Source organism: Nicotiana sylvestris, chromosome 3 (genome assembly GCF_000393655.2).
Source record: "Nicotiana sylvestris chromosome 3, ASM39365v2, whole genome shotgun sequence".
NCBI classification, from domain to species: domain Eukaryota; kingdom Viridiplantae; phylum Streptophyta; class Magnoliopsida; order Solanales; family Solanaceae; genus Nicotiana; species Nicotiana sylvestris.
This window is the reverse complement of record NC_091059.1, coordinates 213,856,295-213,928,383: the sequence shown is the minus strand read 5'-3', so window position 1 is coordinate 213,928,383 and position 72,089 is coordinate 213,856,295. Positions and strand designations below refer to the sequence as shown.

Here is a 72,089-nt window from a genome sequence, read left to right as displayed (position 1 = left end):
TCAAAAGTAGCAGCCTCAAATATTACTGACCCAGAAGCGCTATTTATCCTTTCTTTAAAACTTGCTAAAGATTCTCTAGTCAATTTGTCTTGCTACAATAAAATTGGTCCAAATTGACCAAAGAACCTAAAGTGCTACACGCTCTTAAAGTATGTGGGAGTGTATTTGACGATGCAATAGAAACGAGAACAGTCACGTTTCGAGTCAGAATCACGACCCTCTCGACGAGAAAATATTAAAGTTGTTCTTGAACAAAGACGACAGAGTTAGGGGCTGAGCAACTTGAAGATTCTGTTACCTTTTTTTAATTGTATTTCAATGTATCTCGCTGTATTTCCATGTATTTCATTGCCTTTTTTTCATTGTATTTCAATGTATCCCGCTGTATTTTATGTATTTCAATGTATCCCGCTGTATTTTATGTATTTCATTGTATTCACTGTCTCGCTATATGCGATGAATGTATTCAATTTTTTTTAATTAATATAATTTATGTATTCAGATGTATTATATAATTTCTCTGAAGATTGCTATGTTTCCGTGGAGAATCTTTTCTATAACTGAAAATAAAAAATTTGTGTGTTATAATTGAGTTTGTTGAGTTATATTAGGAGTCTATTATGTTAATTGATTCACTTTTCGTTTAAAAACAGTGTAATCCCCTATTTTACGTCGTGAATACAGTTGAATACAATAATCTGTCCAGCTGTAATCCCATGTTTCACGCCATGAATACAGTCGAATATAATAACTGATTAGCTAAACTTTCTTGATTCACGCCTATTTTTGCTACTGTATTTATGAATACAGTAGCTTAAATACATCTAATACATCTTATAATAAACAGAAAACATATCTACAATTCGTAATATAACAAATGGTATCTATAGATAGCCAATTACCACTAAAAGATAGTGCTTTATGAAAATTTCTCAAAATTATAACCAAACACAACTTCAACTTCAATTCAAATTTTAGTGAAATTCCAAATTTGATTTTTTTTTTTGGAATTCTATGTCCAAACGCTTACTAGATACTCCCTCCGGATCACAATAAGTTACAAGTTTCTTTTTAGCACGTCCATTAAGAAAATGCTAAATTCTATACAAAAATACCTAGTATAACTAAAATGCCCGTATTAAATACTGGCCACATAGTTATAGTGAGGAGTAAGAAAACTTTTTAGGAATATGCACATAAGGGTAAAAAAGTAAAACAAATTGAATTTTTTCTTGATTACTTAACTGGACAGTTATTTTGAACCAAAATAAAAAAGTAAACTGGCCACTTACAGCTTGTTTGGATGGTCGTTACCTATTGTATCATATCGTATTGTTACTTTAAATACGATATTTGTTTTGATTGTTACTTAAATTTTATTGTATCGTATCGTTAAATCCGTCGTTACGTAACGACGAAATGTGCCACTTTATGTAACGACCGATTTGGTGTGGTTGCGTCGTTATCTTGTCTTTTTCTCTTATCTCACCCTTAACTATTATTAAATTATTTTATTTTATCATTTACCCTACCTTTTTTTATATTAATTTAACCCGTATCATAATTTATCTTTATAATATTACAAATTTATTCTTTATATTGTTAATGTATGATATCATGAAACAACAGCAAATGATACAATCTATCCCAACATTGCATTCATCAAACAATATAGTACAATACAATACAATACAATACGATAAGATACGATACATTATGAAATGACGTGTAATAACCATCCAAACAAGCTGTTATTGTGAACGGGAGAGAGCAGTCCATCTGATGAAAGTAAGGTGGAGTTAAAGTCCACTAAATCCGGAATTACTAGAGTAACCCAATATAGGCAAATAGAGAGGGCGTTAAGTGTCAATCTCAGCGCAGTGACATGGTCCGGGAATCCCACTTCAACCAGAAAAGATTACTAAAATACTCACTCTCTCTCAGTTATAAAGGATGGCGGAGAATTTGGGAGAAGACGTAAAGTAGAGTGTTGAAAAACCTGAAAGCTCTTCCTTGTCTTGTTTTGACACTCTTTTGCTCTCTCCACATTTTATAAAAGCTCCATTGCTTCTTCTTCCTCTTCCGCTTCACTCGCTTTCGCAGGTATTTTCCTCAACTCTCTTTCTCTTCCTCTTCATTCATGTATCAAATGGCGTTGTTGCGCATTCTTCGTCGTTAGTTTTTTTATTTTTTTATTTGTTTTTTTTGGATCTGGGTTTCCCCTGTTTTACAGCCAACTTGTTGATAGAAATTATTTTTAATATAGTCCATTTTTGTTTTGGAACAGAGTGCTCTGTTTTACTGGTCCTAAAGATGGCGGCGAACTCGTCCCCACAGCCGCAGTTTATGACAAACACTGCAAACAAGAACCTTTCCAATCAGCCACTGATTGATGATATCGAATATGATCAGATTGTTGTACCCGATGTCAGTTTTTTACGAGTTTTCTCCCCCTACACCTTTAACTTTTCTCCGAATGTGTTGTGTCTTTTTCTGTTTTGTCTTATGTTAAATATTTCTTTTTCACACTCTTCTCAAAACTTCTATCCTAAAAGAGAGTGACAATCTAGAACCCGAAAAAAAATGAGACACATCAATTCTTTTACAATTTTTTTGGAATAATCGCATTTAAAACTACACAAAACTATTATAAACAGTAATTAATTAAGAATTTATTATTTTAAAAAGAGTATGTTTAACTGCTCAAATTAATACATATGCCATATTCCTATAAACTGTTGTCAGCTGGAGCTATGAACAAGCAATGTTACTTGAGAGTAGAGATAATTGAGTTTTCTTTATTTTGATTTTATATCTTATTTTGCAGATAATTTTTGTACTGTGCTTATGTTTTTCATTGTTGGATATTCCGTATTTTAGTTTGCCCGGTTGTGAGAAAATTTGTAGGACTGGTAGATGGAAAGTTAACAGCATCGTGATTTCTTTCAATTTTCAAAGGGCCTTTAATATACATGCCTATTTTTATCCTTCCCATTTTAAAGTACAAATTACAGATCTATTTCTGTGGTTTTGAAGATGGTTTTTACTTTGTGTAGTTGCTCTGTAAATTTTAGGTTGGAAAGTGAGGATTCTTGTCTTTCTTGCATAGGACTTTTATTGTATAGGACTTTCACTTTCTTTTTACTAGTTCCAAGTTTACCACTTTCATTTTGCTGTTTTAACCATTAACAATATTGAGGTCTATCGAAGATAGACTCTCTGCCGCGTACATCCTACCATTCCCAAACCCCACTTGTGGGAATTCACTTGGTTTCTTGTTGTTGTTGTTGTAATAACCATTGACAATATTCATTTGCTGGCTCCTAACCTTTTACCATTATCTGAACTCTATATGATACTTTTTTTTTGTAACTTCTCTTTGCCATCCTATTTTTATTGATCCTATTTTATTACATCTAAATATGTTTCCACCAGAAATGTTTTAGGAAATCGTCTATGCTTCTTTTCTTTTCTTTTTTTCTTTTTTGTTGTAGCTACTTACACTGCCCAGTTACCAGTGCACCCAATGATGTAAAATCTCTCAATTCAATGACTAGAGTAAAATCTTAATTTAAGATGACGAAATTTGTTAGAAGTTACTTATTAGTAATAACATGTTCTCTGCTTGATATCTTGCCATGCAGCATATCTTTCCAATTCTGGTTCAGTGCAAGCATGTGACAAGATATTTCGCTGGAGTTCTTTTGTGATCTTACTAATTTCCATGAATTCTCTGTCATAGTTCTACTTTGAGTGATTTTGTTTCTTATATAGTGAAGAATAAAAGCTGGTAATACTAAATCCTGTAACCCGTTGTCTCCTCTCACATCATGTCTAGCTCTTCAATGTATCTGGTGTGGCTCTTGTCCGTTACATACAGCTGGAATTAGTTGCTTCATTTTGTTGGAGTACGTCGGTATATAATCCGTGGTGTCAATCAATTGATGAATGTCCTTGTATTTACAGAAGAAAAGCTGGAAGAACATATTTTCATATGTTGGTCCTGGTTTCCTTGTTTGTATTGCCTATATCGATCCTGGAAATTGTAAGTCTTGGTGATGAATTTGGATTTACTAATCACTTATTTTATTTCTGTATGTAACCTTTTTCTTTTCTCTTTACAATGTGCTCTGCAGTTCAAACTGATTTACAAGCTGGAGCTCAATACAAATATGGGGTGTGTATCTGTGTTGCTCTATCTTTCATAATCAAGTGTGCAGATGTCTATAGTAATCCTTAGGGTACAACTATAATTCATTTAGAAATTCTTCTGCAGAATGAATTTTTTCTGAGATTTCTAATACCTTTAATTGAACCGTAATGTATTAAACACCAAGTTTCTTCCAGATTCAAACTAGTCTTCAATCTCGAATAAACATGTAAGGCCTTGTTTTATCTAATAGCTTGGTAAATAAGGCGGTGGGATTTTTTTTTTTCTTCCAACCTTTAAGTGATAGGGGAAAGTCACTCATCTTTGTCAGCGGCATTCTCCTTTCTATCTATCTTGAATTGAATTATGGAGGTGCAATTACTTTCTTACTCTTGTGTATGTGAATCCTAAGAAGTCCCTTACGAGCTGTTCCTCATCTTTTCATTTGTTCTGTTAATCTACAATCTATGTAACAAAGCTCTTACTTGTTTTGCAGTTGCTTTGGATAATCTTACTGGCGTCCTTTGCTGCTCTTGTGATCCAATCCTTGGCAGCGAATCTAGGGGTGGTTACAGGTTCATGATTTTGGATTAGTTGATATTCTTGTCAGTCTAAGCAGTAGTATAGTGGTGATAACAATGTACTCGCTTTGTTACAGGGAAGCATTTAGCAGAGCATTGTAGAAAGGAGTACCCAAAGGTGCCAAATTTCATCCTATGGATCATAGCAGAAATCGCTATTGTGGCATGTGACATTCCTGAGGGTAAGCGGTTCCCCAAATTTGACATAATGTGAACTTCAAATCTTTCTTGATACAAATTCATTAGTTGACCTCTTTCTTTCTTTCTTTCTTTCTTAATTCTGACATGTGCTTGTTTAAGTAGAAAGAGTAATTAGAATATGCAGACTTTCAAGGAAAGGAACGAATCATTTCTCATACTGAAGTTATTTAAACTCATTCATGTCACAAAGGGCCAGTAACTTTAGTTTAATTATCTATCAGTTGCGTGAATGACCAGTCCAACATAAAGAAATAAATTATGGAAAAAATAATATTAATTCATGATGGTCATTTGTTCGTCATTCCTTGTTTGACATTATCTCTTTTGCTAGTTTTACCTCTTATTTCAATTTTGCATTGTCGTCACTACAAGTGTCCACATGGTTGTATGAGAAAAAGACTGGTTCCATAGTTTGCATAGGTTCAAGGAAAGCAAAAACTCCTCTCTTGCCGAAGTAATTTTTTAAACTTGCTCACCTAGGGCGAGTAACTTTAGTTTAAGTGTCTAGCAATTTATGTGAAAGGCCAATCCAACCTAAAGAATTAAATTGTGATTAAGAAATGGGAAGCCTTAGTGACCATTTGTTGGTTATTCCCTCTTTGTAGTTATCTTTTACTTCATCTTTTTATATATTCCACTGCCTCTATTCTATTTCAAACTGGAAAAGTATATCTTTATGCACTGCCCATGCGATAAATGTTTGACAGAAAAAAGTTGGACAAAATGCTATTTTCTTCAGCTATACAATTTGTGGTAATAACATGCCCAACATGGTTCTTTAGGACGTCGATTATTGACTAGTTGTACTGCAAAAGTAGCTGTAGATTATCAAAAAATTGAAAGGGCCGAAATAGCTTAGCATCTTCAGCATGTTGAAATTGGAAAATATCTGGTTATGAACTATTTATAGCTTAAGCACAATGTGGTCTCATGTGAAACGCCACTGTGGTACGGAGATATCAGAAGAAAAGTAGCTCTTCCACAAGTGGGCGAATGTCAAAATGATATGCCTGAGATCACTATTAATCTACTATACACCTTATGGGGTGGTCACCTTCTTAAAGTGGAAGGCAGAGTCAAATATTGTTCTAGTTATATTTCATAAAATATTGATATAAGTTATTTCTAGCTCCAATCTGAGTAATCCATCTAAACTGGAGTAAAATTTTTGTTAACATTTTCGCTTTCATTATGTTTTCACTCATTAGGTCCATCATCCACCCTCTCTGTTGTTTGAACTTAAGTTTCAGCTCTTGCAGTGGACATCTAGTGCATTTCATTTTATTGTAGTGTTCTTTCAATTGTGCAGTTATTGGGACAGCATTTGCTTTAAACATGCTGTTCAGAATACCAATATGGTGTGGTGTGCTGATCACAGGGCTGAGTACTTTGGGTCTACTTCTATTACAACAGTATGGGGTATGGATATATCATTCACATGTGAAATCCCATGCTCAACCATTACTAGAACATAGAGAGTCTATTTAAATAAAATTTCTGTTTCTCCTATCATTCTCGCACTGATTTAACTGACATGAACTGCATTGATATTACAGGTTCGGAAACTTGAATTCTTGATTGCATTCCTTGTACTTACCATAGCTGTATGCTTTTTTGTGGAGCTTGGATATGCAAAGCCGGAGTCTTCAGAAGTTCTCCATGGGCTTTTTGTTCCTCAACTCAAAGGGAGTGGTGCAACTAAGCTTGCTATTTCCCTACTTGGTGCTATGGTTATGCCGTAAGTTCAGACGGATGTTCTCTATACTATTTATGGGATATTGATTCTACTGTTGTTATGTTGATAATTTCACTTTCTGCAGGCACAATCTTTTCCTCCATTCAGCCCTGGTGCTTTCCAGGAAAATTCCTCGATCTGTCAATGGCATCAGAGTATGTTTCGTTTTGAAAGACCTCATATTTCTTCTAATCCTTATAATGCATTAGCTTAATAATGCAGTGTCTGCACACATCTAACTAAGAAAATAAAACATAGAGAGATTTTGAATATCCTTTGTTTGTCGATGTTAGCTGTGAATCATGTAGCATCGTTCTAGCATTGATGCTTAGGGGTCATATCATGATACTATAAACTTGAATAGTCATTTTGTCTGCAATATGTTGTCAGTCCCTAGTTTTATATCAATAATTTGTTAAGCCACTTGTCACTTTCTTTTTCAGTTCACTAACTGTGTGGTTAGGCAAGTTAATGCTTGAGTTGGGTGGTGAACAACCTATAAATTGTATGGGTTACTCCATATGACATTGTTTGACTTAAAGAGCCCTCCTTTCTTTTTCAAAAAGGACACCCTTAACGTTTTAACCTTGTAATCTTCTTTTTATTTAGCACTTCTATATATGATTATGTTATAGGTTAGCTTGTTTGACATAATTAGTGAAATAAATAATTTACAGGACGCATGCAGATATTATCTAATCGAAAGTGGTCTGGCTTTGATGGTGGCATTTCTTATCAACATATCAGTTATTTCAGTCAGTGGTGCTGTCTGCAATTCCTCAACTATGACCGCAGATGACCGGGAGAAGTGTGAGGACTTAGACCTGAACAAAGCCTCTTTTTTACTCCAAGTATGTGATATCATACTGTCAGATAATTTCTATTCACTTAAATTCTACGTTTTTCATGCTTTTTATAATTTTGTAAGTCTTCATGACAATGTTCTTTTTACCTTTACTACCAACAGAATGTTTTAGGGAACTGGAGTTCCAAGCTATTTGCAATTGCTTTACTAGCATCGGGACAGAGTTCGACAATAACTGGGACATACGCCGGGCAATACGTTATGCAGGTGATCTCATGCTATATCATTTCTCTCATCATTTCTGATATTCTTGTTAAACATGTGAAAGCATAACATGATCATCTATGTTCTACTTGTGTTAAGATCTAAAACAAAAATATTTTGCAATGTATCTGTGTCTTAAATGTTTAACATAAGGGGATTGCTCTTATTCGAAGTACATGTTACCTACTTGGGATTTTTCAAGTGGTAATAGTTTAATACATACCATATTCCTTTCTTGGGATTACCTCGTTTTACAGAGAGGCCAATTTCCTAATTTATTAAAGAACTTGAGACACTGCTCAGTGAATGTTGTATCTTTTACTGTATCCTAAAACTAGGAGAGAAATGAGGCTCTATAATCTATAACTGTTAGTTAAATCAAATAAGTGCTCTGTTTCGAGAACCCGTGTAGGTTTATCGAAAGTTGGTGCTTGATTGGTGGACTTTCATGATTAATATAGGTTCAATGTAAAATCAAAGCTCTTTGTATATCTGGCGTAGGAGAGCCACAGCGAATGTCATAAACTTCACAATATCAATGATCAATATCTTAATTTAAGTGGTGTAAAAAGTTAAAATATTCAAAATTGGGCAACTAATATTTGTTTCTTTAGTTTACACTTCTATTTTATTGTTTGTGTAGGGTTTTCTTGATTTACGGCTGAAGCCATGGATAAGGAACTTCTTAACTCGTAGCTTAGCTATAGTCCCAAGTTTAATTGTTTCACTTATTGGAGGCTCTGCTGGGGCTGGAGACTTGATCATTATTGCTTCGGTAAAGTATCCTTACTCGAGCTTTTCATACAGTCCTTAGAAAACTGGCCATCATGTGGAATTTCTTTTGTGTTATGAAATTGAATAATGTAAAATTTACAACTGGCTCGTCTGGTTTTCGACTTGCCTGATCTTGGCCTATGTTCCCTTTACCCTCAAAAAATTAAGAGGCGGTCTGAATCCGTTTGATATTGTGGATCTAAGTTTAAGACCACCACCATTTATGCCAGTTGTTTTTAAATGTTACACTAAAATATTAATTGATCTTTTTATAGGGACTGTCACAAGTTTGATAATTAACATTGAAATTGATCTCCTTAAAAGGACTATGGGTAGGACTGACCACAGACTGGCTCGGAGTGGAACAAACATGTGCATTTTTGAGCTGGCACAACTCGATTGTCATTTTCTAGATGTTTCTATTCTTACCATACAATCTTGGAACACGATTATATAACCTTAATAGAGAAGATGAAAAACTGAGCAGGTAATGTTCTTGAGAACAAGAGTCGAGACATACTTAGTTGAAGGTTTAACAAGCCCAAATTCTTGGTACGTGTCCTTGAGTGTGTTTTTATTTCACCAGTTATTAAAACGGGGTAAGGGGGTTTGGGGCTTTCCCGCGGAGTTAATTCTGACCCACAGAGTAATTAAGAGAAGGTTTTTGCTGGAGTTGATTCTGACCTTCCTGGAACTATGCTATATCTTTTTAAGATCTCATAATGTTTCAGAGCCCTCTCTCCTTTTTCCTGGTTGCTCAAGTGGCTTATCTCTCTGCTCCGCCCAACTCATTTTCCTAGTTGCACAATGAATCTTTTACTTTTGATTGGTTCATTAAGAGGAACCTTACAGACACATACTTGCTGTATAGCTACCATCGGTTCACTAGGTACTAAATTTGGTATAGAATACTAACAATAAAGTTTATTGCTAATGATGCAAACATGTTATAAAATTGAGGTTGCAGTTTTTACACAGCTGACAATGTTTCATGCTATGTTCTAAATTGTTTATGTTAATCCAACTATATTATTTGTATTCTGCAGATGATCTTATCTTTTGAGCTCCCCTTTGCTCTGATTCCATTGCTCAAATTCACAAGCAGTAAAACCAAGATGGGTTCACATGTAAATCCAGTTGCGGTGAGAAATCATCCTGATGCACTTCTTTGATTCCTGTTTACATCCCTAGCACCAATGACAAACTGCAGATTTCATGTATAAAAGTAGTAATGAAAATAATATAACTTAAAACGCATAACAGCTAATTCCAAGAGTGTTGCAAGAATGCCTGATTTTACGATGTCAAGGTTGGGTCAACTGAAGCAGATCCGTAGTCTCTATTAGTGCAAAACTCTTTCTCTCTTGATCAGGATAGTCAACTTCTAATACAGAATCTGCAAATATGAATGGCAGAACTGCAAAACGTTGATTTTATTTTCATGAGGTTTATTTGTTGCATTGTGCATGTTTATGCATTTTATCATAAGTTTGCATAGCATCAAACTGAAACACATTGGGCATCAGGAAGAAACTTGGGAGTTCAACAGTAGGACAACAGGCTCTTTTTTCCTTGCGAACTATGTTAGGCCATAGTGGCCAATCACCTTTGTATTAGTATTTTTAAAAATCTATCAGGTGTATATGCAGTCTGTTCTATGCCTATGCTTTGACCAAATAGTTTTCCCTGCATTGTTGATTTGTTTTCTTTGTGTAGCTAATTTCTTATCTCGTGCAGTAAGCGCTTCCAATTGTAAAAGTACTAGCAAAGCTGTCCAACCTTTGCTCCACATTGACTAAACAATTTTTGTGCTTAAAACTTTTTTCAGGTTTCAGCAGCAACCTGGGTTATTGGCACATTAATCATGGGAATAAATATATATTATCTAGCAGAGAAGTTGGTTACCTCTCTCAAGGATAGCCATTTAGGAAAGGCGGTTAAGGTTCTTTGTGGAATATTAGGCACCTTGTGTTTGTTAGTTTATCTGTGCAGTATCTTGTACTTGGCTATCCGAAAAAATAAGGAAAGCACGCACCTTCTGGCGCTTACAGGGCAAGAAGGTTTACAAGTTTCTGAATCAAACAATCTACCTAGAGAGGACATTCTGCGCATGCAGTTGCCTCAGCAGAGGACCACTAATTGACATGTTCATCGCAGGATTAGAGGTAGATACTGTTGTGTTGTGTACAATTCAGCTAGAACTCATTTCATCTTACCTGTTGTCCTTGGGCATTATTGCCAATGATCCATAGTTGTAATGTTAGAATTGGTTTTACCCATATAGACTTTTATATATAGAGAGCTCTTGATGCCTCGTGACAGGCCAAATATGAGAATAAAATTAGCTCTATTATCTTTATTTCCTTAGTCTTGAATTTCTCTGATTTTCTTAATGTTGAATTTTGTCATAGTTGAATTCCTTAATTTCATTGCTAAACTTGTTTAAGGTGATGTCTTGTGATGATAAATTTTATGTTATATGTCACATAACCAACATAACTTACGCGATACTCTTATTATTTGACTATTATTGGACTTATCGATCTGACTTGCTTGATGATTTTTAATTCCGACTTTTTTTGTAATTAAGATAATTAAAGGACTAAACGAGAAGCAAGAACAGAGTATTAGATGGTAATTAAGATTGGCTTCCTGTCTTCCATCTCTTACTCTCTATTTAACCAAGAATTCAACTGTACATGCTGACAAACAGACAAAGTGATCTCTGTCTAGGTAATTTCTTTCCTCTTTAATAAATTGAAGTACAGCTTCCTCATCGGTATAGATAATTAATAAATTGAAGTACAACTTCGTGTTTTAATATAGTATAGATAATGATAGTATTTTCAAAAGTCTTGAAAAATAATTTGGGGAATGAGTAGTTAATGGCAAGCGTAAAATAGGAAAAAATGATTGTCTTTCTCTTGATTTAGTATAGTAGACAAATAAAAGTAAAAATAGTATATTTTTAATATAATAGACAAATATAAGTAAACGGAAGGAGTATCTCATTAGGGCTAAAATAGTAAATTAAATATAGAAAGTGTTGACATACAAGTTGTCTAGCACATGTATACTGTCATGGGCTGCTTTCCAGACATGCCCCATGACCCCTTGGCCGCGCCCCATAGCGGCCTAGCAAGCCTCACAATGCCTAGCGCCATGGTCGGCCCCGTGGTCTTGGCTGCGCCAAGTGACAAGCGCGCATGCGCTTCTGTCGCCCCACCGATGCCTCTCGCCAGCGCCCAAGGGCTGGCCAATGACAACAGCGCCGCGCGCCCTGACAATGCCGCGCGCGCAGATCCTGATGCCTCGCCAGCGCCCAGCTGCAGGCCCATTCCAGCAGCGCCTCGCGCACAGACCCTGATGCCAAGCACCAGTGCCCAGCCTCAGGCCAGCACATCAAGTGTCGCGCGCGCCCACAGCAACGCGCGCGCAGACCCGCAAGACAAAGATGCTGCCATCGGACTTAGTTTTTCCTTGTAATAATCTAAGTCCTTTTCATTGTAATCATAGGCTAGTTTTCATCATTTTCATTTCAGTGTGCTTCTACAGCTTTATTAGGGCTAGTCTTGTAATGTTGGTTTATTTTTTTTAAGCATTATTAAGGGGGACCAAACAATCAAACATTTTCAAGCAAGCATTTTCTGGTGTCTCTCCCCCTCGACACCGCATCATTGTAATCAGCATTTTCATTCATCAATAAAATCATCATCATCATTCAAAACCCAATTCTCTCTCAGCTTCCGCAATTTGCTCACGACATTGGTTTTCCCGCACGGCACTGACAATCTAGTCTAGCGTGCGGCGAGGACCTCATTGGCGGACAGCAACCGCACTGACATCGGTTACTTAGCCTTACGTTGCCCTTCCAAAGAACATCATACAAGTTGTCTAGCACATGTATACACGTGTGCTACATCATAGCTAGCACATGTATATGAGTTGTATAGTAGGTGTAATACAAGTTGTGTAGCACATGTATACACATGTACTACATCATAGCTAGCACATGTATATGAGTTGTATAGTAGGTGTAATTAGGTGTATGACAACTAATAGATTAGGTGAATTAGTATTATAAATAGGCCTTGTAATCTTCTCTTCTAGATATGAAATATAGAACTTCTTTGGTTTCTAACATGGTATCAGAGCATTGAAGTTTTTTCATCAGTTTGTTGTTGAGAATTTTTTTTCCCGGTTCGAATTATTTTTGTTCAGAACAGTCTTTCGCTGCTTTGATTCTATTTCACTATTTTCGGCCATTTTTTGTCCCGGCCGCTTCTTTACAGAATTTTCTACTCACTATTCCGACCAAAGTAGTACTGTCAGAATTTTTTTTTCCCTGACAACTTTCATTTTTCAAGATCACTGTTCCGGGACTGTTCACTGTTCAAATATTACTATTCACTGTTCACTGTATAGTTCAAATATCACTATTCACTATTCACTGCACTGTTCAAATTTCACTGCACTGTTCTTGACTATTTGATTCTGCTATTATTCGGGTGCACGATGACTGAAACGAAACCTACCGTTGATGTCATTCCGATTATGTCCAAAATTACGGAGAATAAGTTCATGAGTTCCAATTACATGGATTGGAGTAAGACGATCCGTCTCTATTTGTGGAGCATCGACAAAGAGAACCACTTGGTTGATGATCCACCCAAGGATGAGACTAAATCAGTCTGGTTAAAGGAGGATGCAAAATTATTTCTCCAAATCAAGAATTCGATGCACAGTGAGGTAAATGATCTAGTTTCTCATTGTGATTATGTGAAGGATCTAATGGATTATTTAGATTTTTTGTACTCTGGCAAAGGAAACTTGTCTCGCATGTATGATGTGTGCCAGACATTTTACCATCCATCCATGCAAGATCGCTCTCTCACCACTTACTTCTCAGAGTTTAAGAAGGTGTATGATGAGCTTAATGTTATATTGCCGTTTAGTCCAGATGTGAAGGTACAACAGGCTCAGCGTGAATAACTGGCGGTCATGAGTTTCCTTTCTGGTCTTTCTCCCGAATTTGAAGGGGCCAAATCGCAGATTTTATCTGGGATTGCTATATCTTCCTTGAAAGAGGCCTTTACAAGAGTGTTGCGTACTGAAAAATCTCATCCAGGTTCGACAGCCACGATCGATAGTGGTGCTCTTCTTAGCCGCGTCCAAAAGAATAGGAGTCATAGTAATCGCAATCGGAGTAGCGATAGTCGAGACCTAAAGCAAGGGGAAGTTGAATGTTTTTATTGTCATGAGCTCGATCATACCATACGTTATTGTGTGAAGCTTCAGAATAAGAACAAAAGATCTCAGTATGCCAACATCGCCACTTCCGAGACTATTTCACCATCTCAGTCATCATCTCCTCCTATCAATACTATCCCCGAGTCAGGTAAAACCACTAAGTGTCTCCTCTCTTCGTCATCCAAATGGGTCATTGATTCTGGTGCCACAGATCATATGACAGGTAACTCTAAACTCTTTTCCACTTTTCAGTCACATACCCAATGTTCCACAGTTACTTTAGCCGATGGGTCTACCTCATATGTTTTAGGGTCTGGCACTGTTAACCCAACATCTTCTCTTTCCCTTAGTTCCGTCTTAAATTTGCCTGATTTTTCTTTCAATCTAATATCTGTCAATAAACTTACTTGTACTCTAAATTGTTGTGTCTCATTTTTTCCCAATTATTGTCTTTTTCAGAATCTTACGACGAAGCAGATTATTGGTAAAGGTCTTGAGTCTGGGGGTCTCTATGTTCTTGAATCACAGGTGCCGAAATCCATTTCTTGTTCAACTGCGTTGTCTCCCTTTGATGTACACTGTCGATTGGGTCATCCATCCTTGTCTAGTTTGAAGAAGTTATATCCTCAGTTTCAGAGTATTTCCTCTTTAGATTGTGAGTCATGTCAGTTTGCTAAACACCATCGCCTTCCTAAAGTTTCTAGAGTCAATAAACGGGTCGACTTACCTTTTGAGTTAGTTCACACCGATGTTTGGGGTCCATGTCCTATTATCTCTAAAACTGGTTTTAGATATTTTGTTACCTTTGTGGATGATCATTCTCGTGTTACTTGGTTATATTTAATGAAAAATCGTTCGGAGTTGTTTTCAATTTTTTGTGCTTTTTGTGCTGAAATAAAAACTCATTTTAATGTTTCCGTTCGTAATTTAAGGAGTGACAATGCAAAAGAATATTTTTCGGATTTGTTTAAAGATTATATGGCTACAAATGGTATTCTACATCAATCTTCTTGTGTTGACACCCCTTCTCAAAATGGGGTTGCGGAACGAAAAAATAGACATCTTCTTGAAGTAGGCCGAGCACTCCTCTTTCAAATGAAAGTGCCAAAATATTTTTGGGCTGATGCCGTCTCTACAGCTTGTTTTTTAATAAGTCGTATGCCATCTTCTGTACTTCATGGTAATATTCCTAACAACATTTTTTTTTCTCTAAGCCATTGTTTCCTATTGAACCCAAAATATTTGGTTGTACTTGTTTTGTTCGTGATGTTCGTCCACAGGTAACTAAATTAGATCCAAAGGCCCTTAAGTGTGTGTTCTTAGGGTACTCACGTCTTCAGAAAGGTTATCGGTGTTATTCTCCAGATCTCAAAAGGTACTTAGTGTCTGCCGATGTCACATTCCATGAAAATTATCCGTTCTTTTCTTCATATGTTTATAACAGTCCTGAGGAAGAAGATGATACTTTGGTCTACACTGTCACACATCTAGTTAGTTCTCCAACACCTCTTCCTCAGTCACCCGTTTCCCTCGATCGACCATCCGAGCAGCCACCTGTTCTTTGTGTGTATACCTGGCGACAACAAACCTCAGAACCCGATCCTTTACCTACTTCTCCTTTGTCGGTAGATCCCACCTCCTGTGTTTCAGATCCTAGTTTGGATCTTCCTATTGCCATTCGCAAAGGTACACGGCAATGTACTTATCCTATTTCTTCTTTTGTGTCTTATGACCACTTGTCTACTTCTTCTAGCTCGTTTATTGCATCATTAGATTCTGCTAGGATACCTAAAACTGTTCGTGAAGCATTGTCCCACCCAGGTTGGCATGATGCAATGATAGAAGATATGATGGCTTTAGATGAGAATGGTACTTGGGAGTTGGCCGATCTGCCCACTAACAAAAAGGCTATTGGGTGCAAGTGGGTATTTGCTGTTAAGTTTAACTCCGATGGGACAGTAGCTCGCCTTAAGGCACGCCTTGTTGCAAAAGGGTATGCACAGACCTATGGAGTCGACTATTTGGATACTTTTTCCCCGGTCGCCAAGTTAGCTTCTGTTCGATTATTCATTTCCATGGCAGCTACTTATGATTGGCCTCTGCATCAGCTTGATATAAAGAATGCTTTTCTACATGGAGATCTTCAGGAAGAAGTATATATGGAGCAACCACCTGGGTTTGTTGCTCAGGGGGAGTGTGGAAAGGTATGTCGTCTTCGAAAATCTCTTTATGGGCTGAAACAGAGTCCCCGTGCTTGGTTTGGCAGATTTAGTGAGGCTGTTCTAGAATATGGGATGAAGAAAAGCAATTGCGATCATACGGTGTTTTATAAAAAGTCTGATGATGGTATTCTTTTATTGGTAGTATATGTTGATGACATCGTTATTACTGGAAGTGATATTACAGGAATTTCAACTCTAAAGTCTTTCCTTCACACTCAATTTCAGACGAAAGATTTAGGGCAACTAAAGTATTTTTTGGGAGTTGAAGTTACACGGAGCAAGAAAGGCATCTTCTTGTCCCAAAGGAAATATACTCTTGACTTGTTAGCTGAAACTGGAAAGTTGGGATCTAAACCATGCAGCATGCCAATGGTTCCTAACACACAACTCGTGAAAAAAGACGGTGAGTTATTCGAAGATCCAGAGAAATATAGGAGATTGGTTGGGAAACTGAACTATCTTACAGTAACTCGTCCCGATATCGCATACTCTGTTAGCATTGTGAGTCAGTTTATGTCTTCCCCAATAGTCAGGCATTGGGCGGCTCTGGAGCAGATTCTTTGATATCTAAAGGGATCTCCAGGATGGGGTCTAGTATATAAGAATAATGAACACACTAACATTGAGTGTTTCACAGATGCAAATTGGGCAGGGTCAAAAGCCGATAGGAGATCCACGATAGGATATTGCGTTTTTGTTGGTGGAAACTTGATTTCGTGGAAGAGTAAGAAACAAAATGTCGTATCTCGATCTAGTGCGGAAGCAGAATATAGAGCTATGGCACAATCTGTATGTGAGGTTGTATGGGTACATCAACTATTAAGTGAAGTTGGCTTCCAAACTACATTGTCAGCAAAGCTGTGGTGTGATAATCAAGCTGCTCTTCATATCTCCTCTAATCCTGTATTTCACGAAAGGACTAAGCACATTGAAATAGATTGTCACTTTGTTCGTGAAAAGATTCAACAAAAGCTCATCTCTACAGGTCATGTTAGAACTGGAGATCAATTGGGAGACATTTTCACAAAAGCTTTGAATGGAGCTCGAGTTGAATATATCTGTAACAAGTTGGGCATGATCAATATATATGCTCCAACTTGAGGGGGAGTGTTGACATACAAGTTGTCTAGCACATGTATACACATGTACTACATCATAGCTAGCACATGTATATGAGTTGTATAGTAGGTGTAATACAAGTTGTGTAGCACATGTATACACATGTACTACATCATAGCTAGCACATGTATATGAGTTGTATAGTAGGTGTAATTAGGTGTATGACAACTAATAGATTAGGTGAATTAGTATTATAAGGCCTTGTAATCTTCTCTTCTAGATATGCAATATAGAACTTCTTTGGTTTCTAACAGAAAGATATCACTATTATCGAAGAAAAGTGAAAGACAAAAATTGTGATAAACGGAGAACTACTTATGAAATTAACTCTTTACCACAAAGGGATTTTATTGGATACAAAATTAAAGGGAGAAAAGACAGGAGTACCTATAAAAGTGAAACTATTTACCCTGCCCTACCCATTAAAGAATTCTACCCACTAAATAATTACAATCTCCTACCCATTTAATAAATAAACGGGAATATCAAAATAACTACCCCACGCTTAATGCCCTACCTATAAAAACGCAAAAGCTGCTCAAAATTTCAGAAAATCAGCGCACAAAATTAAGATTTCCACCGATATTCCCTAATTTGAAGATCACTAAGTGTGAAAAAATAGATCGAAGATGTTGATTCGCATCTTCTTTTCGGATTTTGATTTCGCTGTTGTTTTCAGATTTTGATTTCGCTGTTGTTTTGATTTTGATTTCGGAGCTAAACTTCTGAATTTTAGCTGAAAATTCTAACCTAGGTTTGGAGATCTGGAGATCTAGAGGTTTAATTTCGAAAAATCTGTTGCAGCTATATACTGTTGAAATTTCGAACACTTTTGATTTCGAACACTGTTGATTTCGAACACTGTTGAAATTTGCATTGTTGAGATTCAAGACATAAAAGTGATTATAACTTCAGAATCATGGAAAATATTCCAATTCTGCTGCAGCATAGTGGAGAATGGAATGATAACAATAATTTCATAAATTTTCATGTTGATGCAATTCTAATAAAGACCTCTTGGAAATTTGAACAACTTCTCAGAAAAATTGCAAAGCAACTGCAAAAGGACAGTAAAACAATAGTTATTCAGTATGTTATTGCTCAAGGATATCCACCAATTACAATTTGCAGCGATATGAGCGTTAGTGTTTACATGGAATTGAAAAAATCAAGTGCAGGGATGACAACACTTCCCCTGTGTGTGTCGTTTGCTAAAAACACTATAGCTGCAAGCACCTCCAGTTTCGATGTTGCTCCAATTTCATCAGAAATTGCACAATTTGAAAGCACTGATATGATTACTACGTTTGATGTGCAAGAAGGAGATGACGCCATTTTAGAACTTGATGATGCAAACATCATAACTGATCAATTTCATCAAAATGTTGAAAAAGGACAAATTTATGAAGACAAGAACCTGCTGGCTCTCGTTATGAAACAGTATATTGTTAGAGAAAAATGTCAATATCGGGTTCGTAAATCATGCCCAAGAAGGTCCATCTGCATGTTTTCAAGTAAAAAACTATGTGATACATATATAGTATATAAGTATGCTAAATCAGTATACTATGCGAGTATGGAATTGTATTTGTTTGTCTGTGTTTTTTATCAGTGATACTGGTATAGTATATAAGTATGCTATATCAGTATACTATGCGAGTATATAACTGTATTGGTTTGTCTTTGTTATTATCAGTAAAACATAATACCAATATAGTATATATGTATGCTAAATCAGTATACTATGTGAGTATAGAATTGTGCTGCTTTGTCTATATTTTTTATCAGTAAAATATGATACTGATATAGTATATAAGTATACCAACAGAGTATACCATGTTAGTATATAACTGTACGGATTTTTGTGTGTGTGTTTTATCAATAAAACATTATACATAACTGCATTTGTATTATAAACAAGTATATCCTTGAATGCGTGGATGAAAGATGCACTTGGAGACTTAAAGCATCAAGTCTGCGAGCATCAAATCTTTTCAAAGTGACGGATTTCAATTCTGTCCACAGTTGTTTAACTGATAAGAGATTTTGTTCACAAAAGCAAGCTGTCTCAGCTTTTGTTGCAGCTGTGGTACAAGATAAACTTGTTGACCCGAAAACCATATATACACCAACAGATATCCAGAGAGACATCCAAAAAGCATATGGTATGGACTTAAGTTACATGCAAGCATGGAGATCAAAAGAAAAAACAATGCAATTATTGAGACGATCACCAAGTGAATCATACAAAAAATGCCAAAATATCTTTATATGTTAGAGTACGCTAACCCAGGATCAGTGACATGACTACACACTAAAGGAGATGGGAGCTTCTTGTATGCATTCATAGCTATATATGCATCGATTAGAGGACGGGTCTATTGTAGGCCAACAGTTGTAGTTGATGGAAGTTTTTTAAAGTCAACATATAGAGGGACCATACTTACGGCTTCCACGCAATACGCAGAGGGTAAGAATACAATCCAATTACATTCAGTTAAAGAAACAAAAAACATTTTCAAATATTATATGATACCAGTATGGTATACAAGTATACCAACAGAGTATATAGTTGTTTTGCTACACACGTGCGCGTACCTATAACTATACTACTATATGAAAGCTAAATTAATATTTTGTGTACAATCCAATTACATTCAGTTAAAGAAACAAAAAACATTTTCAAATATTATATGATACCAGTATGGTATACAAGTATACCAACATAGTATATAGTTGTTTTGCTACACACCTGTGCGTACCAATAACTATACTACTATATGAAATGCTAAATTAATATTTTGTGTACTATCCAATTACATTCAGTTAAAGAAACAAAAAATATTTTCAAATATTATATGATACCAGTATGGTATACAAGTATACCGACAGAGTATATAGTTATTTTGCTACACACCTGCACCTACATATGACTATACTACTATATAAAATGCTAAATTAATATTTTGTGTACAATCCAATTACATTCAGTTAAAGAAACAAAAAATATTTTCAAATATTATATGATACCAGTATGATATACAAGTATACCAACAGAGTATATAGTTGTTTTGCTACACACCTGCACGTACCTATGATTATACTACTATATGAAATACTAAATTAATATTTTGTGTACAATCCAATTATATTCAGTTAAAGAAACAAAAAATATTTGCAAATATTTTATGATACCAGTATGGTATACAAGTATACCAACAGAGTATATAGTTGTTTTGCTACACACCAGCACCTACCTATGACTATACTACTATATTAAATGCTAAATTAATATAGTGTGTTGTAATTGATATTTTGTTCTTTGGGTTTACAGGACAAATTCTACCCCTTGCATATACAATTGTTGATTCGGAAAATAATGCATCGTGGGAATGGTTCTTCTGCAGTTCAGAGAAACCTATGGACAAAGAGAAGGAATGTGCATTGTATCAGACATGCATGATGCTATATGGAAAGCAACTTCAATTGTCTATCCATAAGTCCCTCATTGTGCATGTATGTTCCATCTGTGGAATAACATAAAGACAAACTTCAGGAAGAGCCAAAAACAAATCAAAGAAGTATATTTTGCGTTAGCAAGAGCATACACTGTTGAAGAATTCAACAGGCATATGGCAGAGTTAGAAGCTATTGATAGTAGAGTGAAAACATACCTGATGGATGTTGGATATGATAAATGGTCCCAGGCGCATTCCAAGGCAAATAGAACCATGACCATGACATCGAATATTGCGGAATCAGTAAATGCAGCAAACAAGCACGCAAGAGACGTCCCAGTTGTGAATTTGCTTGACTTTATGACAACATTGATTCAAAAATGGAATTACACCAATCGGAAGGATGCAATGGAATCATTTATGAAGATTGGTGCAAAGTATGAAAAAATATTGGCAGATAATACTATCTTATCATAGACGATGACGGTATGCATGTTCAAAATCATAAAAACAGTGCATGTACTGTGTTTTTACTTTTTTACCATAGCGATTTCACTAAACAACTGAATATTGTTATTTAAGAAATACTATTACTTCATATTGCTAATGATTTTTCTTAATTAAAATTATACTAGGTGTTGCCATCAATTGAATTCTTACATTTAGTAATTGATGGCCAAACAAGAAATGTGGTGCACCTACATGAAAGAAACTGCACTTGTGGGAGGTTTCAGCTAGACGATATTCCATGTCCACATGCAATGGCAGTTATACAAAAATTCCATATGGATTCATACAAGTATTGCTCGGATTACTACAACATAGACTACTTGCTGAAAACATATGAGATACCAGTAAATCCATTGCCTGATGAAACAACGTGGCAGATTCCAGAAGATGTTTCTTCGCAGGTGGTACTGCCACCAAAAGGAAAAATCAAACCAGGAAGACCTAAAAAGAAGAGAGGCATAGGAGGCTGGGAAGGAAATACAGTTACATGTGCACTATGCAGGAGAAAAGGACACAACTGGAGAACAGGCCGAAATATTCCAAAGAGAGATTGATATAATGCTTCAATGTTTTTATAGAACTCATATATCGTAGAATCATAGCATTTGAATTGCAAAAAAATAAAATGCATTTCTTGCACTAGACATATATTTGGTATGATGATTCTTTGAGAAATTACTTTTTGGCAACAAATTTATATGGCTACTTGTATTTTCAATAAGAATCTATTTATTTTCTATTTTAGTATATAAAAGTAGGATGCATTTACATCTAGTTGCTGCAGGAAAAAAAATGCTAAAATATATATGTGATACCCAAGTGGTATATCTGTATACCTTATTGGTATATCTGTATATCTTATTAGTATCAAAATATGTATAGAAATAGAAGTGGTGCTACAAATGCAACATTTGTACATACTTTGTTAACAAAATGGGCACGCTTTGCAGCTCATGTCTGTATTGAAGTATAACAAATTGGAAGCCATTTACATGCAGTTATTGTACATCATCAGGTACATTAATACAAGGTGATACCCAAATGTTATATTTGTATACCTCGCTGGTATATAACGGTATTGCACTAATATGGCTAAAACAAAATATGCGCAGAAATACAAATGGTGCACCAGATACAATGTGATACCCAAAATGCGCACGCTTTGGAACTCATGTAAGTACTTACATCTAATTGCTGAAGGAAGAAAGGTGAGTCAAATACAACGTGATACCCAAATGGTATATCATTATACCTGATTGGTATATAATTCTACTACACCATCTATGCTAAAACTACAGATGAACATTAAAGCTTAGACCATCATCACATTCGAAAGCAGATCATTTAACTTCTGTCACAACTACTTTGTATGTTGTTGGAAGTGTTTGCTTCATCTGCCCCTAATTTTCACTTGCAGAATCCATTAAACCTTACCCTCTGGCAAAGGAATGAACCTCGGCATCCTAATAAACCAACAACTTTATGGAAGAAGCCTAAGAAAAGCCTAATAAAACAAGCTGAAATCAAAAACAAAATCAGCAAATTTTTAGCATCAAGAGACATAACTAAACTGATAACCCCCATGTACTTGAAGAAATCTATACCACATATTCTGAACCAGAATAATTAAATATGACAAAAGAAACATTAGCAGCTGGAAATATTTTATAAAGGCACAAGTTTCCTACAGTCTTGAATCAGCAGAAGGTCATTTACTACTAATAATACCATACTTCACCAAAAACTATTAAAATCCTGCAAAGTTTTCATGATACGATTAACTAAAACCAAAAAGAGGCCTATACTACTTCTTGCGTTTCTTTCCACGAGTCTTTTTAGGTGCTACTGGAGCCTCAGATTCACTTGATTCGCCATGCAACTGCTTGTTCCTCCCATAGTGCCACAACAGTATACCAAACCTAGCTCGAAGACCATCCACATCAAAATTAGCAACAGTGATTGGAAGATCTTCAATAATATACTCAGCAAAGCAAGCAACATATACTCCACAATCTCTGAAATAAAACAAATTAATAGACTATAAAAATCAATTAGAAGTGAAAATGTTAATATGAATGAGGAAAACAAAGTAAAAAAAAAGTAACTATTCTTACAAATTTTGATGTGTTGGCAGATTTGTAATCAGTGCAATCTCAAAAGGATCAGTCAACTTCTTTCCCATGTGCAGACCATTTTCTATTACAATGTCACTTATTTGGTTATAAAATTCAATACTAACTAGAAATAGGGGGATCAACACAACATAAGCCTCTGCCACTTTTTGAATAACTTTTTTGTGCTTTCGACTACGTAGCGAGTCATATACGTAAAAACATCTCTTGTGGAATGACACACACCCCAATATCCAATGCCAAATTTCTGCCAAATTAATTGGAAAAATGACATGATCAACCTGGTGCCATGGAGTGTTGCAATGCATCCTAAATCCTTTCATGTACTCCATGATATCGTCTGATCTATCAATCAAATGATCTTGTTTCCCACCTTTTACAAATTCTGTGAAAACCCTTTGAATGATATTATTAAAAAGAGTATCTGTAGTTGTGACTTTGATTGGCATATTATTTCCATATTTCGCCTTCTTCCTAAGATAGTAGAATATAATATTCAAGTGCTGCAAAAAAGAGAGAAAGAAAACATGACTACCACTAACAATATGAATGAACTACTACAACAACAAAAATAAAAAGAAGTACACATACTGAACTAGAGAGCGGCCTGCAAAAATAGTTTAAGGTATGGAAAAACGTCTTATCATCAATCTGTTCAACTTCAAAGTCAAAACAAGGCTCTAGATTTTGATCACCAGGTAAATACACTTCCCTATTTCGTATAAAAGAATATATGGATAAGAAATATAACAACAAACATTAAGAAAAAATGAAAACAAAAGTACATGGAAACGAATACGCACTCTCCCAATTGCATGTTTGCTTCAACAAAGTTTGAGAATGCAGCCGTAAGCTTAAAATCAACAGTCTCTGAAATGTCATTTACAAATGGAAATCTTCCTTTGATAACCTTCGAGGATCCCCCATCTGCACTAACACCAGATTTCCAGTCATTCCTATACGGAGACTGTTTTACAGCTGCGGGGCGCCTTCTCCATGCGAAAACTGCAGGAGTAGTTTCAACGTCTGTTTGTATATGGACAATACTTCTTGATACCGACTGATCAGGTTTAGACTTATTTACAGCATGAGTTGTCAGTTCATTTCCAAATTGATTTACATTACGTCTCCCTCCTTGTGTAATGGCAGCAATTAGATCAAGTTGAGAATCAGTATATTCAAAATCAAAATCCAAGTGAAGATCATCCCCGTGTCGACATGGAGCTTAAATTAGAAAATGCTAGTGAATAAATAAATATACAAAGTTAAGAAATTTAGAAAAAAAGAATGAAAAGTTATATATAGAAGACATTACCAGAAGGCAAATTCACATTACTGCCACCAACATCCACTTGACCAACACCATCAACCCGACATGCTGAACACATAAAAGCATTATCAACATCACTACTTAAATAAAAATTTAAAAACTATCAAGAACCTATCATTTACATACTAAATACAGAATTAGTAACATCAACATCGTACCATGTGGAGAAGTATTAGACTCAATAACAACATCTGCTCGTGTCTGTACAGAGATTCCTGATAGCAGCAGAGCAGGACCCGACTTTTTAACATCATGAGATGACTGCTTATATGTTGCTTGTTGTGTAATGGCGGTGATTTGATCAATTGCAGATGCAGACAGTTTAAAGTTAGAATCTAAGCCAAAATCATCATTAACTACACCATCACTTGCTGTGACGTTCTTCACATTGACACCAGTGGCACCTCCATCTTGACCAACCCCACCAAAACTAGATACTAAACATATAAAAATATAAGCAAGAGTACTATTTTAAAAAAACAACAGTAAAAAAAATCAATCAAATCTGTGATTTACATACTAGAAGGCGCTTTGGGCGTGCTATCTCCAAGAACTACAGGATCATTCCCAACATGGCCACTTTCAAACTGGTCATAATCATTATGCATCTCACGAAAATCAGGATCATTATTCTGTTGCTTATGCTGAAAATGAGAAACTAATAATTTTAGTATTATGTATATTACAAGAATACTATGTGCACTAAAAGTAAAGAATGGAATAGTATCCTATAAGCATATATTGCATATTTGAACAATATACTATAGCATTATATTATATAAAAGATCAATACCGCTGAATTTCCCTCTGGTTTCATTGACTGCCTACCAATAGCTGCAAGCACCTCCTCAAACTTGGTCTCTACAAAAAGCTTCAAAGCTTGTAACTCCTTCATTACCTCAGCATTGGTAGGTTGGGAATCACCTCCAGTACTTTCATGCATACTTTGTGTCTTTGGTAATTGAGTGCCAAAAACCTGAAAGCTATCGGGCTGATTGTCAGTGCACTCAACTTCAATTTCAAAGTTTAGACCACGCAGATCAAATAGCTGCTTCTCATAATCAGTTGGGGTGATGTTCTTTAGCTGCAATTATTAAGCACACTAGTTAGAAATAGAAATGATAATAAAGTATGGAAAGATAAAAGATCCCTATTACCATATAATACCAATATAGTATACATGTATACCAACAGAGTATATCACTGAACTGGGATATAGTATACATGATACCAATATAGTATACATGTATACCAACAGAGTATATCACTGAACTGGGATATTGCTACAACTGTGACTAAACTACTGTACCAAAACATTAAGAGAGGCAATAAAACTATGAGAAAATTACCTGCTCGCGTTGCAAGCTACACATTTGCAAAACAACTCGCTCATTCGGTATTTGACCCATGACTACCCAATTCAAAATTCGTGGAAGTTTGTTTCCAAGATGATCAGCAAAGTGACCATCCAAACTTGGACAGCATTCATACAACCAAGTCTGTAAAGCCAACGGGAAGCCACCGAGTCTATAAAAAGAAGGCTTATCTTGAAACTTGTTGGAACACGAGTCAATTGTAGCTTTATAAACATTTATACCCCAGGGATAATTATTAAAATCACCGCACTCAATCAAGTCAATGTAAGACCGTGAAATAATCTTTGTTTTGAGTTGAGAAAGTAAGAAGCTGTTCACAAAATAAAGAACTGCTATCTTCAATGCATCATCATTTGTTTCCTATTTCTTCTTCTTAAAACAGTCTGCTAGTTGGGTAAATATCACGGATGCAGTCCCAAAATATTTTGAAATCAACCTATTCTCTGCTATGCTCTCTATACTTGTATCACCCTTACATTTCAACCCAGTAACAAGTGCAAATTCACCCAAGCCAAAGCGTAACCTAGAATCATTCACTACAAACTGTATCTCATTTTTCACCTCATGATGTACTTCTCTAATAAGCAAATGGTGCATAACCCGAATCTGCACAATAACTGGTGGCAGATCCAAAAAATAGCCAAAGCATGTTTTCTTAAACAGTTGAAGTTGCCTCTTTGATAAATTCGCTTTCAATTGATGAATAACATGGCAGTTGGTATCCCAATCAACCTTTGGTTTATAATCTAAGTCCATAGGCACAAGAAAATCCCAACACTGCAAAACATGTTCATATAAAATAATTTCAGAAATAGAATTCACTTAAAATGCAACTAAACCAACTAAAAATATTACAACTACCATACGATACCAATACGACATATAACTATACCAGCAGGGTATACAATTCTACTGACTAATTTCCGGCAACTACAAATTTTACTTATAAGGAAACAAAAGGAAAATAGTGTGGAAATAATTTGTAGCAATACTAAGTGACCATCAATGCATAAACTTACTTTAAGTTGTTTTATTTGAAGATGCATATAATATTACTAGGGAGGGAAAGCCAAAAGAAACTTAGCTATTAAATCTACAGTATCCAGAAACTATTCTATCAAATACATATTTTAGAGGATAGTAGTAAAATACTTTTCATCTAGCATATTCTTGAGATTACTAAGGAAGTAAAAGAATAGCATAAACTCACATCAAATTGCACTACAAGATAGCTAATATTCGACAAGGAACTTATGCTACAGTACCAGTGCTTCTCGCCCATTGACCCCATCCACACAATGCCACCTATAAAGAAAAGCTCATTCTGCACTCCTAACTTGCACGATCCCATTCCTTCCATGCTTCTCTCCACCACTGTCAACTGGCTAAATACTAAATCATGTACAAAACCATCTAATGCAAAGCTGAAAATCAGAAATCACACAGAGCAGCTCTGGCTTCAATAAATATGGTTGACTACAACAGCTACTGAATCAGTGACCCTTTTAAACCTCAAGCAGAACATTAATTTAATCTGTCTATATTGATTCAAAAACATTGAGAAACTAATAGCAAAGACAAATATGTCATCCAAAATTAACAAGCTCATTATTGAAAATTAACTGATCTGTACAATATACTAGAAAAGATTACTCAATTCCTTCACGCTCAAATACTATGTATACAAAATGATATCTTTTACTTCTTCTAAGCAGAATGATAGGCCTAAATTTTGCTAATATCACAGAAACATACACATAGAACAGCTCAAATGAACTTCACCCAAAAACTCAAAATTCGCTGGTACTTGATTTTCTCTTAGTTAATCATCTAGTGATGGATTTTGACAGCTATAAACACTATTACGTCGCACTGAACATTGATGAAACGGATAACTGGAATAAATAGATAAATGAAAATCGCAATAAATTTACAACAGTTCTCTTAAATGTACAGAATGAACTTGAAGAAATAGAATTCACTTAAAATTAACACAACTAACTATAACTATAATAATACAAAAGCATAACAGGAAATCAAAAAATAACAATGTACTATACATTAAAAATCTCAAAGATCATAATTGTAAGAAAATTACCTTCTTGGGTGCGATACTAATTTTTTTCTTCTTTAACTGAGAGTCATCGCTACAATCAACATCTACTGGTTGAGTCTCTGTTTTAGGCACGGATTCACGTCGGCTTCCCCCTAACTCAGAATCCTCAACAACTTTACCTTTTCCCTTATCAGTCACAGGAACACCTCCTATGACTGGTTCGGAATTTGTGTCGGGTAATGACAGGTAGGGAGTTTCATCGACTGAAGAAGCATTAATATTGTTGCCCTTTTCACCCTCTAATTCTATATTTTCAGTTGTGTTTTCAACATGACTACTGCTAGGGTTACGACTAAATAGAGACTGAGAATCAGAAAATAAGGAAAAACTAGGAACATACATGGCTGAGGCAACGAATTCAGCAGCTACTTGTGTTGAAGAATGATATTGTCCACGGCGCCACCATCTACGCGCACAATGCTTCCGACCCATAGAGAAAACAACAACCCATAAACATTGATTCACAAAAGTACAAAGGAAAACACAAAAATCCTATGATTTTGAAAACCCACTTTCACTAAAATGTACTTTCAGAAGCAAAAATTTCACCCAAAGCAAAAATGTCACCCAAAAATAGGTACTAGACGAAGAGATAGAATGAAATTGGAAAAAAAATTAAAAACTCGAATGTGGGTGAATTTTGCGTTCTCATCGGTTGGCTATGGAGATTTGGAAACTGTACTCTAGTCTACTTGTTAACTGTTAAAGAACGAAGAAAAGCGTGGGAAACTTGTGCCGGGTGAAATAGGTGGGCTAGATCGAAGATAAGGAGAGATGGGTAGATTGGGCCGCGTGAAATATGGGGGCCGGGTAAATAAATTGGGCCGACTGGGTAGGCAAGGTAAATAGTTTGGGCATGAGTATTAAAAGGTAAATAGTTTGGGCTTAATAGGTATAAAATGAGATTTTCACAAATTAAAGAGGGTTGACGAAGTCCATTTCTGCACAAATGTTTGCTTCAACCACTTCACCTCTTTTGTTGATTAATTATGATCATTGTAACACAACCACGAATAAGAGTTTGGAAAGTCCAATTCCTCAAGTGTTTGGTTATCCGTACCCAAAATTAAGTCGCATAACGTGTTGCTATTTCATTTTTCTTTGCCCCTCTGAGGACGGATTTGAGGCCAAAATCTTCCATTAGTGAGACTCTTCTCTCGTCCTCATGTTGGTCTGAGGTTCTAATGAGTGATTGTAACTTGAGACAACTGATTTCTAAAATTCTCCATAATGTCTATGCTTAATAAATAAATGTGGAAAAATGACATTGTATAGCTGTTTTTAAAATAATAGCCGAAAAATATATATTTGTTGTATATTTTCTGTATATATATACATTTTATAAATTTTTGTATACTTTTTCGACTGCCAAATATAAATAGTTTATGACGTAGACTAAAAGTAATAATACCCCAATAAAAACCTAAAATTATTTAACTGGTGCACCTAAAGTTATGCGCAATTTTTATTATCCTTAGAAAGACATTTATTGGCATATATTATCACCCTAATGTGTCAACTGTCAAGTGCAAGTGAGAGTAGGGCTGTGCACAGATCGAATCGGATTTAGCATATTTCGAATTCGAATTTCGGATTCTAGAAAATTCAATCCGATCCGAATTATATCAGATCGGATCGGATTTTAAAGTTGGGATCGGATCGGATATCGGATCGTATTATTATGCCTCAAAGTTAAACTAATATGTATATTTTCTTTGTAAAAGAGGTAATACATTAAAAAAATTCATGTTTATGCAATTATGAGAGTATTATGGTGCCAATATAGCTAAATCTAGCAATTGTAAAGGTAATAACTTGGAGGTTGATGTAAATTAAAGTGTAGTATTTATACATGTCCTAATATCTCTAGAACTACAATTCAAATTCTCGAAAAAAAAGAACGAACAATTCAAATTTTCGAGTTTCAACAACTCAAAGTTGAAAAAATCTGTTCTTCCATATATTTTCCACCATTGATAGCCATTAAAAAGCTTGAAAGCTTTGAATTCAAATTTGGGTTTTCAAAAATCATTATTTGTTTGGATTGGGTGTTGTTGTAAATAATTCGGAATATGTTTAGGAGTTTATATCTCAATTTTGAGGGGTTTTGGTGAAGATTAGACTTGGTTTTGACTGAATTTCAGATTGAAACTCGAAGAAGAAGAAGAAGAAGAAGAAGACATATTTCCAGAAAATTGTAGATAAATTGTAGAATTGTAGATCAATTATAGATAAATTGTAGATAAATTGTAGATTGGGAAGACTAAAACTTCTACAAATCTTCTACAATTATGTCGAAAATGCCAATTATGCTATAATTAAAATGGGAATTGGGATATCAAAATTCAATGTATCCAATTTGTAGATATCTTGTAGATAAAATTTCTACAAATAAACTACAAATCTGTTTAAGTATTGTATAAAGTTTTATTGTTTTTAAGGGTATCTACAAAATTACTACATTTATACTACAATTAAACTACAATCTTATTTGAAAAAAATGTTAGTGTAGGTACCCTCTTTTTCTCTTTGGTAGGGTGGGTAGGTGAGGGTGGGGGTGAATAAGCAATGAAAATCACAGGTTAGTGTAATTAGTAGGAGTAATTTCAAAATACTCTTTGATGTTCAAGACACTGTGCAGTGGTTTAATAGGTTTAAATGGATCATACAATTGACATTCTGCAAATATTTTTATTGTTATCTTATAAGTTCAATCGCTCAAACTTTTTTCCAATTTCACGTTTTCTTCAATGGGCTGAACTGAACGGATATGTATTGCAAGTTTAATTATTCTTTTTTTGTTTTTCAACCCAACACAGATAATTAGGTTGATATAGCGATCTCATGCCTTTTTTCTGACAATAAGATTGAGTTTTTCTCTTTACTAATTATTATTGAATAGTTTTACTACATATCTTTATGACAATTTGTTCCAAATATTCTTGTTAATGATTTGGTCGTATGTGCTTCTCTAATAAACTTTTCCAGCTATGCTTTTATATGTTTGAAACGTGGGATTAAGGGGAGAGGGAAATGTGGGATATATAGGAATTAAGGAGAGAAAAACTTGGGATATATGTACACCTTTAATTAAGGAGTAAAAAACTGCCAATTAGTTATACCTCTAAATTAATTATTGTATATAAATGGTAATTTGGTATGCTGAAATGTAATAAACACAAACCTTAAACATTAAGGGTAATAAAGTTTTATATATGGTATAGGAAGGTAAAAATCCCTTTTGGATATCCGATCTGAATGATCAGCCCTAGGTGAGAGTAGTTTTAGTTTCTTGTTAGCATGTAGGAGCAAAGAAAAAGTTAAAACAAGGCTCCATGTGGTCAATGGTGAACCATTTGTCGGAAAATTATCCTATGTAGCCAGATAATTTTAATGACCCGGTATCGAATACTGGTAATAATATCAACAAACTAACATTCTCATGTACTTCTAGACATGCTGAGCTCCACATATTCTTGTACAGTCAAAGAAGATTAATTCCATAAAAGATGAGATCAGTAAATGACAATTCACTGAAATTTCATCTTTATGAGATTGTCCATATTGTACCGAGGGCGTCTTTAGAGTATACCGAATCAATATAGCTATCCTTCTTCTGACACAACAACACAATTTGAAATAGTATCAAAAGTATATACTAAATAGTTTCCTTTTTCCTTTACTTATTGATGTAAAATCATCTTCTATTCAATAGAAAATTCGGAGAGCCCGATAAGAAATCTAAATAGTTGTAGAAGGGGGCGGAAGATACTTTATAATATACGAGGAACTCACGAAAATCTTTGAGAACTCAAGCATCCAATCAATTGAAATGAGGGTTAACAAAAAACAAAATAGGACCTATTATTTCTACATGTTCCATTAGTAACATTAATTATATGTTGGATTATTTTGGCTTCTTCATATATTTATTTTTTATATATTGACTTAGTGAAAATCTTAGCGTCGTCAGTGCATGTGGCTATTTGTTTCAATAACTAAATGCCACATGGTCATATATAATGATTATTTGTTCTAACTATGCATTTTTTCTTGTTTTTTAATCATTTATTTATTCTTTTTTTCTTGGAATGTTAGATCTGATAGAAAATAGAGTTTTGGCCAAACTTGTTACGATTCGGTATCGAAAAATGGTTGGAAAAAAAAGTCTGGAAAATGGGTTCATAAAAATGTGTATATTAAACAGAGAAATGTTAATTAATTTTGAATAAAACATAGCATGCTTAACATTTTGAGTTGTGGTTACATGGGGAAAATGTTACTTCTGTCTAAACTTGTTAAAGAATTCGTAGGAGACAATGGATTCCCAAAAAAATTTCAAGTTAAACAAGAAAATTTAATTTAATTTAATTTAAGTTAATATGACGTGCGTTGTTTAAAACATAGAACTATAGCTATGTCAAAAAATTGGAGTTCCTTCCAAAAAATGAGCGAGTTCGAATAGAATACTTTTCAATTTAAATTAAAATGTGTCGTTTTAAAATTTAGAGCTGTAGCTACGCCGGAGGGAGTAATAACAATTAAATATTCTAATTAATCTCAATTGTAGTTGTATTGGATAGATCGATAATAAACGAAATATACCGCAATAAGTAGAATTTAGAGTAATATTCATACGTTGACAGTGTAAAAAGCTTAAACTCAAAGGTAACTTCATATAGTAAAAACATTAATCCCTGGTTACAAGTCGCTGGTGACATTTAAACTATAATATGCACCACATTATCTGAGTAAAACTAACAATAAGCACGAGGACATATAGTAAAACGAAGCACACAAGTAATTTTTTTCTCTCACAAAAGTGTTAAGCCACGGTCAACTTTATCTGTTGATGTCCGCCGCCCTGTTAGGAGCATCAGAAGCTTAAGACTGAATTCGAATAAATTCATCGTTTTATGTAGGAACTGGAAGATGACCTTTCTCCTGCAGGTTCTTCACCGTCTCATATAAGCACTGTTTCACCGGTGTAAACTCTAAACCCAAGTCCTTTAGCTTTTGGTTCGTGAATTTGTATGGCTTTGCCCTTGGCCTCGTCTCATCCGAGCATCTGATTTTTGTATAATAAGCAAAACCATGATTTTACGTTTTGCTATGTGAAATAATAATGATAAGTAAATGATGATCTATTTCAGATAATTAACAGTTCGAAAATGAGATTATGTTTGATAGAACTAATTATTATACTAATCATGCATTGCTAACGACGACACTGCTATTTCAAAATGTGGGTAAGTTAAAGGAAGAAGTGGGGCCAGCCAAGATTGTGGAGTCGTGGTAGGTAAGGCCAATCCAGGTCCAGAAATATACTACTCGCTCCGTTTCAGTTGATGTGAATTTATTTTCTTTTTGGTCCGTTCAAAAAAGAATGATTCCTTTCTAATTTGGTAACAATTTAACTTTAACTTACAATTCTACCTTTAATGAGAAGCTTTTATAACTGCCCAAATACTCTAAATCCCTTTTTAACTTGTTTAGGACCACAAATTCCAAAAGACTTCATTTTTTCTTAAACTCCATACCCAGTCAAACAGGTTCACATAAATTTGAACGAAGGGAGTACTAGCTAGAATCAACCATACTTCAATGTTTGTGAATGGGTAGAGAGTCCTTGTATTTATAGCGTCAATGCTTAGGTCAAACACTTTCCTAAAATATATAAATATGACTTTATAAAGGCAAAATACATAGTTTACCCATCCATCTTGTACCCAAATTCCTGTTACACACCTGTTGACCGCGGGTTTAATTTTACACACCAAACCTTTCAAATATGTGTCAATTACACACTATTTTAGCTATGCGAAACCCGCGTGTTACACACATGAAAACAAGCGCGTGAATGATAAAACTTTCATGTCACAAGTTTTATAAAGAATCCAAGTGTGTAACTTTTAAGTTTTTTCCTTTTTACACCAATTAACAAATAAATAAAGAGGGAAAAATAACCCCTCCCTCTCTAGTCTTCTTCTCCGGCCCAACCCCCATCCCCAAATCTATGTCATATCATCTCCCCCCCTCCCCCTTCAAAACTCTACACAAAAAACCCTTCCCCCTTCCGGTTTCATCCCCCCCTATTTCGTCTTCTTCCATGACAACCTTCTCCCATTTTGCCTTTTTTTTTTGTTGCTCAAGATTTGAAAATTCTCTTAAACAATTCAACCATTTTGTTTGAATTTAAGTTTTCAGTTTCTTATTTTGGAATTTTGTTGACAAAGTAGCCTTTGTGATTCTTTTAATTTTGCCAACAGAAGATCTAAAATTTCCCTTTTCGTTATTTTCTTTTGGCTCATCATTCTAGCTTTGTAAAAGGAAAAAATAATGACAGAAAGAAAAAGGAGGGTCGAAGATGGAGTTTCCGGCGAAATTTCGACGGGTGAAGCTTTTTAGGTATGATGTTTGTGTGTGTATCTATTTGGGTGTTGCAGCTAGTAAAGGGTTGCAATGGTGAAGAAGGCGGTGCAGTGGTGGAGAAGGTGGTGCACTGATTGTTGGGTGTCTTTTATTTGATTGAGTTGGTTCTGTAAAGGTGTCAGTTGATTAAAAGGGTGCTTTTTAATTCAGAGATACGCGTGTATACACAGCATTGAATATTACTAGGCTGATCAAAAGTAATGTATAATTGACACACATTTGAAAGGTTTGGTGTGTAAAATTAAATACGTAGTCAACAAGTGTGTAACAGGGATTTGAGTGCAAGGGATTTGAATACAAGGTGGATGGATAAATTACGTATTTTGCCTTTTATAAATTATCAGTTTGGTATAACTACTGACACATCATCATTTCAACCAGAACAAAGTACCCTTTTTAGGCATAAAGGTTCTAGATATGGAGTACATGCATTTTGAAGCGCATTATTAGCTGGTACCAAAGTTTTCATATGAATTAACTCTTGAGAATTTAAAACTGGTAGGAATGTTTGAGAACGTGCCAACAGGTCTCCTCCTGCTCTTTCCAAGAATATTAATGTATTAACTTTTAACGAGGAAAATTCAACTACTTCTAAACAACTTTCAGAATATGGAATTTTAAAAAGTAAAATAAAGCATAATTGTTTAGGCACACAAGGTTAGTTCAAATAAAGGTAATTAAATTAAAACTTGCTACTCCATATATAGATTTGGGAAGTGAAATTACTTGGTGGGGATTGGATACTCCGGGAAGAATTTGGCAAGAATTTCGACCACATCGCCGCGATGAAGCACACTCTCAGCACAGATATAGCGGCCAGATGCAGAAGGAGTTTCGTAGATAAGTATGTGGGCAAGAGCAACATCCTTAACATGCACATACGCCTGGACTGAATTGGCATAAGTTTTAGCAGAGCCAGTGAGGTACTTGAGGATGTGAAGAACACTGGCATTCACTGTTGGTTGGAGCAATGGTCCAAGCACCAACACTGGATTGATCACAACTAAATCCACTCCTTTTTCCTTAGACATTTCCCACGCTGTTTGTTCCGCTATCGTCTTCCCATAGCAATACCAATTCTGCAAAGTCATAACAATACTTACGCCTCAATACCAAGCAAATTGAGATTCGTTGTATGAATTGGCACTGTCAACTATCAAATTCTATGAAAAAGGACAGTCCGGTGCACAATGGTATCCCGCGTTCATGCAGGGTCTTGGTAAAGATTACATCGAATGACTATGACGTAGACAACCTACCAATTTCTATGGTTACGAATAAATACAAATTCAAACTCATAGTTGTTCCCTTGTACTTGAGTGGTGGTGAGTGATTCCAATTTCCAATTTTATACCAAAACATGCATGTTTTTGAGGTCTTTTTCAGTTATATCATTGTTTTGAATTAGCTAAAAGACATGCTCATTAATCAATTATTTGACAAATGACAGACCTTAGTATTCTTGCAGAAGTCAAGATCACTCCAGCAAGTTTCGTCCACAACTTTATCTGGAGCCCGGTTGGGGTCCATGTACACCGTCCCTATTGACGAAGTAAACACTACCCTTTGCACTTTGGCTTCTGCTGCTGCTGTTACTACATTCTTTGTCCCAATTACTGCTGGCTCCACCATTTGTTCCTTTATCAACCAAAATAAAGAAAATAAAACCGTTATCCTCAATCGAGTAAAAGAACACTACTCCCTCTGTTTCAGTGAATCTATTTTTTTTGGTCCGTTCCAAAAAAAATGACCCTTTCTAAATTTGGTAATAATTTAACTTAAACTTACAATTTTAGGACCACAAATACTCTGAGACCTTTTTGACTTGTTTAGGACCACAAATTCAAAAAGTCATTACTTTTCCTTAAACACCGTGCCCAATCAAACATGTTCACGTAAATTGAAAGAGACGGTAATATATTTCGACTTTGTATGGACATATTAGTGGAAGTGTGGAACTAAAAGCTAAAGCACCTTCGACATGTTAGGCAACGCCAAAGATGAATTAGGGTTATAGGCGTGGACCCACCACTTACATAACTGATTCTTTTTTTTTTTAATATATATACAGTCTCTCCATGTTTTCTGGATAAATCTCAATCAACCACCATAAGGAAATGAAGAATCCTATCCCACTGAATTTGATTGACTATAAACAAACTAAGAGACGATTCTACAATAACTATTCTCATATAGTTTGACTTAAGCACAAAATTTAATAAAAAAATAAAGAATTTTAAAATTGATGATAATAAACTGTAGAAATTTTAAAATTTATTGTCTAAAATATATCATAACATTTATATAGCTATAAAAAAATTATTAAAAAAATATCGAACTATAATATATCATTCTATTTGGAATATATTAACAAAATATTAGTGCCAAACAGTGTAGCCTTTTTCTAGAAGGAGTGCCGAACTATAATATGTCATTATTTCCGAATAATAAACTAATTTCTTCTTCTGGTGTTTATATATATGTTGCATAAAATGAATGCTTACTGGATCATCAGTGACAGGTGAAGCAGTGTGGAAAACTCCGTCACACCCATAGATTGCTTCTCTCAAACTCTGGTAGTCCAAAAGATCAGCTCTACACAGAGTCAGTCTTTCCTTTGCACCTTCAAGTTCCCTTAAGTGACTATTTTTGGCATCATCTGTATAAAATACACATGCAAATACCCAGACAAAAAAAATAAAAAAAAATTAAAGCAACTGGGGAAATGTATCCTTTAAACTGAATTTATAAAAGGATTAAAGAATTCAAAATTATTATATATACCAGGGTTTCTAACGGTGCCTCTAACAGTGTAGCCTTTTTCTAGAAGGAGTTTAACAAGCCAAGAGGCAATGAAACCTCCGGCGCCGGTAACGCAAACAACTTTGCCGGATTCTGATGGCATAATGCTTACTTTTGTGGTCGGAATAGTTATGATAGAGGGATTTAATTAAGATTTAAGAATGAAGCTTTTGAGGAACCCAATGAGCTGAATAAATAAGGAACGGGGGACAAGTTTATATAGAATTTGAAAAGCCAAAGCCATGTTTAATTACCAACTTACCTACTACTTTATTCCCTCCGGTCCATTTTAATTGATTTTTTTGGCCGTTTTAGTACATATTAAAGAATATATATTTTAGCATTAATTAACAAAGAAATTGACCATATTAACTTTAATTTGTTACTCTTAAACTCTTTACCTCAATGACAACTTTAAAAAAATAAAAAAAATCTTTCTCAATATTTAAAAAAATCAAATATTATAAATCACAAAAATAAAGCCAAAAATCAATTAAAACGGATCGAAGTAAGTACAGATTACATATTTGTTGCGCTTGAAACTTAAATTTGTTTCGTTACTATCTAGAGACTTTCACATTGTCAGGATTCATCAGCATTTAACTTTTCTTGAAACGCCGTTTCATCAGCATTTAACTTTTCTTGAAACGCCGTTAGCATCGTCAACCTGAACCTATTATATTCACTTTTACTTGTCATATTTTTTACAAAAGTCAAATTATATAAATTTTGATCAATATTTTAATATATATATATTTTTACCATATTGATATGAAAAAAATATTATACTGTAATACTTTTCATATAATTTTCGAATATCTAAATTTTAATTTTAAATTATTAAAAAGAATATAATAAAATTTAGCTTCAAAATTAGTTAATTTTAACTTTTGAAAAACGTACAAGTAAAAGTGAACGGAGTGAATATGAATTTTAAAAATATTTTCTCAACACATGTTTGTATTTGTATTTGTTTTTTTCTCTCCGAGATCGGGTAAAGATTTCTAGAACAATAAGATTATTTTACTTAAAACTAATAATATATTTATTTAGTGTATATCTTTTGTATTTATCTTAAGATAGATCAGTCATATTCTTGTGCTTGTTTGTATTACAAAAATCCTACTGTAATTGTACTTTGTACTTATCAAGCATAACATTATTTCATGGTATCAGGAGCTTAGGTCTCTTTCTTCTCGATGGCTTCTTCTTCTTCCTCAATTTTCACAACTTCATCTCCAATCAAAACAACTTTATCTCCAATCAAACTTGATCAATCTTCTCTGTCTCCCTCATCCAACACTGCTATTTCTTTGTCTAACATCAAAAACTTAATTCCTACTGTACTAGACTACACTAATTACATGTTATGGCGGGAACTCTTTTTGCCGGTTTTCAAGGGTCATGGTGTTTATGGCTTCATTGATGGAAGTTTTCCTTGTCCACCCTCTACCATTATTACAGAAGATGGTAACTCCATTCTCAATCCTGCTTTCCAACAATGGGTTCAACTTGATTCCATTGTCTTGTCCTGGATTCAAGCAACCATTTCTCAAGAAATCCTTCAAGCTATTCTTCGTCCCAATCATTCTCTAACTTCTAGAGAAGCTTGGCTTGAAATTGAGCGTCTATTCCGTGACCAAGTTAGTTCTCGAACTCTTCAACTCAAGGTTCAATTTCATAACCTTAAGAAAGGTGATCTTTCAATCAATGACTATGTGCATCGGCTTAAAACAATTGCAGATTCTCCGAACTCCATTGGTAACCTGATTTCAGAAACGGATCTTATTCTTCAAATTTTGTCTGGCCTTCCTTCTAATTACATGCCAGTTAGTACTTCCATTTCTACTAGAATCTCACTCCCATCTTTTACAGAGACGCGTTCTCTGCTCTTTTTGCATGAGGCTCAATTGTCTAATTTCTCTGCCACTAATCCTGACTAATCTGCTAATACTTTTGTTGCGAAGCAACGTTCTACTCCTCATGGTTGTGGTCGTGGTCGTGGTAGGAACAACAATGGGGGTCGGAACTCAAATGGTGGTCGTGGCAGGGGTCGTAACAATCCTGGGTTTTATAAGAATTTTTCTACCCCTTCTCCAAATCTCTCTCCTCGCCCTCGATCTCCATCCATTCTCGGGCCTGCTCCTTATTCTTCTTTTCCCTCTTCCCACATGCATGCTACTGTCCATTGTCAACTTTGTTTTCAATATAATCATTCAGCTCGTGAATGTCCATCTCTTGGTCCTAAAGCATTTATCTTTGATCTTCAATCATCTCCAACTCATTCTTATGCCATGCTCAGCGATGCACATTGGTATATTGATACTGGGGCCTCCTCTCATATGACCCCAAATCCTGATAATGTATCCTCGGTTCTCCCTTACAATGGAAGTGATCGAGTTGTTGTAGGCAATGGTACTCAACTTCCCATTTCGTACACTGGTCATGGTACTATATTTACTTCTTCTATCCTTTTTTCTCTTAAAAATATTCTTATTATTCCTAATCTCCCAAGTAATTTGCTGAGTGTTCGTAAATTTACTGTCACACCTCCTTTTTGCGCGCCTACCCCGAAGGATAAATGCGTGAGGGAGTTTTTCTAATTTAAGTGACAATATTTGAAATGAGATTATTTATTTAATTCAGAGTCGCCACTTGGGAAAGGTTTGGCTTTTGGTTTCCCAAGTCACCGGTTTATCTTGAATCCCAAATCGAGGAAATTTTCGACTTTCCAAATGAAGTCTGCGAACCAGAAATTCTAAATAAGGAATTCTGTTGACCCGAGGGAAGGTTTTAGGCACCCCCGAATCCCGTGGTTCTGGCACGGTTGCTTAAATTGTTATAATGGCCAAATATCTGATTTTAATACATGTTATAGCTTGTGTGCTTTTATTAGGTTTAAACCGCTTTATTATTATTATTATTATTATTATTTATTTATTTATTATGGAATTGCAACGTCGTGAAAATGCATTTCGAATCACGTCACAATCAATGCGCCCGTGGTTGTTAATACATTCCAACTCCGTTGAGATTTGGATTTGGGTCACATGAATGCGCACCCGAATTTAAGAAGGTAATTTAATTAAATCGCGCCTAAAGAGTCTAACGCGTTATTATCTTTGGGGAGGGCAATGAAGTTCACTAAACAGTCCATCCCGAGAAATCTAAATATTTATTACGACCAATTATCGAGGGCCCCACAATTTGCATTTGTATTTGGCGAGGCTCGTCTCATTTTTTGAAAGGATAAACCTACAGTGACTACATTTTTTCTATTATGTTTGTCTCTAAAAATGAAAGAAGAAAATATACGCTAATTAAATTACATGCTTGGCCAGCTCCGGCCTCTTATTAATTATTAGATTACAAGAGATGTTAATGGAAAATTGCACTTGAATTTGTACGGGGAATTATTTCGTACCTTATTCCAGGAGCGAACGTGCCTTTTAAAAATATGCATACGAGATTGATAAAATGTTAAACTTACGCTAAACGTTCTCCAAGTCGAACTTAAACTAACTCGTTTTTAATGAGATTAATGGAATTAATTACTAGAGGATGTTATTAATGGGATTCAAACATTGTCCTATAAACTGCCTAATGGAATCCGATTTTGATAGAGTTGGCTCAAATGATTTAAGAACTATATTACATTTGGCAAAATTAGAAACAGTGCCTTATGTGTGTAAAATATGACTAGAGATGAAATTTGGCTATCGATACACTAACTACTTGTGCATTCCACAAATTACATAGCTATATCATACAAACCATTAAACAGCTATAGGTCCAATATTAAACAACTAAGTTTTAATTAAATACAAACTGCCTAATGCATTTTTAATTGAGTTATAAACCAAAAAAAACTGCACAAATCTACTAACATTTATAAAACTACAAAGACAACACCAAACGATTAAAGTCCTTCGTATCTTTTATTTCATGCTCAAACTCTATTGTTACATCAGTGTGGAATTCTAGTGTGTACCTGGATATTAGACACAGAAGGAAAAAAGGAGTGATCAACGCAGCAGCAGTGATAAACAGCAAACAACGAACACCAAAAACAGCAGTTTCAGCAGTAAAATAAGCAGGATAAGTCCAAGTGAAAGAGTTCAGCTACAACCAATGGAAGCAGTAGCAAATAAACCCAGTAGACTCAAAAGCAAACAAATGAAAACCCAGCAACACCAAGCTGCAATTCACAGCCAAAACAGAAGGGTGACAGGTACGAGATAACAACAGTTTAACTGATGTTCCAAACCATTCCAAAGAAGGCCTGATAGATGCAGCTCACAACTTTTAAGCTTTGAAAAATCTGTCCACCCTCCTCTTAGTTCTCTCTCTCTATCTGTTTTCTGGTTTCTTTTCCAGTCCCCCCTTCTGTTTCCCTGATTATCCTTTTTTCTTTCTTTTCCCCCTTTGTTTTAAACTCTTGGTCTCTTTTTATATCCCTATAGAAGAGAAGAACCTCCCTTCAAAGACAGGCTGCCCAGGGCTTAAAAATAAACCCCAAAGGCTGTCATCTCCACTTAGGATTGTCTAGGCATGGGGTTTTCTTCTACTTTAATCTGCTGAAATTCAAAAATGCAGTGGATATCCTATTGTACAGCAGGTTCCACTATTATTCTCATGTGCATTTTCAGCTTTTTATCATCAAGCCCATGTTGTTACTTATTTTCAGCTGCTAAAGGTGCTTAACATGTCATCAATCCCACTATTGGTCAATTAATTTCATTAGTTTAATTAATATTTTAGTACCTTACTGTTAGCTCACTTTCCTTTAAGCAATTCAGAACCTTTAAAACCCCAGAATACCCTTGAAACTCCTGTGATTTATTGTATTACCCTTAAGCTTAGAAGTTTGAGGTTATAGTCTATATAGACTTAACTCCTAAGACTGGTTTCAGGTTAGCTTACAGTTCTACAGCTACAACCAATTCCTTCATTTATTAATTCACACTCAGTCAAACAGGGAGGTTACTCTAATGGTATGAGTAGGTCATATTGGGAACCAATCCTGACCAAATCAAAGCCCAAGGATCAGACAGGCAGCTGAGAAGGTAAACAAGGATCACAAATATACTGAAACCAACTCATTGATACGAGTCCTTAACACAAAGAATAGGAGTCATGCTACAAGTCCTACTGGAAAGGGCAGCCTCATGTTTTTCTAGTTTTTCAAGTGAGTTTAGTTGACGACACTTACTTAATTGACCATATGAGCTACAACAAATAGCTAACAACCAATAAAATATATCAAACAGGTCATCAGATGGCTTTCAGTGACTTCAGATGCAACATGGGATTTCAAACACGACCTTAACTATCCTATGATTCAAAACAGCTTGGACATATAATTCACTGTAAGTACAAGTAACAAGTATTCAGAAGAAAAATGACTACATAAAGGGTCTGTATGAAGACGGACAGAATCGAAAGAAGATAACATAAAAAATCAAACAAACTAACTAATCATACAAGCAAATACAAATACAAATAAAAGCAGAAGGGAAAGAAACTTATCTCGGAAGATCAAGACTAAAATGAACCAGGCCTGAACTGGACTCGACCTCTTTTGAGGTCGAATGGACCTTAATCGAAGTGTTCTCAACTGAGAACACCTCGATTAAGGTATATTAAACCTCAACCCTTCACTTAACTGGACAAAACCCCAGGTTTTGGATTTCTAGGGTTCTCGGGGCTCAAATTTGGGGTGCGAGCTTTTCTGGTTAGATTCGAACCAAACCAAGCTTGGTTTGGTCACGAGGGGGTCAGGGGAGTAACTGATACGAATTTAGGGTGGTTTGGCATAGGTTGAGGTTTAGCTCGAATCTTCAAATGAAGATTCGAGACGATGGGGGAAAGTTTGAGACCAACGGTTTGTAGATCCGTGTCCAGGGGGTCGAGGTGCACTAGGGGTGTTAATCTGGTGGTCACCGGCATCGTTGCCGTTGGGTTTATGGTGAGGGAATGGAGGGGCGACGCTAGGGTTCTTGAGGGTGTTTGGGAAAGAGACGATGATGGGTGAAGGGGTCTGGCTTAGGGGGGTGTGGGGGTAAGGGATTGGGGTTATATAGTAAGGGGGAAATTTGATCTAGGCCGTTAGATCATTCAAAATCAATGGCCTGGATCGATCAACTAATGGAAACGATGCCGTATGGATTAAGTGAGACCGGTGGGTCTCTGGGTGAGACGGGTCGGGTTAAAGCGTAGGTAATGGAGATGTGATCTTGGCCGTTGATCAATCTGAGATCAACGGCCCAGATCAAGCATGATCAAAACGACGTCGTCTGGACATCCCTAAGGTCAGCTGATCTGGACCGGGCAAGACAATGCTTTGGGCCTGATTTGGGACCAATTTGAACGGCCCAATTCCAATTTCAAACTCATTTCTTTTCTTTTTCTATTTCTAATTAAAATCCGAATTTACAAAAAATCCTAAAAATAAAAAATATAAAAATATAAAATTAAAATTATATCACAAGACATTAATTGATTCTTTAGTAATAATTAACACACAATATCATATATTAATTAAACAAAAATCAACCTTTAAACGATAGAATGACAAAATTACCAAAGATAATATTTTTTGTGATTTTTATTTATTCAAAACCAAATACGATTTAATTGATTCCTAATAGTAGAACAAGATCCTAGATTTACACGCGATATATATTTTTTGTATTTTTAATTGGTAAAACTTAAACAATCACAGACAAGAACTACAAATAACTACCAAAAAATGCCACGCAAATTCTAAAACTTGTACAACAAAACAATTTTTTTTTATTTCTCGATCTCTTTTGGAGTAATTGTCGTGTAAACAAAAATCACGTGCTCACATTTACTACTGATAATAATTGCACCATTGAATTTGATGCTTTTGGTTTCTTTATTAAGGATCTCAAGACCAAGAAATTCTTCTACGGTGCAATAGCCAAGACCGTCTTTATTCATTGTCTTCCTTGTCTTATGGTGCGGTTCATCGAGCTTTTGCAGCAGTGCGACGTTCTCCAAATCTTTGGCATCAACGATTAGGCCATCCAAGCTTTGCCATTTTTGCTAAATTAGTTAGAGAAAATAAAGTTTCTTGTAGTTCTTTCAAACAATTAGATTTCTTATGTAATGCTTGCCAGCTTGGCAAGCACAATAAATTACCTTTTGTGAAATCTCAATTATTCACGACTTCTCCATTTGAATTGATACATAGTGATATATGGACATCTCCCATAGCATCTTTTACATGCTTCCGTTATTATATTCTCTTTCTTGATGATTATTCAAAAATTTTATGGGTGTTTCCTTTAAAACGTAAATCAGAAGCTTTTTTAAAATTTAAATCATTTTATTCTTATGTCTTAACTCAATTTTTCACAAAAAAAAACTTTGCAATGTGATGGCGGTACTGAATATGTTAAACTTTCTTTGTTTCGTATTTTTCTTGACGAAAATGGAATATCATTGCGTATCTCATGTCCATATACGCATCAGCAAAATGGTAAGGCTGAACGGATGCATCGCGCTATTGCAAATATGATCCGTACCCTTCTATTTCAGGCCTCTCTTCCTCCTAAATTTTGGGTTGAAGCTCTTCAAACTACTGTTCATCTCTTGAATATACTTCCCTCTTCTAAACTTCAATTTAAAACTCCATTTGAAGTTCTCTGTGGCAAGCCTGCTACCTATGACCATTTACGTATATTTGGATGCTCATGTTAATCTGAATCTTAGTGATTACTCTTGTAACAAGTTAAGTCCTCGTTCTAAACATTGTGTTTTCTTGGTTATCCGTTAAATTATAAAGGATTTTGGTGTCTTGATCCATTAACAAATAAATTTTATATTTCTCGACATGTTCGATTTGACGAGGAATCCTTTCCGTATCTTACTCTTTTACAACCAACTTCTTCTTCTTGTGTTTCAAATATTTCATTCAAATCTCCAACAGAGTTTACCTTCCAACCTCTGCTACCTACTGTATCTCATTCGATCTCTTCACCCCCCAGGACTCTCCCTTTATCTCATAAAATACTCCAACTTCTAATCAAACTCCTAGTTTAACTGCAACTAATCTTCTTGACAATATTTCTCCTACTTCTAATCAGATTCCTAATGTATCTCCTACTAATTTTCTTAAGAATATTTCTCCACCTTCTAATCTGATTCCTAATTTATCTCCAACTAATTTGCGTAAGAATATTTCTCAAGTTTCACCGCCACTGGATTCTAGGACTTCTCCTAGTGTTCACAATTTTATCCACCTTTCAATGTTGATTCCTCATCAGCTTTGACTTCTTCATATTTGTCTCCAATTAGATATAATTCATTCTTACGTACTATTCCTTATGAATTTCAAAATATACAGTCTACTACTTCTCATATACACAGTAGACTTGTAAGTCCTTATCCCTCTAATGTTCGAACTACATCTTCTCCTTTCTTACATTCTTCTACTCGTGCAACTACTAATACACATGTTGGTCCTTATCCCTTTTCAAACGTTGATGTTCCATATCATTCTACTTCCCTCACCATACGTACCCCTCCATTATCTCCTCTGATATTACGTCACTCTCCTCACACAATTCCTACTCTTCCAAAAATTCATCATATGGTTACTCGTTCTCAAACAGTAAACCTTAAGCCTAGGGTTCTTCTTTCTTTTCTATCCCAGGAAACTTCTAAGAAAGACATCCCATTCATTCGTATCGAGCCTACTTCATTCAAGGAAGCTAATAAGGATCTTAACTAGAGAAAAGCCATGGTTGAAGAATATAATGCCCTCATGACCAACAATACGTGGCAGTTAGTGTTGCCTCCTCCGAATGCTAATGTTATTGGTTGTCGTTGGGTATACAGAGTAAAACAACGTTCAGATGGTTCAATTGAACGATTTAAAGCCCGCTTGGTAGCGCACGGGTACAATCAATAACATGGGCTAGATTATGATCAAACATTTAGTCCTGTGGTGAAACCAGTCACTATTCATACTGTTCTTGCTTTAGCTGCCTCTAAAGGGTGGCTAATTCATCAACTGAATGTTAAGAATGCCTTCTTGCATGGCACTCTTAATGAACTGGTATACATGAAACAACCTATTGGTTTTGTTCACCCAAACTTTCCTAATCATGTTTGTCGGTTGAACAAAGCCCTTTATGGCTTAAAACAAGCCCCTAGGGCATGGTTCCATCGTTTTACCACATTCTTGCTCCAAATTGGTTTTAGAAATATTATGCCTGACTGTTCTCTTTTTGTTTATAAGTCTAAAAAGGAAATTGCTATTTTGCTTCTATATGTCAATGACATTCTTCTTATTGCTTCATCTACTTCTTTACTTCATTCTCTAATCCACCACTCTTAAGTCTGAATTTGCTATGAATGACTTAGGGCTTATTAATTATTTTCTTGGTGTTTCGATCACGGCTTGTGATGATGGTTATTTTCTGTGTCAGTCCAAATATATTCAAGATCTTCTTAGTCGTGCAAATCTTTTGTTCTCAAAACCTGTCTCTATACCTTTTTCTTCAAAAGAATCACTACATACATCTGACTCTCCTCCTTTTTCTAATCCCACTCTTTATAGGAGTCTTGTTGGAGGACTTCAATATCTTACTTTCACTCGTCCAAATATTCCATTTGCAGTCAATCAAGTGTCTCAGTTTATGCACTCTCCTTTAGAAGTTCACTACACAGCTGTGAAATGCATATTGCGTTATTTGAATGGCTCGCTATCTCATGGATTGTTCATTCGTGGTGGTTCTATTGATCATCTTATATGTTACAGTGATGCAGACTGGGCTGGTTGTCCTTCCACCCGCCGTTCTACCTCGGCAGTTCAATACGTCAATACTGCTGATCAACTTGCTGATTTGTTAACCAAGCCTCTCCCATCTCCAAGGTTGATGCTTCTACGTGACAAGTTCTGTGTCCTTTCTACCCACGGGGGGGGGGGGGGGGTGATAATATATTTATTTAGTATATACCTTTTGTATTTATTTTAAGATAGATCAGTCCTATTCTTGTGCTTGTTTGTATTATAAATATCCTACTGTAATTGTACTTTGTACTTATCAAGCATAACATTGTTTAAAAAACTAGTAGCTAAATATGATATTTTTTTTTAGAGCGGGTACGTAGCTTATTACAGAAAAGACGGTTATGCGTTGACCCAGATCAGATTATGCTGATTATGCCTATTACATCAGATTACTTTGAATGTCTAAATTAAATTATTATATTACAAATGAAAATTATTGAACTTATATATTATCGCGAGGACTAACTAATTTCCTAACCAAAATACGGATTGTATAATTTTTATCGAAAGCAAGTGAATGAATATTAATCTGTCAAGTGCTCTACGTCTAGAGAGTCAGTGACAGAAAAAATAAATGTTCAAAGATCATATTAAATTTTTTTGGTAACGTTGAAAAATAGTATAGAGTAGGGGTGTACATGGACCGGATTGGTTCGGTTTTTATCAAATCAAACCAAACCAATTATATTGGTTTGGATTGGTTCGGTTTTGTCGGGTTTTTCTGATTTTCGGGTTTTTTTGTTACATGAATATTATTTCAATCTTACTTTATTAAAATTATAGATAAAGCTTTGATAAGTGAATATATGTTTAGTAAATATGGAAAAAATTGACAAACATATGATCTATTAAAATATTCTAATGGGAGAATTTTTTTAGTAACACATGATAGTTATTTTCTTAGTCGTCTAACAATAATTTTTCGTTAATTTACGCTTTCAAGGTTAATACATGAGAGGATCCCAAATATTTCTACATTTTCTAAAGAAAATTCACTATAAAGTCTTAAAAATATAAGTAAAATTTATATATTTATATGTTGGTTTGGTTCGGGTTATTTTACTTTAGTCAAACCAAACTTAATCGGATTTTTAATCGGCTTGGTTTGGTTTTTCGATTTGGTGTGTTTTCGGTTCGGTTTGAACACCCGAGTATAGACATACAAGATTACTCCCTCGAAAGAGGAATTACGTCTCAAGGTTTAATCTTTCTTCTTTATATCTCTCGGACTCTTTCATGGGGATTATATTATTTTGACTTCTCTTCCTGTTCAAAAGAAGTTCTTATAATAAAAACTTGGGTGGTTTAATTTTAGGTTTTACTTCTCTTTTTAAGAGGTTATTTCATAGTATCGTGTTGTCTAGCACGAGGAATTTAGTTGTAAATGCATCATGTTGGGGTTTGATAATTAAGTGTGAACTAATTTCGATTTTTAATCAAGTATAGATGCATGGCAGTTATTCTTCTAGTATATTTTATTATGATCCATATCCGATTATATGTGGTCAAATTTATGCAACTCTAATATGAATATGACCTTAGGATCCCAATTCTGAAAAAATAATTTCTCGAGTAGTTGGTAAAAGATCGTTCTATTCATATATAATAGTAATTGTGTCTTGTAATGGACGAATAGAATTAGAGAGTTTATTTAGAGTAATCGACATGGTATCCCATTAAAAATGCTAGTTAACTCAATATACCTTTGAAATATTTATTTTACCTTGTATACCTACTTTATAAAAGTTTATTACTTTGTAAACTTTTTTTATTATTATATACCATTAAATAAATTCCACATTTTAAGAAGCTAAATTATCTCTCACCCCAACTTAATAAATCCCTTAAAACGCTACATCATCTCACGTTTTAAGGAATTGGAATTATACTTGTTAACCAAAAAGTCTAAACATGTTATGAAGTATAATAAAATAAGAAGAAGAGTATTGCAGAGAAAAGTAGGGAGAGAGAATTCTTATTGATTTGGAGTCAATTACATTGGAATAGAACCCCTCTATTTATAGGGAAAACGTGACTTAACCACCAAGTAACAAACCCTAAAATCTCTCTAAAATATAGACATTCACAATAAATAAAATATTATTTATAACACTCCCCCTTGAATGTCTATCAAACAGACAATGTGCCTCGTTAAAACCTTAACTAAAATAAAATCCAGTGGAAAAAAATTCTAGTGAAGGAAAAAGAGTACACATATCTAACAATACGCCTTTTAGTTGCCTCGTTAAAAACCTTGCAAGGAAAATACAATGGGACAAAACCTTGTAAAGGAAAAATAGTACAACGCGTATTAACTCCCCCTGTTAAGAGCATCAATTCACATCTTTAAGCCTTTGCATTCCAATCTTGTGCACCATCTTCAAAAGATTGTTGGTAGAGATTCGACAAACAAATCAACCATATTAACTTGAACGAATTTGTTTCACCTTGAAATCATCATCCCTAATAGATGTATTGTCTTCATATGATCTTGTTAAAATCGTCATTTCAATATCTTCACATAGAGGTGAAAACTCTTGCTATCATATTATCATGCTTATAGTTATAGCAAGATACATTTGTGCACAAATTGCACTGAGGATGTGGTACTTCAAGATCAAGAATTGTATATGCTTTAAGCAATTTAAATCCTTCAGGGATTATTATATAAGTATAGTCAAATAAGCCATTTAAATAGACTTTAGATGCATATCATGTGCCGACAAAATACATAAAAATGATTGCACATACCTATTGACTTTATACTTTCGAGTGTTTGAACTATATGTCCAAAACTGCGTATCTTTCATATGAAACCAAATTCTACTTGAATTGTTTCTCCAGACTTAAGATCCTCATATATATTTAACATTGTTATAGATGTCATCGACAAACACTTTATATCGGTTCCAACCTCCTTATTTTTCATAAAGACATAACATAGAGATCTCTTCATTCATATATTCAGGTACCTGAATCTCTCATGAGATTTTATGAAGTGTTATGTCATGTGATCTTCTTGATCACTTGCCTCCTTTATTATGATCATTTTGATCATTTGCTCATCTTATTTATCAAGAAGTTTATTTGAAACCGATTTGTCTATATGCTTTAAGCGTACCATAGACTTTGTCCTTCTAGGACTTAATATGAGCATTTGCAATGAGAATATAGTTACTTTCTTTGGGTCAGCAAATGCCTCTGGCATGCTTTGCAATATATTGCAACTGAATTATCTTTATGAACTTCAAGTTCATATTATCTTATTCGAGGATCTAGATGTACAAATGATGATTCATTCCACGTAACCTTTTCTCAACTGTTTCTCTTGTCTCCCCCTCATGTTAGAAAAACTAACTTGCTTCCTCAAGTTTGGAAACTCACATTTGTGCGTTATGGTGTTAATTAAAATATTCACTGCACATCAATAATAATAAGATGAAATTATTTGGTTCCTGGCCTCGAACCACTTATGAGGAGAGAATGTGATATACTTTCGTATATAACATATATCAAACTGATATACATAACTTTGTTCTCATAAGTAATACTTTAGCTATTAAGTGGAGGCACTCAATAATTATTTTGCTAAACCAACTGTGATGTAAACCAACTTATCAAGATAAACTTTTTTGAATAGAAAATCTGGAAATTATGCTCTAGATTAAATTATTCAGCAATTACCTTGCAAACACCAGGTTGCAGGTTAATAATAATCGCATATGTAACCATCTCATAGATGCATCTTATGTGGTATACATGGCAGGTAAATGAGCCCATATTCACCTTTGATACTTTCAGTAATCATGAGATTCAATCCCAATTTTAATTGATCTATTAATTAATGAGAACAAACAACATAAGAGAATTCGTAAAGAAGTTTCTAGTTCTTTAATATTGACCCATGTGAATTCTCTTTTATTTTACACATCATACTTAAATTAATGGCTAAACCAATTATGCCAATTTGAGAAATTATCAATATTGATAAACTTTAGGTTTACGCCATAACATGTGCAATTATGAATAAACTCTAAGTTTATTATGATATGAGTTTTTATATCAATAAACTTTTACTTTATTGTGGCGTTCTTTCGTTTGTGTAGTACAAACTGGAGAATAAAGCGGGTAGCTTTTCACATACATATCACCCGGCTACAAGTTGTAGTAATATAAGATATTAAATCTTTCCTTTATTTATAGTCTTAATATAACCAATCTCTTTCGCGAATACTTTAGAAACTCAATAAGTTTCTTTGAGACTTACTACAACACAACGTCTTATTGATAATCAATTTTATTTCTCCAAAGTAGTATAATTGGTTCTTCTAGAGCTTTCAACTAATTTTGTACTGTCACATATTCATCAACATCCATATAGTGAATATCTCTTTCAAGGAGAAAGTTATGGTCATGGTCAAAATTATTATAGGCAAGATATGTTGCTTCTATTACTTTTGCCCTGTAATAATCACATTGCCATTATATTTTGGCATAATCACAATAGGTACTTGATCAATGACCATTCATGTCATAATAATGAAATTATTTTCTTATTTCATCTCAAACCTCCTTTTAGAGGTGAGTGTGGTATATTCACTACAACTAGCACATTCATATTCTTTCAAGAATGAATATGTATTCATAAATCACACGTTGTCACATTCATACCATGAATGGATCATAATCATCTATACGTGCTTCACAAAATCTCATATCAAATCGATGACAAATATTACTTTCACATAGTGAAAGATTATTTTGAGAATCCTAATTATTCTCATTTTCACAATGATGATAATTATAATTTCATCTATTGTCACGTCCACATCTACCTAATAATTTTGTCTTCTTTCAGATTTATCACATATTGTTATCACATTCTCTTAAGGGAATGAGAATGAAGCAAATCCAATGAGACGAGTTTCTACTTCTTTGCCCACAATCATACATGAATTTGATCATGGAAAGACATAAAAATTTTACCACTTCGGGTGTTTATAATTTCTCACAAACTCTATTAGAGTTGTAATCAAAGTTTATTGTCTTTGATTGTATTTAAAATCAAATTATAGGATTTCAAGAATTTAAAATAGAAAAATAAGGTAAAATACTTACCTTAAATCCAGAATTTATTCCTGAAGGATGTTCATGGAATAATTGACAATCATTATGCTCAATCTCAAAGCTTCTACTCAATTGGTTAGAGTCTCGTATTGATAACGTATTATGAAATAATAAAAGAAGAAGAAGAGTATTGCAGAGAAAAGTAGGGAGGAAGAATTCTTATTGGTTTGGAGTCAATTACAACGGAATAGAACTGTCACGACTCAAAAATTGACCCGGTCGTGATGGCGCCTATCATGAAACTAGGCTAGCTAACTCATTTCCAAATACTCCATATTTCATTTAAAACTTAAGTAAAACCATATTTTTAACATAAATCCGATTAAAGATATAAAGTAGAAAATCAAAACAAAGCAGAAAATACAAGCCCGACCTCGGGTGTCACAAAGCCATGAGCAAAATACTACATCTGTTCGAAATAAACAAGACTAACATAGTCTGAGAGTAGCCAACAAATACACCAAGAAGAAGATAAAGAAGAAGAAGGCGGGACTGCGATCTCCAGGCAGCTACTTCGCTATCTCCAAGGAAAGTCCACAACTGAAATGATCAGCAACCACTACCGTGACCCGAGATACTTGGATCTGCACATAAGGTGCAGGGGGTAACATGAATATACCAACTCAGTAAGTAACAAGTCCAAACTATGGACTGACAGGTAGTGACAAACCAAACCTCAACAGGTAATATAATTAAACTTTATAAAAAAGTAGACATGCTTGCAGTTCAAGTAAAAACTCAACAGTAAATAAATGCAGTCTGATTAGTACAGAGTATAAAGCTCAGGAAATCTCTATGTACCAATGTACAAATAGCTTGATCAATGTTCTGTGTACCTCCACTCACGAGTGCTCAATTATTCGGTACTGTATATGGCCATCCGTCCTAGGGAAGATCCATAACGGAATATATATATCACTGACCGTAGTCATCCAGTACCGAGGATATTCCAGCCCTATGGAGAAAATCCATCTCCAGGTATAAATACTTTGGACAAGATCCATGTCCAGGGAAGATCCATCCCTCAATATCATCAACTGCGCTCATTGGGGTGTGTTATAGACTTCGGAGGAGCTCTTACAGCCCAAGCGCTATCATAATCATCAACATAATCGCTGCGGCATGCAACCCGATCCCATAACTATCACTCACAATCAGGCTCTCGGCCTCACTCAGTCATCACTCTCCAGTCTCACACTCACGGGCTCACAATGTCATGAAACTAGCCCGAAACAAAGATATGATGTGCCAAATAATTATAACTGAGACTGAGATATGATATGATATACGTGAGCAAGACTGAGTATTGAATATCAATGAATGTAATGAGATGACAGCAAGAAACGACCACTCGAGTCTCAATAGTATCGGCGTGAAGCCCTAATAGGGTATCTAGCATGTTTTCACAACACATTTACTTAATCACATGATAAAAACACGGATATCAACAAGAAAGAGTTACTAAGAGGTGCCATGGAATGATCCAGGTCGCAATTCTCACGGTGCACGCCCACATGCCCGTCACATGGCCTTTGCGTCACCTTAATAGTAATCATAGAACACATAGTTCAGGGTTTCGAACCCTCAGAACCAAGTTTGGAAACGTTACTTACCTCAAGCCTAGCCAACCTCTAGCCCACAACACCCTTGCCTCTCGATTCGGCCTCCAAATGCCCCAAATCTAACCAAAATCAGTATATAATCATCAATATACGCTAAAGGAATGAAACCCATACGAAAATTAATTAACTCAAAAATCCCAAAATTGGACAAACCCGACCCCCGGGACCACGTCTTGGAATTCGATAAAAATCATATCACAAGAATCCTCATCCTCCCACGAGTCCATATATACCAAGAACACCTAAATCAGACCTCAAATTCCCAATTTAAACTCTCCAATTCCAAGCCCTAATTCCCCAATTTTAGCCTTTAAATCCCACTAATTTCATGTCTAATTAGTTAGAAATAACCATAGAATCGAGTATTGAGTTCAAAAACCTTACCTCCAAGTGTTTACCTTCGAATCCCTCTCAAAAAGCTTCAAAGCCGTTCAAAAATGGTGAGAAATGGCCTAAAAATTGCGAAGATGGCTTTTTATACATTCTACCCAGGTGCTCCCTTCTTCGCGAACGCGGTCAAAGCCTCACGTTCACGAAGCACAAAAATTCCACCACTTAAATTCCTCTTTCGCGAATGCGAAGCTTCAGCTGCCAAAGCCTTTGCGAACACGACCCTTCATACGCGAACGCGAAGAACAAACTTCTGGGGTCCCAGCTGCTCCAACTTTCCTCTTCGCGAACGCATCTAGCTCCTCACGTTCGCGGTCCTTCCACTGGCCATACCTTCGCGAATGCGAAAAACAATTCTCTGCAACAAAAATACTAGAAAACTGCTATCTTCTCAAGTCTAAAAATGATCCGTTAACACGCTGAAACTTACCCGAGGCCCTTGGGACCTCAACCAAACATACCAACACATACGATAACATCATTAAAACTTGTTTCAACCTTCAGAACACTTAAAACCACATCAAAACATCAAATCACCATCAGATTCAAGCATAAGGATTTCCCAACTTCCGAATTTTGCAAATGATGCAAAAACCTATCAAACTTCGTCCGAATGACCTGAAATTTTGTACACACGTCACAAATGACACAACGGACCTACTTCAATTTCCAGAATTCCATTCCGACCCCGATATCAAAATTTCACTACCGACTTGAAAATGCCAAAATTCCAATTTCGCCAATTCAAGCCTAAATCTACCATGTACCTCCAAAATACATTCCGATCACGCTCCTACATCCCAAATCACCTAACGAAGCTATCCAAACCTTCCGAATTCACATCCGACACCTTCTATACATAAGTCAACATCCGGTTGACTTTTCTAACTTAAACTTACTCAAAAGAGATTAAGTGTCCCATTCCTCTCAAAACCACTCCGAACCTGAACCAACCAACCCGATACCACATAATACAGATGAACAAGACATAAAGAAGCAGAAATAGGGAAAACAGAGCGGTAACTCATGAAACGACCGGCCGGGTCGTTACATCCTTCCCCTCTTAAACAAACGTTCATCCTCGAACGAGTCACGAAACATACCTGAAGCCTCAAATAGGTGAGAATATCTGCTCCGCATCTCCCGCTCGGTATCCCAGGTAGCCTCCTCCATGGGTCGACCTCTCCACTGCACTTTCACTGAAGCTATATCCTTTGATCTCAACTTTCGGACCTGCCGCTCTAAAATAGCCACTGGCTCCACATCATAAGTCAAATTACCATCTAACTGAACCGTGCTGAAATCCAAGATATAAGACGGATCGCCAATATACTTTCGGAGCATAGAAACATGAAATACCGGATGCACACTCGACAAGCTGGGTGGCAAAGCAAGCTCATAAGCCACCTCCCCAATCCTCCGAAGCACCTCAAAAAGCCCAATGAACCGAGGATTCAATTTTCTCTTCTTCCCAAATCTCATAACACCCTTCATGGGTGAAACCTTCAGTAGAACCTTCTCCCCAACCATGTAAGACACATCACAGTCCTTCTTGTCAACATAACTCTTTTGTCTCGACTACGCTGTACGAAGCCGCTCCTGAATTTCCTTCACCTTATTCAAAGCATCTTGCACCAAGTCTGTACCCAAAAGCCTAACCTCACCCGGCTCAAACCAACCAATTGGAGATCTACACCGTCTCCTATATAAAGCCTTATATGGAGCCATCTGAATACTCGACTGATAACTATTGTTATATGCAAACTCTGCGAGCGGAAGAAACTGATCCCATGACCCTCTAAAATCAATGACACAAGCGCGCAACATGTCCTCCAATATCTGAATAGTGCGCTCGGACTACCCGTCCATCTGAGGGTGAAAAGCTGTGCTCAACTCAACCTGAATACCCAACTCTCATTGCATGGGTCTCCAAAACTATAAAGTAAACTGAGTACCTCTATCTGAAATGATGGAAACTGGGACACCATGCAAGCAAACAATCTCTCGGATATAAATCTCTGCTTACCTCTCTGAAGAATGGGTAATACACACAGGAATGAAGTGTGCGGACTTGGTCAGTTGATCCACAATCACCCAAATAGCATCGAATTTCTTCAAAGTCCATGGGAGTCCAACTACAAAGTCCATGGTGATCCGCTCCCACTTCCACTCTAGAATATCTATTTGCTGAAGCAAGCTGCCCGATCTCTGATGCTCATATTTTACCTGCTGACAAATGAGACACAAAGCTACAAATCCCACAATATCCTTCTTCATTCTTCTCCACCAATAATGTTGTCTCAAATCATGATACCGTGAGCTATGGGCCTTCTCCAAAATCAACTCCCAAAGCCCATCTACATTAGGCATACATATCAGGTCCTGTATCCTCAATACTCCATTATCACCAATAGTCACATCTCTGGCATCGTCGTGTTGAACTCTATCCTTAAGGACAAGTAAATAAGGATCATCATACTAGCGCTCTCTAATGCGATCAAATAAGGAATACCGAGAAACCATACAAGCTAAGACCCGACTAGGCTCCGAAATATCCAAACTCACAAACTGATTGGTCAGGGCCTGAACATCAACTGCGAGAGGTCTCTCCCCAACAGAAATATATGCCAAACTGCCCATACTCACCGCCTTCCTACTCAAAGCATCAACCACTATATTGACCTTCTCCGGATGGTACAAGATGATAATATCATAGTCCTTTAGTAGCTTCAACCATCTCCACTGCCTCAAATTGAGATCCTTCTACTTAAAAAGGTGCTGGAGGCTATGATGATCAGTAAACACCTCACAAGACACACCATACAGATAATGTCTCCAGATCTTTAATGCGTGAACAATGGCAGCCAACTCCAAATCATGAACATGGTAGTTCTTCTCATGGGCCTTCAACTGACGAGAAGCATAAACAATCACTCTACGCTCCTGCATCAACACATACCCAGTACCAACTCTTAAAGCATCACAATACACCATATATGAACCTAAACTTGATGGCAAAACTAACACTGGAGCTGTGGTCAAGGCAGTCTTGAGCTTCTGAAAGCTCGCGTCACACTCATCCTACCACCTGAATGGAATACCATTTTGAGTCAATTTGGTCAAGGGTGATGCTATAGATGAAAATCCCTGAATGAACCGACGGTAATAGCCTGCCAAACCAAGAAATCTGTGAATCTCTATGGCGAAGGACGGTCTGGGCCAACTCTGGACTGCCTCTATCTTCTTTGGATCAACCTGAATACCCTCACTAGACACCACGTGCCCCAAGAAAGCCACTGAATTGAGCCAAAACTCACACTTGGAGAACTTTGCATAAAGCTTCTCCTCCTTCAACCGTTGCAATACCACCCTCAAATGCTCCGCGTGCTCATCCTGACTACGCGAGTACACCCGAATATCGTCAATGAATACAATGACAAGCGAGTCTAGATAAGGTCAAAACACGTTATTCATCAAATGCATGAACGCTACTGGGGCATTGGTCAGCCCAAAAGACATTACAAGGAACTCATAATGACCATATCGAGTCCTGAAAGCTGTCTTAAGAATGTCCGAGTCCCTGATATTCAACTGGTGATACCCTCAATGGAGATCAATCTTGGAGAACACCCTCGCACCCTGAAGCTGGTTGAATGAATCATCAATATGAGGCAAATGATACTTCTTCTTGATTGTGACCTTGTTCAACTGCTTGTAATCAATGCACATCCTCATAGTGCCATCTTTCTTCTTTACAAATAGAATATGCACACCCCATGGTGACATACTAGGCCGAATAAACCCTTTATCCAGGAGTTCCTAAAGCTGCTCCTTCAACTTCTTTAACTCTGCCAGTGCCATACGATATAGTGGAATAGAAATAGGATGAGTGCCCAATACCAGATCAATACCAAAATCAATATCCCTATCCGGTGGCATGCCCGACAGGTCTGTAGGAAACACATCCGAAAAGCCCTTCACTACCGAAACTGAATCAATGGTGGGAGTCTCTGCACTAACATCCCTTATAAAGGCCAGATAAGAAAAACAACCCTTCCCAACCATCCGTTGGGCCTTCAAAAATGAAATCACTCTATCGGGAACATAATTCGTCGAACCTCGCCACTCAATTCGTGGCAAACTTGGCATAGCCAATGTCACTGTCTTAGCATGACAGTCCAAAATAGCACGACACGAAGATAACTAATCCATCCCCAATATCACATCAAAATCAACCATACTAAGAAACAAAAGATCCACTCGGGTATCCAAACCCCCAATAGTCACCACACTTGACCGATATACACGGTCCACAATAATAGTATCATCCATCGGAGTAGATACATGAACAGATGAAACAAGAGACTCGCAGGGTGTATCCAGATAATGAGCAAAATATGATGACACATATGAAAAAGTGGAACCAGGATCAAATAATACATAGGTATCTCTGTGGCAGACTGAGACAATACCTGTAATCACAACATCTGAAGCAATAACATCTAGTCTGGCTGGGAGGGCATAGAAATGGGCCTGACCACCATCTGACCGATCTCCCCCTCTAGGGCGACCCCTAGCTGACTGACCTCCACCTTGAGCTGACTGAGCGGGTGGGGAAGTAACTGGTGCTGAAGTCGATGGCTGACTCCTCTACTAAGATGAACCTCCCGTAAGACGGGGACAAAACCTCTTAATATGACCCAAATCTCCACACTCGAAGCAACCTCTCCCAACAAATGGCAGTGGGGACTGAAGGGAGCCCCGCGCACCTGGATGCCCACTAGAAGAACCAGACATAGATGAGCCCTGAACTGATGGTACCTGAGTAGAACTTTGAGCTGGAAGGGCACTGAGAGATGAGTGACCCTGATGTGAACTATGAGAACCGTGGATAGATGATCCACCACGGTGGCCCGAACGGGCTGGCTGAGCATGTCTGAATGGATGGCCTCTGTCGTACTGAAACTGACCTCCCAAAGGAACACCACCAAAACTACCAGATCCCCGAGGCCTCTTGGCCTCCCTCTCAACTCGCTCATGGCGGTGAACCGACTCTATCCCTCAAGCAATGTCAACCACATCCTCAAAAGAAGTACCAAACACCCTCTCTCTGGTCATAAGAATCCGTAACTGATAAGCGAGGCCATCTACGAATCTCCTGATCCTCTCCCTATCTGTAGGAACCAACCAAACAACATGACGGACTAACTTAGAGAACCTTATCTCGTACTGCATCACAGTCATATCATCCTGACGCAACTGCTCAAACTGCTTGCACTACTCCTCTCTATGGGACTGCGACACATACTTCTCCAGGAAGAGAGCTGAGAACTGCTGCCAGGTAAGTGGCGCTGCATCAACAGGCCTACACCTCTCATAAGCCTCCTACCAAGTGAAGGCAGCTCCAGAAAACTGAAAAGTAGTAAATGAGACCCCAATAGTCTCCAGAATACCTGATGTACATTACATCCTCTGACACTTGTCCAAGAAACCCTGGGTATCCTCGCCCTCTACACTACTAAAAGTCGGAGGCTGAAGTCTAGCAAACCTTTCCAATCGATGCTTCTTGTTATCAGGCATAACTGGAACTACATAGTCCTGAGCAGGTGCAACTGGCTGGGCTGGTGGTGCCTCCGGTGTCTGCAGTCCCTAAACAACCTGCTCGGGTGTACGGGCGGCGGGAGTCTGAGTGCCTCCCCTGACCCGAGAAGCGGCTGTTGTAGTAGTAACTGTGACTGCCTGAGCAAGACTGGTGTACATTGTCAGAATCTGAGCCAAGGTCTCCTAGTTACCCTGAACAATAATAGGCACAGCCGGTGCCTGAGCTGGTACCGCTAGAGCATCCCCGCTGGAGCTTGATCATGAACTGGGGAAGCTGGTGGATTTGTAGGTGCTGCCCTAGCTACTGTACGAGCTATATCCCTGCCCCTACCACGACTTCGACTGCATCCTTGGCCTCTAGTGGCCTTAATTGGTGGTACTGGTGATCGTCGGTCCTGACCGGTAGAACGTTTTCTCACCATCTGTGAGAGAATAGAATAATAGAAGTTTAGTACCAGAATCAACAGATTCGCACGACAAGAATTCAAGAATGTAAAGTTTTTCCTAAAGGTTCTGCAGCGTTCTGAGGATAAGTACATATGTCTCCGTATCGATCCGCGATACTCTACTAAACCTGCTCATGACCCGTGAGACCTATGTAACCTAGGCTCTGATACTTTATAAATCCGATTAAAGATATAAAGTAGAAAATCAAAACAAAGCAGAAAATACAAGCCCGACCTCGGGTGTCACAAAGCCATGAGCAAAATACTACAACTGTTCGAAATAAACAAGACTATCATAGTCTAAGAGTAGCCAACAAATACACCAAGAGGAATATAAATAAGAAGAAGGCGGGAATGCGATCGCCAGGCAGCTACCTCGCTATCTCCAAGGAAAGTTCACAACTGAAATGATCAGTAACCGCTACCGTGACCCGAGATACCTGGATCTGTATGCAAGGTACGGGGGTAACGTGAGTACAACAACTCAGTAAGTAACAAGTCCAAACTATGGACTGACAGGTAGTGACAAACCAAACCTCAACAGGTAATACCATTAAACTGTACAGAAAAGTAGGCATGCTTGTAGTTTAAGTAAAAACTCAACAGTAAATAAATGCAGTCTGATCATTACGGAGTATAAAGCTCAGAAAATCTCTATGTACCAATGTACAGATAGCATGATCAATGTTCCGTGTACCTCCACTCATGAGTGCTCAACCACTTGTCACACCTCCTTTTTCTACCCTGAAAGAGGGTATAGGGGATTTTTTCCAATTAAGGTGACAATAATCGAAACAGGATTATTTATTCAAATTTAGAGATGCCACTTGGAATGATTTATGGTGTCCCAAGTCACCGATTTATTTTTAATCCCAAATCAAGGAAAGTGACTCTATTTATGGTCCGCGAAATATAAAAATCCAGGTAAGGAATTCTGTTAACCCGGGAGAAGGTGTTAGGCATTCCACGTTCCATGGTTTTAGCACGGTCGCTCAACTGTTATTACTGGCCTAATTATCTGATTAATTACATATTTTATGCATATTGTGCATTTTTAACCTTTTTAAAACCGCTTTTAATTATTTATGGAATTATTCTGGACAAGTTACGATTGTCATACACTTGTTTGTTTTGCACACATTGCAAACCGCGTCATGGTAACCATACCCATGATCTACAACATGTTTAATTTAATATTATTCGAAGTCATGGTCGGATCACATGAAATGTGCACCCGAATTTGGGAATTACGTATCGTAACCATGTCACGGGAACTGTACCCATAGTCACGATGATTATCATTAATCACGCCTAAAGCAACTAGCGCATTTGAATTATTTTTCTAATATTTTGATATTGTTGTGATGCCGAATTTATGGACAAGATATTATTGGGGAGTAAATAGGCTAGCTTGTTGATACCCAATTTTTCCCTATATATTTTCCAATATGCAAAATACCTTCAAAATAGCATATATATGCATATACAAGCATGTCCAAAGTTTTTATTATTTTATTTTATAATTTTAAGGTTTTAAATTATTTATTTTCTCCCCTTTTATCCATAAAATCCCCAATAATTATTTCCAAAATTATTGTTTTGATAATTCATGTATTGTATTTCTATATTTATGCCAAATATATCTAAGGTAATTTTTTATATATTTTTATAATTACATTTAGTATTTTTAAAAGCTAAATTGCACAAAATTGCAATATTAGCCCTTTTAAGATTTAATTATGTTTTATATGCATAAAATTGGATCATGTATTTTGAAATTGCTAATTATATATTATAAATTATTTTAGCATTTTTAATTATTTGTTTAGAAATTATCTACTATTCTTTATAAATTAAATAGGGAAAAAACTAGCTATTTAACTTATAGCCAAATTGGTTTTCAATTCTAGCCTAAATCCAACGGGCCCCCAACCCAAATAAAAAAACTACCGGACCCAAGCCCAAATCCAAACCATACCCGGCCCATACCTGAGTTAATCTTGACCGTTGATCAATTTTGATTAACGGCCCGGATTCACTCTTACCATAATTAACCTAAGACTACCCCCCCAAACCCTCATTCTCTCATTCACTCAACCAACACTCATCTCCCTCTCTTTATCTTTGGTTATCTCTAGAACCTTCTCTTCTCCCATCCTCTCCGATGGACCTTGTCCACCTTCTCCGGCCACCTCCCTCGCCGGAAACCATGGCCTCTTATCATCTCCTAGCCCCTGCTTTACCCCACGCCAATTTGACACTACCCTGAGGTCCTCAGGTGTACTTGGAGCGGTTCAACTCCTATCCATGGTCTTTCATGCCATTTTCCGGCCATCCATGGCTGTTCGAGTAAGATCCATGACTTTTCCGGCTAAAACCAGTAACATTCTAAGGTTTTCTCATCTTCTCTGGGTTCTCTGAAACCCTAACTCTTGAGATACTCCGATTTCTTTTAGATCTATCTTAGATCTGTGTATATTATGAAATTTTGTTGTTTTCCTCGAAGGTGTTTTCTGATTTTCTCTAAAGTAATCCTTCGTCTTCAAGACTACGGTTTCTTAACCTTTTTTAAACGACTTCTCCTCTGATTTTCAGTATTATCATATGATTTTTACTACGTTTAAATGGTTTATTTTCATCTGACTCATTAGTTGAAACCCCTAATTTGTTTGGCTCTAGTTTGTGATTCTGAGTTCGTCTTTACTGTTCTTCAATCGATTTGTCTGTATGTGCAATTCTCATGGATATGCTGTGATTAGTTAGAGTATTTCTATGACTTTCATCCTAGTGATGTCTTATTAAGGGTTCCGATTTGGTTCTTCCTGTTTGTACTCCGTTTATTGGTTTATTCATGGAAGTCTATACTATTTCCCTTAATATTACACTATTGTTTCAATTCTTGAAATCCTTGATTTACAGTATTGATGCTCTTATATAGATTTCTGGCTATTTTTCCTATCCCTTAAAATTATTTCTTACATTGTTTTATGATTGACTATATTTTAGTTGATTTCTACTGTTATTTCCTTAATTAGACCCTTATGTATCTAGCCTTAATTTACATATTCTGTACCTATGTTACTTGGATTCTTTCCTTATCTGTTACCTGCTTTCTACTGTTGGTAAATTACTCCCTTAATTAAGGGATACTTGGCTGATTTTCGTTCATAATTGATACTGAGTTCTATAATTTCTGAAGAATTAATTCTTGCCTTATTTTGAACCAGCTTTCAAACTACTATATAAATGACTCTCTTCTACAGTCTTAAAACACGAACAACTAGTTCAGAATACACACACACACACACACACACACTCAAACTCTTTCTTCTTTCTTTATTACTTGTGCTAGCTGCTTGTCTAGCCGGCTGAAAGCCAAGGCTAGACTGTGGAACTCTGCTTGCTTTACTTTCTGCACTTTTGCTTCCTTAACTGGTATGTTCCTAGTTCAATTCTGAAACTCAACTCTATGTGCTCCCTATCTGTTAATCCATGTCTCCTTCTACACTAATTTAATGGCTTATGTGTTTAATTGCCCTTCTTGTTTACTGCTTTATTCAGCATGCTTAAGTTTTATCCTCTCTTGTTCAAATATAATCAGCATGTTTACTTGAGTCCTTGTTTATTTCCCTCAACTATTATGCCATGTTAGTATCATAGACTCCTAATGTACTTGATTAACACTAAGTGACATGACTAATTATATGTAATAGACTCCTGCCCTCAGCATGACTACTCCCATACCCTGTCTCTATGTCTTATTGCCTATTACTATTCTAATTTCAAGCATGATCCATTTGTTAACACTTCGAAGTAGTAGTTTGTGGTCTGGAGGCCAATCAGTTCCTACTTGTTCTTTGTACTTGCTGGTCTATGTGCTTTTCCTCTTATCCATGTTTATGTGTTTCATAATTGGCCCCAACCCCTTACTTCCCTGTTTGTGACTTTTGAAGCTGTACTATTCTTTGAACTTGTTCTGTGTGTGCTGGCTTGTTCCAAGTTATTGTTGCTCCTATCCCCTTCTCCTTTCAAAACTGTTTTTCCCTAAGCAACTCTTCTATTGTTTTGCAAACTTATTTCAATCATGCTGTTTCAAACTGTTTTCAACTCAACTATTTTAAATCTATATCAAGCATTCTCACACATACTCTTAAACCACTAGGTTTTGCCCCTTTTGTGTGAGCCTTTCCTTGGGACCCTTGAGCTCCCTCTGAACTTGGACACATAAAAGCTGGTCTTTCCACACTGCACTTACTCAGTCTTGGCTATAAAATCTGGGTGTGAGCATTATTCGGGATCCCTTGAAGTCATTAGGGAACTCTGACACACCTAGGTATGAGAAAAACTATGGAACAATCTTGGCACTTGAGGTGATTTATTACATAACTCAGGGAGGGAGTCCTAATCAGGTGCTAAAAGTTTGGGCCTATTTTTATGCTCTCTATAGTGTAACTTTTATCTTTTTTTCCTACTTATGTAATTCATTTCAGTATTGGTCTATAATAATTTGTAAAAAAGTATTGGGTTTGGATAGTGAAAAGGGGTGGGTAATATGCATGTTATAGTATAATCCAGGGTAGAAATCATGTTCCTAGATATACTTTTCTTTATGCGCAATAGCAGCTATGTTTAGGTACAACATGCCAAGCATGCCATGCATTAGCTATCATGCTATTTAGGATTTATATGTACTATTTTCAGTATCTCATCCACACTTAGAAATCCTTTCTATAGGGTAGATAATAACAATAAAATAAGCTGTTATTATGTGATTCTGCCCACGTAAACAGGTTCTGAAATTTCATTTAGAAATCCTGCTCTTAGGAAATTCTGCAATTATGTTGTGTATTTAGAAATCCTGCTTTAGGAATCCTGCATATAAATCATTAGATACCATGATTAGGTTCTCGTTCATCCTCATTCAGCTACGCTTAGCTAACTACTAAAGGAGCATCAAACTGGTAATAATCCCTGCATGTCCTTGCAATATATAGAACAACATGTTTTAGAAGAAAAACAATCTCCACATTGTTTTAATAACTCTGAATAACTGATGCATATTACTTTACGCCTAGACAAGCCTTATGTAATAACTTAAAACCAGAATTGCCTTTGTTTAACTGTCAGCGTGTTAAATCAGTAGGCAAGCCTGATTCTGACTTCTTTTCTGAGTCATGTAATAAATCTGGTTCTGCTGTTATCACTTAGATACCATGCTTAGGATCTGAATTCAGACCTTATCTGTGTATGAGTCATGCTGTCTATGTGCATTACTTGTGGAGGTATATCTGAGCCTTCTATCTGTTTTTGTGTTTTTTCCCTAAATGCAGTCCTATATTTTCTTGTTTGTCGCTTAGTATTTTTCCTTTAAACTTGAGGGTCTGCCTAGAACCTCCCCTCTTATAGGATAGGAGTCCTAAATTCCTCCAGGACCGATAGGAAAGGACGGGTAACAACATGCAATAGGGGTTGAGACCAACCCTCGCTTTAATTACCTTCACGTGGCGGGAAAGGGTAGATATAGATATGATAACCGGTGCGTTAATACCACGTGTAGCCCCTCTCTGAGGAGTGTCATAGCGGGTATTACATTGATGTGATCCATATTATCAGAAAACCTAGGACACCCCCTTTACATTCCCAAGTATGTTTAGATTGCAATTCTTTTTTATTTGTCCTTTTTCAAATACTTGTGTGTCTAAACTTAAATCCCCTACTATTTGAGCCATACTTGTTTGTTTGCTATTTGTACAAATTCACAAAAACTGTTTGGCCAGGAACCACACTAGTGGATCCTGAGGGGTGCCTAACACCTTCCCCTTAGGATAATTTCAAGCCCTTACCCTATCTCTGGTTACCAAACGTAGTTACAAATAAACCCTATAGGTGCCCTAACGCACCTTAAATCGTTAGGTGTCGACTCTTCAAATTTGCAAATCCCATTTCCCAAAAGGAAGGAGTTGTCCCAACCAAAATGTCATAAATCCGATTCCATGAAGGAAAAAGAGGGTGCAACATAGCTAACGTAATCTATTACTTGGCCTAAATTCCTTATAGTTCAAAACCCGTCTTATGGTCCATTCTTATTCCTTGCCAAGAAAGAAACAACTCCAATTTTCATCTACCCAATTAAAAGCATTTATTCAAGAACCAAGACTACATACATCACAATCAAAATAAAAACTAATTAATACAATTTAAATGAGAACTAAAACATGCTATTCAAATAACGTAGAATTAGAAATCAACCAACACACGCACCAAGTTATCATAACACAATGAAATGAGAATAAAAATTGAGAAATGGACCTTTTATTGATGAACAAAGCTGAAAATTGCAAATCAATCGGACTAAACAAAGCAACAATCCTTGGACCGAAACACTGAAATTACAAACGGAACCTCGGCGAAAAGGAAAATATTGCTGGATATGTAAACCACTCCGTGTTTCGATTTAGATCCGTCGTCGGCACTGCCGTTACATACAAATTTGCCACCCACAATTTCCAATTCAACTAAACGAGATCCGATAATCCTTTTTCTTTGGTTCAGGTATCATAATCTCGACTTCAGCCATTTTGGGATCATCCAAGTCATTCATGTATATGTTCACGTCACCAACCATGGCTTCAATATGAGGTTCTCCATGGATGAACTTTCCAACGATTAGTTCCCTGTCCAATATGATGAAAGTCTGCTTTAATGGGTCTTGGGTCCAAGAAAGTTGCATTTCATATTCTTGGTCAAGGGAGATGGGGTTACTGGGCTAAGGCTTCACGAAGGAAAAATGTCGTGATTCCGGAGATAATGGGTGGGGAACGATGTCAGTAAGTTTTCTGATATGGAGGAATTGGATCGATTTGTTTAGTTTTTTTTGGAAGGGAAAGCTATTTTTGTTGTCTAGCTAGGTCTAGGTCTAGGTCTAAGTTGTGAAGAAGAAGAAGAAGGGTCTTTTTAAAGTGTTAGGGTTTTATGGGTATTGAGCTTAGATCTATGAGATCAGGGTAATTGGGCTTAGATTTAGGAAATTGGGTTGGACCATGTCTTTTTGGTTTGAATCTAGGCTAGGAAGACCAAATAGTATAATGTATCTATAAAATGTAAAAATCACTCTAAATTAAAATAAACTAATATAAAACTAAATACTAAAAGTGAAACTAATTTTTGTATTTTCAAATGTTATAATACTATAAATATAAATATTCTAATTGACTTTAACCTAAAGATGACAATATTATTTTTTTGTGATAAAAATAAATTAAAAGAGTCAAAACTATTTAGAATAGCGATACTAAACCTAAATTAAATATTTACGCTAAAATATGTAAAATATTGGGGAAGTTAAAAAATTACATGTCTACAGCTGACCCTCATTGACTGGAGACGCGAAGCGTTTTCAGACAAAGAATGACAAGATAGGTTTTTGACCCGGCCCTTATTTAGAGAGATCAAAAACTTAAAAGAAAAGAGGATGTGACCGAGCCCTGGTATCTGAGCTGCCTACATATCCTTGGCTATAAAGGAATCAAGCCACGTATAGTTCAGAAGTGAATGAGGTGATGAAGTATACTGAGGTTGGGAGCCGATTGAGGTGCCATCGAGGTTCCAGACCGCGGTTCCTGTTATTACATCAAAATCAAAATTAAAAAGACTAACTAAGCCTATCAACTACGAGTTACAAGATTCCTATCTATGAGTGTTCTGAAGCTTTATCTTGAGTCTTGGTTGGTTCTTCATGTGGACTCTGATCTGAACCTTGATGGTTGTTAGCTACAGGTGTTGGTTCAATCTTCTTCAGCTTTTTCGGATCAAGACGGGACTTGCAAAGCTTGTGACATCAATCATGTCTTGAGCATTCCACAACTTTTCTCTACTTCTGCATTTGGATTCACTTCCTTCTTTTTTTTTCTTTTCTTTCTTTTTTCTTGGATTGAGACTTATTCTTTGGTCATCTTGGATTGTTGACTCACATTCTTTCCGCGAGCTTCTGCTACTTCTAACTTGAATTGACAATAGGACTGGAGGTTGCCTCTATTCTTCAGGAGGGATCCTGCTATCTCTGACTAGAACTTAAAATGAGTTCCCTTATTCTCCAGATGGGCGCTTGCTACTGACTTGTAACTTCAAATGACTTTGAAATGAATTCTAAAATGAGTTCCCTTGTTCTCCAGGTGCGAGCCTGCTATTACAACAAACAAACAAAACAAAAGAATTTTTTCTGCCCCAGTTTGCACCGGGAACATCTGTGAGTGTTAATCGAATCCTGTTATCCAAAAGAGTTCTATGAATTTAAAAGCTAAATCCCATTATCCAGGAGGGTCCTGAAAACTAAAATTACTTCACATCTTAATAGTGAAAATTTAAAAGCTAAATTCTATTTCCTAAAGATAAAACTTACGCTAAATCTCATTATCTATGAGGGTCTTGAAAACTTAAAACTACATCCCATTATACAGGAGGGTCCTGAAAAACTTTAAAATTAAATTCCATTATCCAGGAGGGTCCTGAAAACTTAAAACTACATCCCATTATCCAGGAGGGTCCTGAGAAACTTTAAAATTAAATCTCATTATCCAGGAGGGTCTTTATTTCAAGACAACTAAAGATTGATATCTTAAGAAAACTAAAATTGACCTTTTTTTTTCTTCTCAAACCCAGACTTCTTCTTTTTTTTTTCTTCAAATTATCTTAGGAGAAAATTCGTCAGACTAGGTTTTCTAACTTAGGGTAAAGAGTCATTAGACTAAGATTTTGATCCTAGGAGAAAGTTCATTAGACTAGGTCTTTTTTCTTTTTGTTTTTTGGTATCTTAGGAGAAAGATTCATCAGACTAAGATTTCTATCCTAGGAGAAAGTTCATCAGACTAGGTCTTCTATCTTAGGAGAAAAATTCATCAGACTAAGATTTCGATCCTAGAAGAAAGTTCATCAGACTAGGTCTTTTTTTTTGGTATCTTAGGAGAAAGATTCGTCGGACTAAGATTTCTATCCTAGGAGAAAGTTTATCGAACTAGGTCTTCTATATTAGGAGAAAAATTCATCAGACTAAGATTTTGATCCTTGGAGAAAGTTCATCAGACTAGGTTTTCTTATATTAGGAGAAAAAAATCATCAAACTAAAATTTTGATCCTAGGAGAAAGTTCATCAGACAGGTCCTTTTTTTTTGGTATCTTAGGAGAAAGATTCATCAGACTAAGATTTCTATCCTAGGAGAAAATTCATTAGACTAGGTTTTAATCTTAGGAGAAAGATTCATCAGACTAAGATTTCTATCCTAGGAGAAAGTTCATCAGACTAGGTCTTCTATCTTAGGAGAAAAGTTCATTAGACTAAGATTTTGATCATAGGAGAAAATTCATCAGACTAAGTCCTTTTTTTGTTATCTTAGGAGAAAGATTCATCAGACTAAGTTTTTTATCCTAGGAGAAAGATTCATCAGACTAAGATTTTTATCCTAGGAGAAAGATTCATCAGACTAGGTTTTCTTATCTTAGGAGAAAAATTCATCAGACTAAGATTTTTATTGGGAGGAAAATCCATCAGACTAGGACTTTTTATCCTAGGAGGCAAAATGTGACGACCAAATGGCAAAATTTTATGCACACGAGCAAGATAGAAAAAGGCAAAGATTTGAGAAACTTCCCTTTGTCGACTCTTCTCTTCTTTTCATTTTTTTGTACCATTTTCCTTGCACTGCTTTGTTCCTGCTTCAACAAAGAAAATTTTGTCAGTTTTAAAAGGTGGTGGTCGGTTTGTGGCCTTGAGTCTTGAGAAGCTTGGCTTTTGCTCGATCAGCTTGAGTCGGTCTCAAGAGACTTTTGTTTTGCACCAACTCTAATTATTTTACACCTAGTACCATTTGTATTTGCAGCTCAAACAACCTTATCCCAACTGGAGATCTTTGCTTAGATGACCTTTTTTTATATCTTGAATGACTTCCTACTTTTGAGCAATTTTCTTGTCAGATAGAGCACAAGTTATCTTTGCTTGCGCCAAGTAAACTGACAAAAGTCTTTTGGGGGGGGGGAACCTTTGCATGAATCCCCAAGTCATGTTGGCTGTAACACCTGAGTATGCTGACTAAATTTACTTTGTGCGATTGAAAAGTTGGTAGTAGATTTTGAAATCTTTTCTTGCTTGTTTTGACAAGGACTGACTCAGAGTGAAGGATAATGATGCAACGAAACAAGTAACAACAAGAAATGCCCCTGTCGGAAGGACAGAAGGAAATTCTTTTTTCTTCTTATTCTTCTTCTTCTTCTTTTTTTCCCCAATAACTAGCCTTAATGATCATGACATGAATTTTGGACTCAACGGCCTAATCTATCAAACTAATCCAATCTTCCCTTTTACTATTCTTATGACCTTTGAAGTCGGGTTTGTTCGTGACGATTCTTTGCATCAGCTTCACAACTCACTTTCGACTAGTGGTGCCCCGAGGGGTTTTCACCAACAAGTCTCTCTTATTCATTTTCTCTACTTACCGTTGACTTACAGTGCACGCGAGGGTTTTCACTAGTAAGACTCTTTTTTTTTTGTTGATTTCTTGAGCAACTTGATAGTATTCTATGTCATGTGATCACCGTTGCTCATTGCATGTTTCTCTTGGAATTCTTGAAGGTATATTAGGAGGTCTTTATTTGGAAGGTTTTTGGATAGGGTTGGAAAGAAGGGTTAGCATGAAGGCTCAAAGTAGACTCAAAATGAGGGGTTGTAGACTTACAACTCTTGGAATCGGCTCTTTCAAAAGTGAAATAAAATCTCTGCCCTAGTTTCAAATATTGGGGATTTTGTTTATTTTGTTTTTTTATGATGATTTTTTTTTTATTTTTCTTCTGGATTCTTATTTGGTTGGACCAAACCGTGTAAGGATGACTACATATCGTTTTTAAGGAATCAGGTCTAACGTAGTTGAAACATCTGACCTAACTATAATTTTTCTTTCTTTCTGTTATTTTCATTTCTCTTTTTTTGTCTTTTTTGTTTCTTTTTGTTTTCAAAAAAATTTGCCCCAGCTTCTATTTTTTGAGGGCAGGGACCTTTGACAATTCTTTTTTTTTTCACTTAGAATTTTCTAAAAGTTGCCCCAGTTTGTACTCTTGGAGCATGAACTTTTATTGTTATTTCATTTTTTTTTGAATTTTGACTCTAAACTTGATTCCAAATGAGGGTGGTCAAAGAAAATAACACAGGCTCAGAAGGAGTAACAAATGGTATAAAGTGTTTGGGTAGCAGAACAAGGGCCTCTTAGCCTCGAGAATGCAAAACATATTATCCTTTTGTGATCAAAGCATTGATGAACATGTCTGTCTTCTTGGTGTGTTGTGGTCACAAGACACTTTCTATCCCTTAATATCAAACTTTCTAACAGACTTCAATTGGCTCTTCCTCAACCCAATCTTCAAAATGATTTTGAAGGTAAAGATTCTTAATTTCCACGGGTCTGACTATTCTAGTTCCACTTGAATTTTACTCGGGCTTAATTCCAAGGTATTTCAACTCTTTTTCATCCTCAAAAGTGTCTTTTTCTCGGTTATCCAATTCAAGCTTAAATTAATTTTCTAAGATCTGGCCAAAAATTCTGCATGCATGTCATTTCACTAAAACTAGTGGGAAAAGAACTAAACATGGAATGACACAAAAGGACAAAGTGTATTTCATTGAGTAAACAACAAGACAAACAACCTAAAATCCGAGTTACAATCCTAAAACAACCCGGCTAATGAAAATAGTGATAAAACAGACAAACAAGACTCACACGAACAGAATGGAAAGATAGAAGAGTTTGACTCAATAAAACAAATAAAATCTGGATCACA

General features: G+C 36.1%; 5 protein-coding genes across 5 annotated transcripts; 3 read left to right on the top strand and 2 right to left on the bottom strand.

Annotated features, from left to right (window-relative positions):
- Positions 1–1,874: 1,874 nt before the first annotated feature.
- Positions 1,875–10,869, top strand: LOC104224141 (metal transporter Nramp1). Its single transcript, XM_009775724.2, has 14 exons — positions 1,875–2,103; positions 2,288–2,427; positions 3,967–4,045; positions 4,137–4,177; positions 4,647–4,725; positions 4,809–4,913; positions 6,242–6,351; positions 6,489–6,670; positions 6,753–6,822; positions 7,345–7,518; positions 7,635–7,739; positions 8,380–8,511; positions 9,557–9,652; positions 10,339–10,869. The coding sequence occupies exons 2-14, from the start codon at positions 2,314–2,316 to the stop codon at positions 10,651–10,653; spliced, it is 1,602 nt and encodes a 533-aa protein (XP_009774026.2). The 5' UTR covers positions 1,875–2,103; positions 2,288–2,313; the 3' UTR covers positions 10,654–10,869.
- A 10,170-nt stretch (positions 10,870–21,039) lies between these two features.
- On the top strand, positions 21,040–21,623 carry LOC104238572 (uncharacterized). The gene is made up of 2 exons (XM_070170559.1): positions 21,040–21,045; positions 21,195–21,623. Exons 1-2 carry the CDS (start codon positions 21,040–21,042, stop codon positions 21,621–21,623), a joined length of 435 nt encoding a protein of 144 aa, XP_070026660.1.
- Positions 21,624–22,873: 1,250 nt separating this feature from the next.
- Positions 22,874–28,455, bottom strand: LOC138888657 (uncharacterized). Its single transcript, XM_070170558.1, has 14 exons — positions 28,006–28,455; positions 27,910–27,914; positions 27,173–27,331; positions 26,774–26,837; positions 26,344–26,684; positions 25,881–26,217; positions 25,325–25,615; positions 25,052–25,175; positions 24,690–24,968; positions 24,517–24,579; positions 24,005–24,425; positions 23,793–23,913; positions 23,184–23,704; positions 22,874–23,084 (listed from the first exon to the last, which is right to left on the bottom strand). The coding sequence occupies exons 1-14, from the start codon at positions 28,453–28,455 to the stop codon at positions 22,874–22,876; spliced, it is 3,387 nt and encodes a 1,128-aa protein (XP_070026659.1).
- Positions 28,456–32,679: 4,224 nt separating this feature from the next.
- Positions 32,680–37,448, bottom strand: LOC104211097 (cinnamoyl-CoA reductase 1). The gene is made up of 5 exons (XM_009760095.2): positions 37,240–37,448; positions 36,960–37,114; positions 35,908–36,093; positions 35,182–35,534; positions 32,680–33,091 (listed from the first exon to the last, which is right to left on the bottom strand). The coding sequence occupies exons 1-5, from the start codon at positions 37,358–37,360 to the stop codon at positions 32,938–32,940; spliced, it is 969 nt and encodes a 322-aa protein (XP_009758397.1). The 5' UTR covers positions 37,361–37,448; the 3' UTR covers positions 32,680–32,937.
- A 9,192-nt stretch (positions 37,449–46,640) lies between these two features.
- LOC138888655 (uncharacterized mitochondrial protein AtMg00810-like) lies at positions 46,641–47,481 on the top strand. Its single transcript, XM_070170557.1, has 2 exons — positions 46,641–47,164; positions 47,439–47,481. The coding sequence occupies exons 1-2, from the start codon at positions 46,641–46,643 to the stop codon at positions 47,479–47,481; spliced, it is 567 nt and encodes a 188-aa protein (XP_070026658.1).
- The last annotated feature ends 24,608 nt before the right edge of the window (positions 47,482–72,089 follow it).

What these genes read in the sequence shown, in the direction of transcription:
- LOC138888657 (XM_070170558.1), bottom strand. Translation starts at nt 28,455, where the DNA reads ATGGGTCGGAAGCATTGTGCGCGTAGATGGTGGCGCCGTGGACAATAT. An exon ending in GCAAACATGCAATTGGGAGA is followed by an intron (nt 23,914 to 24,004) that starts GTGCGTATTCGT and finishes TATACGAAATAG; the next exon opens with GGAAGTGTATTTACCTGGTG. An exon ending in CTGCCAACACATCAAAATTT is followed by an intron (nt 23,085 to 23,183) that starts GTAAGAATAGTT and finishes GTTTTATTTCAG; the next exon opens with AGATTGTGGAGTATATGTTG.
- LOC138888655 (XM_070170557.1), top strand. Translation starts at nt 46,641, where the DNA reads ATGAATGACTTAGGGCTTATTAATTATTTTCTTGGTGTTTCGATCACG. An exon ending in AAGCCTCTCCCATCTCCAAG is followed by an intron (nt 47,165 to 47,438) that starts GTTGATGCTTCT and finishes GCGTTGACCCAG; the next exon opens with ATCAGATTATGCTGATTATG.
- LOC104211097 (XM_009760095.2), bottom strand. Translation starts at nt 37,360, where the DNA reads ATGCCATCAGAATCCGGCAAAGTTGTTTGCGTTACCGGCGCCGGAGGT. An exon ending in AGGCACCGTTAGAAACCCTG is followed by an intron (nt 37,115 to 37,239) that starts GTATATATAATA and finishes TATTTTATACAG; the next exon opens with ATGATGCCAAAAATAGTCAC. An exon ending in ACTTCTGCAAGAATACTAAG is followed by an intron (nt 35,535 to 35,907) that starts GTCTGTCATTTG and finishes ATGACTTTGCAG; the next exon opens with AATTGGTATTGCTATGGGAA.
- LOC104224141 (XM_009775724.2), top strand. Translation starts at nt 2,314, where the DNA reads ATGGCGGCGAACTCGTCCCCACAGCCGCAGTTTATGACAAACACTGCA. An exon ending in GAGCTCAATACAAATATGGG is followed by an intron (nt 4,178 to 4,646) that starts GTGTGTATCTGT and finishes CTTGTTTTGCAG; the next exon opens with TTGCTTTGGATAATCTTACT. An exon ending in GATCTGTCAATGGCATCAGA is followed by an intron (nt 6,823 to 7,344) that starts GTATGTTTCGTT and finishes AATAATTTACAG; the next exon opens with GACGCATGCAGATATTATCT.